Here is a 72,089-nt window from a genome sequence, read left to right as displayed (position 1 = left end):
AAAGACTCCTGTTGAACGAAGAGATGGGGCTCGAAAATTACACCTCTGCTTTAACTGTCTGGGTCGTCATCGTTTCAAGAGTTGGACGACATCATTCTTTGTTACATACAGTAACGGTTGGCAACGATGTGTTTGCTGCTAAAAGTACTGAGGCTGAACCTCAATTAAAGTCTCCTGTTGAGGCAAATGGCATAGCAGTCAACACACACGGCCAACGAGGCAGCTCCAATCCACTCCGTAATTCTCGCTACGGCTCAGGTACTGGTCCTTGACGGGTCCAAGTACGAGCTCGGACGCTGTTAGACAACGGCTCCGAAGTATCCTTCATTACCGAGGCCTTAGCACAGCGTCTTCATTTACCGCGCCAGCGAACGCAGATTCCTCTGCTAGGAATCGGCGAGGCTGAGGCTGGCACTGCACTGAACATCGTTCAACTCTCACTGTATTCCGTTTCTTCGCCATCTTTCTGCCTTGAAATTAAGGCATTAGTACTACCGCGGCTCACAAATCAACTACCTACAAGAGAGATAACTGAGACAGATTTGTCTTTGTTCTCCAATCTGCAGATGGCTGACCCACTATTTTATTAGCCTGAGACCATCGACATCATCCTTGGTGCAGATGTCTACGGACTATTACTACGGCAAGGGCTGCAAAGGTTCTCTCACTGACAGATCATCGCTCAGAACACTGCTCGTGGATGGGTAATCTCGGGACCAACTGTAGGGAGCGAGTCACAGCTGGCGGGATCCACTCCAAGACGGTCTCTCGTCTCATTGCATTGCGCGGCTGTACAGAATCTGCTGGATGATCTTCAGCGATTTTGGGAAGTAGAAGAAGTTCCTCCCTCCACGAGAACTTTGCGCCCCGAGGATGAGCGATGTGAGCAGCACTTCAAGGATACTCACTCTCGTGGGTCGGACGGGAGATATATCGTTCAGCTTCCAATCGTATCAGAGCTTCCTGTAACTGTAGATGAGACTCGTCGAACGGCTCTTAGTTCACTTGCGTGGACTAAGCAACGATTCGTTCGGGAGCCCGAGATAGCCGCTGCCTACCGAGACTTCATGAAGGTTTATGAGGAACTTGGGCACATGGTAAAGGTTCCAACTTCCGATTCTCAGATAAAGCGGGCTTTGTACCTACCTCATCATGCTGTCATTCATAACCCAAATTTGAAGCTTCGAGTTGTGTTTGATGCGTCTCGCCGTACTTCACAGCACTACTGTCTGAACGATTTTCTTCGATCTGGTCCTCCCCTGCAAAGGGACCTCGGGCTGGTGCTTATCAACTGGCGACGTCACCGCTTCGTATTTACCACTGATATTGTAAAGATGTTTCGTCAGATTTGGGTAATTCCTGCTGACTAGGACCTGCAAAGAATTGTCTGGCGACCGCATCCTAACACCCCAGCGGTGGAGTACCAGCTCACCACGGTCACATATAGCACAGCCTGGGCACCATTTTTGGCGAGGCGTTCCCTTCTTCAACTCGCCGAAGATGAGGAGCACCGATTTCCTCTCGGAGCTGCCTGCCTTCGCGGGGATTCATACGTCGATGACATCTTCTCGGGAGCAGATGAATTACTCATGGCTCAAAGGATCGCCACGCAACTAGTGAAACTGCTGGCCTGTGCAGGAATAGAACTCCACAAATGGACTGTCAACCATCCAGCTCCTTTGCAACGACGTGCCTCACAGCCTCGTGAATGTGAACAGGAAAAATCTATTGACTCAAAGGAGCCTATAAAAACTCTTGGCCTTATATGGGAGCCAACAGCTGACCTGTTTGGATTTAATCTGCGAGTAACAGAAATCCATGTTGGAGATATAGTAACAGCTGATGTTTGTAAACAGTTTGTTGTCACCATTGTTGTTCTAGTTTACGTGCCTTTCTAAAGTAAAGAAAAATAAAAAGCTGAGCTACCGAAAAGAATAAGCTGCATTCTTTCTGCGCAAAATCCAACTGGTTATGGACCCAGAGGTTACGCAAGGATAAGAAGAACGCAGAAATAGAAAGCAAAATCGTGAAAGAAGAAAAAGAAACAGAATCCGGACAACTTAATTTTTCACGATGTCATCGGATGCTCATAGCGAAAAAATAACCGTCCAGAAGCTAAATGATAATAATTATCAAGCATGGAAATTCAAGATGAGAATGGTGCTAATAAGAGAAGGTACTTGGAAAGTAGTTGATGGAGATAAACCAGAAAAATCCGAGGCGGGATTGAAAGGAAAGGACAAGAAAGCACAAAGTACCATATCCCTTGGTGTCGAGGATGGTCAGATAATACACATTTGCAAGTGTAAAAGTGCCAGAGAAATGTGGTTAGAATTGCAAAAAGTGCATGAAAGGGCCAATTTGATCAATAAATTGTAACTACTTCGAAAACTTTATCAATCAAAACTTAAAAAAGGTCAATCAATGCAAGAATATATAAAGTCAACATTACAACTAATCGAACGTTTGCGGAGCATCGGAGAAGAAATTAAAGATTTTAATATAGCTGCTCTCTTGCTTAGTGGTTTGACAGATGAATATAGCACCCTTGTAACAGCCCTTGATACGCGTCCAGATGACGAATTACATTAGAATACGTAAAAGGAAAACTGATTGATGAATTCACACGTAAGAATGAGTCCATAATATGCGATGAATCACGCAACCTGGAATCGGAGTCAGCTTTGAAAACACGAAAACCACATGAATCCAGATCGGAAAGAAGTAATTATAAAGAGACTCGCGAGTGTTTCGTTTGCAAGAAACGGGGACATTTAAAGAAGGATTGCAGAATATGTAAAGCAAAAATGAAAGAGTTCAAAAAGGAAAAAGACAGTCACGAGGCGCGAGGTGCTACAGATGCCAGCCTGAACGCATCGTTTGCTACTGCGTTTTGTTCATGGTACGTAGATTCGGGCGCTACGAGCCACATGACAAATGATATTGACTTCTTTACAAGAATTCGTCGAAATAAAGAAGGAAAGGTAATCGTTGCCAATGGGGAATTCATTGCTATTCAAGGGACAGGTGGAGGATACCTCAATTGCAAGATATCTCCGACAGAAATAAACAGGATACTATTGAAGGATGTTCTGTATGTACCTGATTTGCGAGGCAGCCTACTCTCGGTAAAGAAATTAGCTAAAGAAGGTAATGTGGTGACTTTCAAGGAGAATGACTGCTTAATTGATAAGAAAGGTACAATGCAAGCTGTGGGAAAGATTGATGGTGATCTTTATAAATTATCATGTCAAGAAATGGCTAATTCTGCGAAGTTTGGGAATCACCGGAATTGTATTCATCTATGGCATAGGCGGCTTGGACATAGAGACCCAGTTGCAGTGAAAAGATAAATAGATGATAAGCTTGCTATAGGAATAGAAATTGATAACTGCAATAAATTCTTGAGGTGTTGGGACTGTGTAAAAGGAAAATTATCGAAGAAATCATTTCCCAAAACAAGCAGTTATGAAGCTCAAAGACCCCTAGAACTCATTCACTCAGATATTTGTGGTCCAATGAGTACAGAAACTCCAGGGAAGATACGTTATTTTCTCACATTTATTGATGATTACTCTCGTTACACAACTGTATATCTGCTACGCTCAAAGGAAGAAGTGTCAATCAAAGTGGAAGAATATGTTGCAGCAGTTTCTACTAAATTCGGAAGAAAACCGAAAATTCTGCGAACGGACAATGGCGGTGAATATATAGGAAAGAAAACTCAGGATATTTTAAAGAAAGAAGGAATTGAGTTTCAGACCACAGTGCCATACAGCCCTGAGCAGAATGGAATAGCAGAAAGAAAGAATCGTTCTCTAGTTGAATCAGCTCGATGCATGCTGCTAGATGCGAATTTGCCAAAACAGTATTGGGGAGAAGCTATCATGACTGCATGCTATTTGCAAAATCGCTTGCCCAGTAAAGCCATTGATAAAACCCCATATGAGCTGTGGACTGCTGAAAAACCTGATCTTCAGCATATACGAGTATTTGGAAGCAAAGGTTATGCTTATCTTCCCAAAGAAAAACGGAGCAAGTGGGATTCACGTGCTCAAAAAGGAATTATGGTAGGATATAATGAAACGTCCAAAGGTTACAGGATCCTACAACCCAGTACGAATAGATTTATCATACGCAGAACTGTAGTATTGGATGAAAATGTTACAGATAAAGAGGAATTAATCAAGGATATCGACCTAGAATCATCTGAGCGTTATACATACCACGATGATATGTTGATGAGAGAAAGAGAAATACCAATCACCAAGATAGATGATAGCACCAAACTGGAAATGGACAGAACAGATCAGCCAGTTCGAAAATCATCAAGAGAATGCAAGGGGGTGCCACCAAAATGGTTATCATACACTGTTAAAATTAACCCAAAGCCCGATCCAGAGTCTTTAGAAGAGGTAATGGAATTGCCTGCAAATGAAAGAGAGCAGTGGATGAAAGCCGCTGATGAAGAAATAAAATCTCTCGAAGAAAATAAAACATGGATTTTAACTAAATTGCCAGAAGGAAAACATGCCATTGGATGCAAATGGGTGTTCAAAACAAAATATGATTCAAATGGAGATATTTGTCGACGAAAAGGAAGACTTGCTGCAAAAGGTTACTCTCAAAAATATGGAGAAGACTACGATTCAACCTTTGCACCAGTTGTAAGACAAAGCACCTTTAGAGTCCTTATGAGCATAGCAGCAGTACGAAGGATGTTTGTCCGACATTTTGACGTGAAAACAGCATTTCTTAATGGCGACATCGAAGAAGAATTATACATGAAACAACCACCGGGCTACACAAAAACCACTGAAGATAAGCTAGTTTGTAAGTTTCAAAAATCAATATATGGACTGAAGCAGTCAGCAAGAGCTGGGAATGTCAAAATAAATGATTTTTTGCTTGAAAAAGGATTTCAGCGCAGCCTAGCAGATCCATGTCTTTATACGAAGAATGAAAATGAGAAAAGGATGTATATTCTGATTTATGTGGATGACCTGATCATAATTCATGATAATGAAGATAAAATTAAGGAACTAAGACAAATGTTGAATCATCACTTTGAAGTAAAAGATTTGGGAGATGCAACTAACTGTTTAGGAATACAAATCAAGAGAAAAGAGGTTGGAAGTTTTCAGTTAAATCAGAAATCCAAAATAGATGGAATATTGAAAAAGTTCGGGATGGAAGATGCTAAAGGTGTATCTATGCCAATGGATCCTGAATACCCTAAATTGAAAGGAGAGAATGATGCCTTGCCAAATAATGGCAAATATAGGGAAGCAGTGGGGGCACTTCTGTATATTTCAACAACTACTAGACCAGATATTTCTGGATCAATGAGTATTCTCTGCAGACGGGTTAGTAATCCCAGACAGCGAGATTGGGACGCTTTAAAGAAACTAATGCGTTATCTCAAGCAAACCAGTAATATGGCATTGAATATTTATGCCTGTGGAGATCTTAAATTGACTGGATATGTAGATGCCGACTGGGGTGGAGATATACAAGATAGGAAATCTACAAGTGCATATACTTTTAAGTTGGGAAACAGTGCAATTTCCTAGTCCAGCAGGAAGCAGTCTTCTGTCGCTCTGTCTACAACAGAGGCTGAGTATGTTTCTGCAGCATCTGCCAGTCAGGAAGGTGTTTGGCTACGACAATTACTGCATGATCTGGGGGAGGTGCAGAATGAACCAATAATAATCTATGAAGACAACCAGGGATGCATAAAAATAGCTTCAAATGAAAAATTTAGTGCCAGAACGAAGCACATCGACGTCCGGCATCATTTTATAAGAGATTTAATGAAAAATAATGTTATTCAGCTCGTTTATTGCAGGAGTGAGGACATGATTGCTGATGCACTGACGAAGCCACTTCCAAAAATAAAATTTGAAGATTTAAGGAATGGAATGGGCCTGACAACATAAGCTGTTAAGTGGGGGTGTTGGAGATATAGTAACAGCTGATGTTTGTAAACAGTTTGTTGTCACCATTGTTGTTCTAGTTTACGTGCCTTTCTAAAGTAAAGAAAAATAAAAAGGTGAGCTACCGAAAAGAATAAGCTGCATTCTTTCTGCGCAAAATCCAACTATCCACACTATGGCTCTCACTAAAAGGACGGTGCTCTTTGACCCACTAGGCTGGGTTGCTCCAGTCACTGTCGTCGCAAAAATACTCATGCAAGATATGTGGATTTTAAAGATAGGTTGGGATACACCATTACTTACGGATATTAAGGTTCGATGGACTAACTATTTCAGTGTAATTCCTAGACTTTCGAGGCTGCTAATTGATCGTTGGCTGCAAACGACGCCGACCTCAAGATGCGAGTTTCACGGCTTTGCAGACTCATCGGAGAGAGCATACGCTGCAGAAATTTATCTACGTGTACTTGACGACGCAAATCAATGTCGAGTATTTCTTCTCGCCGCACAATCCAAGGTTACCCCAGTTAAAAATATAATAATACCAAAGTTGGAGCTTTGCGAAGCCACACTCCTTGTTCGTTTGGTCAATCATTTGCAGAATATAAAAGCATTCTCGTCGCTATCAGTCTTCGCGTGGTCGGACAGCCAGGTAACTCTCGCCTGGCTGCGAAAGCATCCTAGTTATTGGAAAACCTTCATTGCAAATAGGGTGTCATTTATACAAACTGAGCTGCCTTCTGCTGTGTAGCAATACGTATCTTCAGAGCAGAATCCAGCTGACCTACCAAGTCGAGGCTTGGACCCTGATGCTCTTATAAATTCATCTATAAGGGGGCGAGGACCAGAATGGCTGCTATCTACCCTGGAAAATTGGCCAAGGCAACCTGAACCTGTTGTTGTTCCTCAACTATTCCTCGTTTAAGCTGCAGAAGAGAATGCGATTTTGAAACGGTTCTCTTCGATTACCAGGCTGATTAGATTAATGGCCTACCGCCTAAGATTCATTGCGCGCTGTCAACGATCACAAATTCCTAATACCAACTTTCTGTCAACTAGAGAGCTTGCTGCCGCTCGTTGCAAGGTGCTCCAGGCCAAATGGCGTGATCCAAAGGAAAACTTCACTGTAGGGCAGCTCGTGATCGTCCGAGACGACCGCTACCCACCTTCCAAGTGGCCATTAGGCCACATAACCGAGGTTCATCCTGGACCGGATGGATTAGTTCACGTGGTAACAGTGAAAATGGCCAATACCATGCTGCTACGTCCGTTCGTGAGACTCAGTCCGCTGCCAATGCCAGCGGGACAGTAGCCGTGATACCGGCCGATCATGGCGGGCGGACTGCTCCTTGTGCATTGCAGACAGTTCTGTCGTCCTTTTCTTATTATATTTGTATTCTATTAATAATCACTTATTAAAATGGCCTATGGTTGGAAAGATTCCTTCGTTTGATAAGGCGTTGATAATCCGTATTTAGCCAAACGTATTCGCTAGCAGCCTGCATCGCAGCGGTGTACATTTTCTCGCTCCACGGTCACCTTAAATGGCGGTAGCAAGATCCAGAATGGCGACATACGGGCTTTTCCCAGCATTCATAGTTCGCCGTCACGTTTTCACGCGCTTGAAAATTTTTACTTTTCATTTAATCGCGAAAAATAGATATCGTTATTTAAAAATGTAAAGGCGTGAGAGTCAATGGCAACACTGTACAAATGAGAAAATGAACCCTTCAACTGTGGAAGTTCATGATTTTAGCTACCAGCCTCTGCGGAAGAGAAGCAAGAAATATTCTTCCCTCTAGCCTGATGTCTCCAAATCCAGAGCCGAGTGTCTCGCTAGGAATGGACTCATATAATCCGGGAGAACCCTTTTTCCTTTCTCATTAACTGATGGGCCTACATATGCGCAAATTTCATAGGCACATAAACAGCGCGGAGCGGCAAGGAAACAGTACGAAATGGACAGTAGGTTTGGAAATGCAAAGTGGAAAATAACGCCATAAATGACGAAGCCATAGAATGTCACTTTTTGAACAAAAGGAGGGAGCAGTTACTTAACAAGGGAAAGTATATTGGGATAGGACTATCTATCGGGGAAAAATGTCATTAGTTTCACATTCTTTAACACGTAAATATTATGTAATTTTAGTGTTGCATTACCTAAATTAAGATTGTTTCATGTTTTTTATCCACTGTCATGGAAAATAACCGAAACACTTTCATTTTCGGACTTGCTGCAGGCATATTAACGTCGTGGAGCAAGGGAGAAACAATACGAAATGGGCAGTGCGATAGGATACACCGTGAAGCATCCAGTGCAGTGAGGGATGGCCGGAGGGGCTTAAGACGCACTAGCGATCACTACAGTGACGAAAAGTACACTTAGGCTCTACCCGGGAGGTAATAAAAACTATGGGAAGCTGACGTATATAGTCCAGCAATGGTCAAAATTCTAAAATCTGTTTTCCCGCTGTCCGAGGATTAAGCGTTGCGACAATATTCTCATGATTCTTTGCCGATTTTTGAGAGTGGTGATTCAATAACTCTTTGTCGTATCTCGTCTCGTTCACCGTATACATCGGTGTGAATGAGGTCGTCAGCCAGTGAAACCTCGGAAGTCCGTCTTAAGGTGTACTGACTTTGAGACAAGGATTCTTTTCCAGGTGAACTCACTTTTTGTTGCATGTTCTTCTAACTACTCGATGCTCGCGTGAGCTTTGGAGACTATAAACTCATGCCAACTCGTTTCTTTCATTCTATGCCATTAAGAGAAACTACCTACTTTTCTTATCACTAGAGGAAAATTGTTAAACTGGCTTTAGCTACATACTTTTAATTATCAATTGAGCACCACCAAGGTAAAAGTACCTGAAATAAAATCCGTTTACAACACAGATTTTATTGACACTTTATCATTTTAAAGTTCACTATTGGCGGAACAATTACTGTTTCCTTGACGATTTTTCATTTTCTGATCAGAAAGGGAATCCAAGTGCAAATTTTATTTCTACGCTGGTGCATCGAATTCACCGCGCAAATAGAGTTGAGGAGTGTCTGATAGAATTTAGTAAAACCATCCGCATACGACCAAGAGGAAAATGAAAAATGCATTTGATGAAGCTTTAGGTCTTAGCAATATTTGATGGAAGGCTAACTCAGTTGTCACTGTAGACAAAAGATACAACTCTTGCTCTTCCATATGGCGCAAGGAAACGTTTAAGTAAAAAACTTAAATGCTTTCCACAGCCTCAAGTTATTGTGGAGTATAGTAAATACTGCATACCTTGGAGGTGTGGACCTACACGAAATGCTAACTCTAATTGCCGCACAAGAAATCACGGGAAAAAAATATCCTAGTGAATCGCCTAACTGGACTGCGTTTGCACTAACGGCTGAAAATAGTACATGTTATGCAACGGATGTAAATGTCACTGTTAGACTTCAAGTCGTATATAATAGGGACACATCTAAAAAGTGAAGTGAAGGAGTCAGTAGATGACGTTCCCCAATGCAATTCACGTCCACAAACAGAAAAATATAGGCCATGTAATTTTTCGCGGATTCGTGAAGTAATAAAAGGACGAATTATGCCATAGAACTAATCTGCATTGGCTTAATCTGAAATGATTAGGTTAATTTAAATTGAAAAATTTGAAATATATGGTCTTCTGTCAACATATATATCCTTTGACTCATTTCTTTCCAACCGTAAAGCATGCCAATTTTATAGATTTAGGTTATATATCAATTATCTCATTGCAAACACGATATATAATAATATTAGTTTTTAAGTATGACGTCATAAGCCATATACGTGGCATAAAACAGCGTGTGATTATATGCGACAGTAAAAACGGCATGTTTCTACGAGAGATCATTGTATGGTAATGCGGGTTGCCCAGCTGCCTATAGATACCAATTCCGCCAAAGTTGCGAAAACTCAACATTTCTTTTTTTGCCATAAGAAAATTTTTTGAAAGCCCACCCATATTTTCATGCGCAGCAAGGTGTTCGGGTTGACCTCCGCGTCGATTCATCTTCATAACGACAGTTTCGCCGGCATTGCAGCTAGCATGTTCAGGTACGAAGTACTTGATCTGCCAATTTTTATACGGTGTGTTTGCACATTTTTGCACAATATTATGGTACAAATTCTTTGTTCCAGAATTTATTATAAGAAAACTCAATTATTTACAATGTTAGCTGGTTTTGGGCCTACTTTTAGTAAAATGTGTCGTTACAGTTTTGAGCTCCTCCGTGCCCTTCGAAGATTCCTATGCAGAATCCTTGGGAAAAGTATACACAACAAGACGGAGAAAAAAATCTTGTCTATACTTGCCTATCCGACATCTAGAGGGTTTTTTAAGCCCTAACCATGGCTAGCAACGTATTATTGTCATTTGAACAAATAATTAAACGGTGATTGTGGTACAGGCATTCAAACTACAACCCAATACCGATGTAATCATTGAAAGGCATGTGGGTACACCAACAATTAAAACATACCAGTCATTCAGTTCAGCACTCTCTTCATCAATCGTATATTATTATTAACTTGATATTCGCGAATAAATAACATAGAAGCACTACATCAATTAATATAGATCATACGATTAAATATTTATTAATCACACGATTAACATTACATTGAAAATTATTTTTGAGCCGAAGTGCATCAAGTTTTTATCGGAAGTGTTAATATGCATGGCTTACATTTAAATGTAAATATTTTTCTAATAGTAAAAAATACCCATTAAATATACAGGAATAATTTATTTAGTCCTTGAAAATAAAGCATAGTAAATTTACTTGAACAACTATAAAATTAGGTCACATAACTGACTAAATATTATTATATCTTTTTCAACAATAAGGGACATTTATTTCATTTCATACAAGCAGTACTCATAATATTAATAATTGTTTACCTTAATTGCTAATGAATAATTAAAAAACCGGGGCTTTTCACTCCCTGTGATAAAAAATGTATATTGACCACATATTTTACAAGAAACATTTTGTCCATGATAAAATCATCTCAATTCATATACCTCGACAAGCAAATACGACCAAATACCTCAACTTATACACAGCAGGGAAGTTATTTGTTTCATGCCTATCTACGGGACACAGTTACCTGGAATTTAATGGACATTTACTTGAGAAAGGAATTCCTTGATTGTTCAATTAAGCCTTAAACTTGACTATCAGTGTTTTCAAGAGGAAATATTATTTCATTTGAACGAAAAATTGCTTGGTTATTATGGTGCAGCCATTTTAACAACAACCCAATATTGATGAAATCATTTAAAGGCATGTGGGTACATCAACAATTGCAACAGACCAGTCCCTCAGTTCAGCACTCTCTTCATCAATCGTATACAATTATTATTATCTAAAATATTGCATATTAAACACAGAAGTACTGAATCAACTAACATCGATCAGATTATTAAACATTGATTAATCACACCATTAACATTGACATAAAATTGAAACATTTTTTGAGACAAAGTCCTAAAGATTTTATCGAAAGTGTTGATTTACATGGCTTACATTTAAATGTAAATAATTTTACACCAATTAAAAATTAGCAGTTAAACATACAGGAATAAATTATTTAGTCCTTGAAAATACAACAGAGAAAATTTACTTAAACATTAATGAAATTAAGTCGCAGAGCTAATTAAGTATTATTTTATTATTTTAACCCTCCGACTCCACCTGGGGTCTTTTTTGACCCCAAGGTTGATAAAATGCCTGCAATTTTTGACTCAATTCAGATTATCTTGCCATGTTACAGATATGCCTTCCCGCATGTTTTGTCTTTAAATTCATGTCATTTTTTAATTAAAATTTTGAGTTATTCACGGATGGGATTATTTTTCCTGAGTGGGGTCAAATTGGACCCCAGGTGGAGACTGTGTAGGTATTAAATTTTGAAACGTATATCTGTGGAAACATAATTGATAAAACGTGTTGAAAGGTAGGTAATCCTTATGTAGGTTTTCATGGTGGGATAAAGATTCAGATGCAAAGTTTCCGGGTTATACACCGCGTGTGTCTTTCTTCATATACCACAGTTTCACCGGCATTGCTGCTAGCATCTTTAGGTCACTGGAGTGCAGAGTGGAGGTAGAGATCGTCTTTTATATCATTCATTCAAGGCTGGGCTCATCTCATTAGTCAATCCGTCTTCGTGTTTTCCTTTTTTTCCCTATAAAACTTTTTCCGGATTTTGCTGGAGCACTCTGTTCAACATCTAAATCTACATGATAAACTCCTGGAGACCTCTTATAGGGTTTTGGGCAGAGGGTGAGTATTTTTTACTCAACATACACTCTTTTCCATGGGTTGGGTAGCTGGATCCCGTCTTTCCTGCTGAATATGTTTGTAGAATCCAATATCTTTTCCTCCGTTTAGAGCTATATTTTGAATATAATGTATCACAGATATTGTAATTGTGGGCCCAGTGAAGATTGAGTGAAAATAGCCACCACCTGCCTGAGTTCTCTCGGAGGGTATCATGTTGATGTATTATCCTCATATTATTTCATGCCAAAAACTTAGCATTTTCACTCATGAAATAATAACAGCATGGAACGCCTATGTCGAAGGCACTATCTGGCCTCTTAGACCATCGTAACCCTATGTCATCAGCAGGTGCATTGAGAGAAGGAAAAGAAAATACTACAGGGGAAAATTTGCCTCAACTGTGATTATGATTCATCACTTTTACTTTGTCGCAGGATTTCCCCTTCCTCCTAATTTCCGAACTAGCGACCGCTGTCTATGCGCAACTCTCATGTCAAGGAGGTCAGGCCTTATTTTCGTTTTAGCTCTGCAGGTGCATAGTCCACATCGAAAGCGATTTTGTGGGACCAGTAAAAAATTGTACCTTCAAAACGTTGCAGTAAACATGGAGTTTCATCGGCTGAGCTGAGGATATAGTGCAGATCAGGTACTAAATGAGATTTTTGAGAGCTATGACGAAGACATACAAATGGACAGTTTTGAATTGAGCAGTGATGAAGAGGAACGAATTGAAATAGAATAGGATGTCACAGACGTGATAGTGGAAGAAGAAAATTCGTCAGAAAGTTTGAGGACAGTGAAGATGAGGGACATTGCACCACCACTCCACTTCAAATCGTGTAGAAATTCCGAGGGTGATGTTACCCGCCAAGCAACGAGAGGAGCATTCAAGTATTTTTTCTTATGCAAACAATACGCTAATGGTTTTCTATGTCCCAAAGCCAAGAAAGGCAGTTTATTCTAGTTACAACTCAACACCGGTCATTTGATGTTAGTCGTGGTGAACATAAAAAAAGTAATTTTATTTTATTGTCATACAAAATCCGGCGTCGATACTGTAGATCTAATGGCAAGACATTACTCAGTAAAGCGTAGGACAAGAAGATGACCTCTTGTTCTATTTTTATATTATTGATATTGCAGTATTTATTGCTTTTGTTTTAAATTCAAAGAGGTTCAACGGGGAAACAGAAAAGGGAGCAAGGAGAATTTTTTTATTGATTTGGCAATGGAGTTAGTAGAACCAAAGATAAGAAGGCAATTGAAAAATCCTCAGACAAGAATGCAAGTAATAAGGGAAGCCGTTAACTCTGCAGGATTTGAGCATTTATTCCACTGCAGCGTAGAAGGGATTTGCCGCTACGTAGAAATAAACGTAGGTGCTGTTCATTTTGTCCGAGAGAATCCGGTAGGTAATGAATCGGAGGTGTGAAAAATATGGAGTCTTTGTTTATAACGATCATTCAAATATCATTATATCCTAGAGAAACTGTGAAGGATTGTAAGATAGATAATTTGTTATTTCAATACTTAATTTTATAAAAGTAATTGTTTTTTTTGTCTTGGACTGAAACGGAAAAATTATAAGAGAGATTTTCTAGATGAACAATAATTCGTTGAGTTTTCTAGGATAAATGTAATTGTATTTCAAAATGTTAATATTACTTGATAAAACAATAAGAGTGCTTATTTATGTCTTTATTATCATTTAAAACGGTTTAATTCAAAATCTCCTGAAAAATTACTGTTTGTTTATAAATTTACGGCTTGGGGTCAAAAAAGACCCCAGGTGGAGTTCACGTAAGTATTGAGCAGGTGGAGGCCGAGGGTTAAACATTATGGGACATTTCCTCATTAACTACAAGCAGTACTAGTAATATAAAAAATAATAACCTTGATTGCTAATGAATACCAATCAATTAGACAACTAAGACCTATCCTTTGGTTTTTGCAAATGAAAGAAATGTTAGATCTATCAGGAGAAAGTCTTTTTACATTCATTGCACGAATAAGGCTTATTTCCGATGCATCCGCATGTGTAATACAAGGCTTTGTTTGGTAACGCAAGACTTTTCACATTCATTGCATGAATATTTTTTCTCCATCATATGAGTCGGAATGTGACGGACAAGGTCACTTTTTTGAGAGAAAGACTTATCACATTTATTGCAAGAATAAGGTTTCTCCTTCGTATGAGTCCGAATGTGACGGACAAGGTTATTCTTACAAGAGAATGACTTATCACATTCACCGCAAGAATAAGGTTTCTCCATCGTATGAGTCCGCATGTGACGCACAATGCTGCTCTTTTGAGAGAAAGACTTATCACATTTATTGCAAGAATAAGGTTTCTCCTTCGTATGAGTCCGAATGTGACGGACAAGGTTATTCTTACGAGAGAATGACTTATCACATTCATTGCAAGAATAAGGTTTCTCCTTTGTATGAGTCCGCATGTGAATGACAAGGGTACCCTTTTGAGAGAAAGAATTATTACATTCATTGCATGAATACGGTTTCTCCTTCGTATGAGTCCGAATGTGACGGACAAGGGTACTCTTACGAGAGAATGACTTGTCACATTCATTGCAAGAATAAGGTTTCTTCTTCGTATGAGTCCGCATGTGACTGACAAGGGTACTTTTATGAGAGAAAGACTTATTACATTCATTGCATGAATATGATTTCTCCTTCGTGTGAGTCCAAATGTGACTGACAAGGGTATTCTTACAAGAGAATGACTTATCACATTCACCGCAGGAATAAGGTTTCTCCTTCGTATGAGTCCGAATGTAACGGACAAGGCTCCTTTTTTCAGAGAAAGACTTTTCACATTCACTGCAGGAATACGACATTTTCGCTACGCGTGGACTGACTGTGCATGAATTGCCATCCAAAATGAAGCTTCTCCTCAATTTTTTATACTCCCTTGTTCCATCGAAGTTATACTTAAGAATACCACATCCTCTTTGTCTCATCCCTTGCATTTTGCACATCGGCTGATTTAAAATTTTGGAGGAGACGGGTAGACAAGAACTATTAGTGTCTCTTTTAGAAACAAAGGTTTTGAGGGACAAATCTTTTCCGATAGACAAATTTGAATCAATATCCAAATTACCAGAACCAAAATGAATCTCGAGATGCTTAATGAGATCATGCTTGGTTTTGAATACATCACCGCAGTTGAAGCAATGATAAGTTTTATTCGTTGAACAAGCACGCTTTCCAGGATTTTTGATCATGCAAGTACTTTTCACTTTGTTTTCCTGTACGGATGTCTCAGGGCTATTCTTCCCATTCTCAGTGCTCGTGAATACCTTTATGCTGCCTGCATTATCACAACTACCTCCCTTTCCAGCAGTAGTCATTGTTGCTCTATCCCCTCTGATTTTAGACACATATCTAGATGTCGAATGTAACCGTGCATCAAAAGGAATGGTGCACGACGTTATTTTATCAAGAAGCGAAGTATCACATTTTTTTATGTCTTTACCCATCACCTTCTTTCCTTTCCTTGCATGTGATGCTCTAATCTTTGGTTCAAAGACTGCAAACAAAGCTGAGGCTCTTTCAGGAGCTGGGGACTCTAGAAAAGATATTCACATTAAAAATAAGTAAAGTCAGCCATGAAATCTATGATTCGTTGAACTAATTTATGACAGCTTTTCGGCAGATATCAAGGTAGCAACTTCAACTGATTCTTCCGTTTAATGCAATACACATAATAAGGTGTCAGTTAATTTTTTACGACGGTATCCACACGTTTCTTCACAGATTGAGTGGCACAGCCTTTCAGAGAAATTGTGCAAAATATTGCATAGTACTTACCTGAAGTATCTACTCTAGAAAACACCCCAATGCACTTTTTCATTCACTGAAGTAATCATGAATTGAATTGACAAATGGCACACATACACGTAATGTTGAATTAAAAAAATTATCATTATTATAAGTAGAGGGGCAAGAAGGTAATTAATGCTCACAAAAAAGTCAATGCCAACTTAATAAATCATAGATAGGAAGATGGAGGGGCAATAACATGGAATATAAAAAGAACTTACTTTCAAGGACAACATGTATTAAAAAAAGAAATACTTGTAAGAAAAACAATAGCATTGAATGAATATCATATTCTCTAAGGGGAACACCTCTCTACTTCTTACAAAACTTTCATAACCAATATGCCTCCCATTATTTATAATTAATTCAAGTATAAAGACATTGGGTATTAACCTTTTCCCTACTAAAGACGTAAATATATGTAGGGACGTATTTGAACCGGGAGACAAAAGCCGTATATTTACGTCTGAGATTTTCCTGACCAAGAGAGTGAAAGCCTTATATATATACGTTTTCTAGCTCTTACCCTTGTATAAGGGTTGCGGGTGCATGACATCTTTGTTTCGGGACCCAAAACTGCGGGATTTAGGCTTTACCCTCGGAATCCGGGTGCAGGTGCCCTGACCCCTCGTCTTTTGTTACCCCTCTTAATGGTGAGGGACTGCGGTCATGCAATTGTTTATCAAATCAGTTTTCAAAATACATATTTGTTTTATTTCACAATAGGTTTAAACTAAGAATTGAATTCTTCGTCTTTTGAGCAGAGCTAACAATATTTAAACGAAATTCTACGATAAGTATTAACTTACGTCTCGAGTTCTGTATTAACATCAACATGAAAATTGTTGCTGCATTAAATGTGTTAATATTGGCCTTAAAATTTCGTTTAAAATTTGACAATGCTCAGAATAAATGAGGAATTTAAAAAACGTCTGCATTTAACTGGCAAGCAACAATTATGCATGTGCTTAATACCTATAAGCAATACATAAGTTGACCGCGAACCAATGTTGCAGGTATAGCCGTAAACCCAGAAAGTAGGGAGCACAACCACTCTCAGAGTCCGAGATAAAGCGGGATGTTCCAGCAGGAAGAAGTAAAAAATGTTCCGAAAGACCCTTCTTCACGAATGTCCTCCAAAAATGCTCCATAACACCATAAAGAAGAGTCTCTTGGGGCTCCGTACAGCAGTCATCAGGTGTCCCAAAAAAACCGAAAGTTTGGAAGTTGAGGGGGCATTTCCATTTTCCTATTCGAATGCATGAAAAAACATCCCATAAAAATTTTCAGCCCAATCGGACAATATTTGACCCTGTCGAAACGCATTCAAAGTTTGAATTTTCGATTTTTCCAAATTTCATGCAATGTTGCCTACCCTGCAGGAGGATCGAGTGTTAAAAAAACAACCAATTTTAAGTTCAAACCATCTCCTCTAGCTCTATAGTCGTTGACTGCAACACTTGAGTCAAAATGAGCTTCATAGCCACAACTCGGTGTGTTTACAAGTCCCGCTCGCCGTTGCGGCCGCCAGGCGCCAGTCGAGTGCATATTGCCCCGCCGTGTCGCGTTGAGATTCGAGTTATGCGCTTTCAAAACATCGCTCTGTTTATGTTAAAAGTATCCCGGCTTAGTCTATCAGTCACTCGTGGAGTTTAGTGTTTTGCACTAACTGATAACGTGAGGTATTGTCGTGTGTTTCGAGGTCGAGGCTGTTTCGGTTGTGGCCAGAATGAGCGTGAAGTCGAAGGGTACGCCGGTTATGCGAAGTGCAACAAGTGTGTGGTTGGTGGGTAATGAGTCCAAACATTTGCCCGGCAATGGTAAACTCCCAACGCTGCGTGAAGTTCTCAAAGTTTTCTTTTACAACCTACACTGCTCTCCAGGATCGATGTCAGCGGCAGATGCAGCAAATATTGCAATCAAAGAGTTACTTGTTGTATGGGGAAAGTCTAATATTCCTACGCAGGAGGTTCGAGCAGCCATTAAGAAGCTCCTGATAGCTTACGAGAACTACCGTGCCCTTGGAAAAGAAAAAAATCAAACTAGTGAGAAGTCAGTGTCCGCAAGAATTCAGCAAAGTTCTCGACCGTCTGTTTGACATCGGCTGCAAAGACGCCCTTTCAAACATTATTGTGGAGGAGGACAAGTTGCTTTACATATCTATGAAAACTGATTGAAAAGGATATATGGCGGGTATTGATATAAAGTGGTGTAAGCGTTTAGAAAACCGTAAGAGACTTCAAGAAGAGGATTTTTTAAGGAAAAAGCGGCACGAGAAAGAAAAGGATATATTGGATGAGAAAGTGGACCTCATTCGACAGATGTCTGCGGAGAGTGCGACAAGCTCGTCGGATTCGGAAGAAAGTAGTTTTTCCGAGTGCGGGAAGGGTGACCAATATGGCGGAAGAAAGGGAGAAATAACATTTTGTTACTTTTACAGAATTTGAAATGCGGACAAGGTCCGGAAAGCGCCGTAGAGTAAGTATAATGTCCGAAAGCCTTGTGACTGCTTCCCTAGATCGGACTCAGACGTCCTCTGCCGCTGGGTCTATGATAGTCCAGGCTGTCGCCAATGCGACAGCATCATCAATGGGTTTTAAAGGGGATAATATCCATTTCGTATCTTCCAAATCTCATCAACATAGAATGAGAGTGAATAAAAGGACCGAGAAAGTAAGGCTTATCAAGCATGACTTTCACCCTCCTTTAGTTAAGTTAAAGTTCCTTTAGCAGTGCACTGGGATGGGAAATTACTTCCAAGCAATGAAGACGACAAGAGGCTGTTTGAAGGATATTTCAAATGTAGATGACATTATCGAATTTTGTATTCTTCAGCTGCAGGTTCGTAAATGGTAAATGACAGGATGTTCAGGATGATTTAAAGTCCATCCTCAGGATTAGTATTTAAAATTATGCCCCATATTATTTTAGAACCACCATCCTCGAGACGACTACAAAGGACTTTTGGAGTTGTGTATAGTGTGGTTGGGTGGTGGGGTTCCCAAGAAACAGAAGTATGTGGTTCGCCCCCCAGGCCCATTGACAAATCGCGGTGGATGAATATGAGCTCTACTTTTAAAACGTGGATTTTTGGCAAGCAATTGCGTTTTTCGACACACGACAGTGACAATTTATTCAAATTGTGTTGCTTCATTGCAATTGCATTTATTAAACATTGGTACACCTGTCCCGTGGCTGTGAGCGCTCCGAGAATGGATCTTGAGCTACTGAAAGTCCTTCGTCGGAAGGAAGACCCTCACTATATAGCAGCTTTGGCCAAGTTATGTAACCATGTATGGTTAAAACTTTCGAGAACTTGAATTGTATGACCCTCTTCTTAACTTGAATTGTATGAAATGGTTTCTGACGACGAGAAAAGAGACATTGCGGAAGCAATAAGAGACAACGAGGGGTCTGATGATGACGCACCTCGAGCTACTCTTCCGCCTAATCGACCTGTTGGTGAGCTGACTCTCGCTGACTTCGCTTCGAAAAATTCTGTGAAGTTTTTCAAAATTATTGGTATTTCGCCGACATTTTTTTGCGAGATCCGTGCACATGGAAAAGTCACGAAGACTATCAGAAGGGCCTATCTATAGTCCAACACCTTAAGGTTGTTAATGATACCGCAGAGAGAGGAGTTCAATTAATAAAATATTTTCTAGTCACGAAAAAATTGACAAATGATGAGGCTCAGAGGCAACATCTGTTACTAGTTGCTAAGCGGCATAGGAAAATGTATGAAAAAAGTGGCAAAATACTCTAGTTTTTCATATTGCTTGTTGTTCACAGTGAATTTGTATCCGCATTGTGACAGTATAATAATAAGAGCATTTTCTTTCAGAGGTTTTTAATTTTAAATCCCCCAAGACCCTTAGAGCTAGGTACCTTTGCATGAAATTTGGAAAAGACAAAAATTAAAACTTTGAATGCGTTTCGGCAGGGTCAAATATTGTCCGATTGAGTTGAAAATTTTTATGGGATGTTTTTCATGCATTCGCATAGGAAAATGGAAATGCCCCCTCAACTTTCAAACTTTCGGTTTTTTTTTGGGACACCCTAAGCAGTCATGCTAAGACGAAACTCCGCCGTCTCAAAAGGGTTTATGATATCATACCTAGATTAACATTAGGGATTGCCAGATGGGATGCCCCATACCCAAATATCCGCGGTTATTGCCCTTCATCGGATACATCGGATCCAAAGTTGCAGAAGGCATCGGATCTGGATCCAAAATTTTATATTATGGCTTCAGTGAATGTACACCCCAAATCAGAAGACTGGAAAGGGTTCTAACTATCTCTTTGAATGTGACCTCACATTGCCGCTAATATGACTTTCTGCCAGTCATAGTTTGAGTGCCTGGATATATCAGGACGAGTCGGCATCAAAAACCATCAGAACACATCAGATATGCAGAATGTTAAAATGACAAAAAGCTTCTCGAGTTTGCACAATTCATCTAACATTTTGATGAAAGGCTTTGCATGCACATTTTGTAACATATCAGTAGCCTTCCCCCATACTACTTCCTGACTCCGTCTTAGGGCAATCTACAATCGTCTGGTTTCACTAGCTGACACTGTATTCACGGTTGAATTCACCACGGATAAAGTCTAGCAAGCAATCACCATGAAGCCTAATTCCTGTGCAAGTCTGTTTGAATATCTATTTCGTTTCCTCACTTTGTCGCTTCATAGACTTCACATGAAAAAGCTGAAAATTGGCAAAGATACCTGATTTCCAGGTTTTCAACATCTATCCCTTTCCATAATCCCTAACTTTTTCCTTTAATTTATCTATTTTCAGAAGCAATCATTACAATAATGTTTTGATTTTGAATACATCCACAGTAAACTTTAATAAAACTTGACGTACTTAAAATGTGAAGCAATGTACAAAATACCACTAGAATATCCTAATAAAAAATAAACTTATTGTTAGCAGTTTTTAAGTTTAATTAAGATCCAATTAATTCAAACTTCCCATTTCCACGCTCAAAGATGTTGATGCCTTGTACTTTGCAGTACCATCTTTAACAATTTGGATGAAGCTATAGCCTAGAAATCTTAGCTAACGAGAATAAGTAAGCATGGCCTGGTCACCCACCCTCATTACTCTGCAAAACTACAACTTCTGCACGCGTGATATTGAAATTGAGTTTAGCCTATTTTTAGCCAAATTATTTTTTTCTTTATCTCACTTTTTCCATAAAAAACTGTTAGGTCTATAAAAGCACAGTAGCTAAGAGCACTAAACAGTGAAAAGGTTAGGGTGTCTATCAAATAAAAATTTTTCCCTCAATTCAAAACTGAAAAAAACCACTTGAGCTCATTTCAACAAGTTCCATGTTCATTTTGTCTATGGACGCCACAATTGACATGGTACATAACTTGAATCTTATGCTTAGTATTCTCCACAAGTGATTCATTGGGAATGTTTTTCTATTATCCAGGCTAATAGACAACATTGTAAGGTAAACTACACTGGAATTCCCATATGAATGCACATGACTACATATATTGGTTAATATCACTGAAGCATGATTAAAATTTTAATAGAAATTTCCCCACCTGATTATATTCTCAAGTAGCACTATAAATAATTAACTAAAGAATGTATAGATGGATGACAGATACATATGCTGCATCCTTCATAAGGGCAGTGTCCAAAAACCGGGTCTCAGAATTCAATCAAATTCTCTTGCGCTGTACATAGTCCATTGGGAGCTGTCTTTAAAGCAGCCCCTACATGGGGTTGTATAACCAAACAGTTTACACTGAAATGCAGTTAATCATTTACAGGTCAAATATATTCATGTATAAGAGACACTCTGCACAGGTTGAGTATTAGTCCAGTGGTTTAAGTGCCCAGTTGTTGAGCCAAGGATTTGGGGCCGAGGCCAACATTAAAAATTATCTATGAAATAAATGGATACTGATGAATTCATCTGTAAAATAGGCAATAAAACAATATATAAGAAATTTCATGAGAGGTTTGCAAAATTTGATTGAGTTCTGAGATCCGGTTCTTGAATATTCCCGTCAGAATTACTTTCAAATATTTTCTTTTGAAGTGTCATTTTCAAGCACTTTAGAGCACTCACCAACTGCCTCCATCATGGACTCTATGGCCATTGGGAAATTCTGAATCTGCTCTCCATAATCCGTAACAGTAGGCTGAAAGTAAGCAGATTTCAGATTTACCAAAAACAAATGGAGTAGGTTTACTCGATAATTATGTTGCATGTTATCGTATCCAGATTGAGGGCAAAAAAACCTATTCTGAAAAGGGGTTGATAGTGCAGCAGTGAATCCAATCCATTGTGATTTTATGCCAAAGTCATGGACAAAGGAATTCCTTTGTTAGTATTTCGGGCCGAGAACGTAAAATTTTACTGAGGTAAGAACTCGTTTCCAATACAATTGCTGATGACATTTGGAATAAAAATCGGAGCCCAATGGCAGGACACCTTAGGAAAAATGACATACCCCAGCATGCTCGTCAAGGGAGAATAGAGCATTTCATCCTCAGGCATACTTATAATTCTGGGCAAAGATGTCGAGTGTGCAAATCAAATATAAGTTATTGTGTGAAAAGAGCTATGTTTAATTTCAGGCAGAATACTATTGAACATTACATAAGAAAATACGATGAAAAATAAAATATGCACCCTAAGTTTTGAAAAGTTTTCTTTTGTTTTTATTTTCTGATGTTTTCCAAGCATTGCTTAAACCCATCATGATGCAAATCATATATTATGATGAATTACAATCTTTTTTTCTGAAAATTAATCTTAATTAGGTCAAAACAAGCCGTAAACTTTGGTATTTTACAGCTTATTAGCCCTTTCTAGGTATTTCACTGCTTATTAGCTTATTATAGGCCCCACATGCAGTCTGGGGAATAATGGGTTAGTTGAATGTGAATTTCATGCATACCTCAGTGGCATCAGTCTCCTTGGGAGATAGTTCTTTCTTGGCCAAAACCAGCACAGAGTCAACGTCTATCACAATGGCTCCTGGTTCTTTAGCATCCACCTCTTCACCTTGGGTAGATGTTGAGGCCTGTGCCTGCATATGAGTCCAAAATCAGCATCGTTAAAGACAGAGATACAGAAATATAGAAAAAGCTTCGTGAGTTCACAAAAAATAATGATTCCTATTAATAGCATTGATTTATATGCTCACACCACCCGAAAACATTCATTTGTGTAATACTCACATGTACATCTTGTTTGTCACATTTATATGCGATAAATTGGACCATAATTTTTATGTATCACAGTGCTCAAAAAAGGAAATAACACATCTTATGAAGGAAATGCAGGATCAGTATCAAGCAAAAAAACTCTACTGATGCGTGAATAACTATTTTTCTAATACTTAAATGTGTGACTGAGACTTGGGTTCAATTTGAATTCCTTCAAAATATTGTTGCCCTCAATATTCTTCACTTTGAATTATATTCCACATATGCAAAACGTGTTTTATTCCGTGAATTTTATCTGCTAGAAGTTTTATATCATGATCAAAAGTTCCTATTAGTCTGAAAATATAGATATAAGATTATATTTTGGGCAAATCACTCACAAGAGTACAGAAAAATACAAAGCTTGCTGTGATGTGAAATGAATGAGATGTTTTTACTCACTTTACAAGAGTGCATAATATCGTTAGCTCATCCAACTGAAATGCCTGCACTTATTACCAACCTTGAATACCCATGGTAGCCTTCTCAAAATCTTCTGCGTTTTGCAGGTGATAATCATGGTCCCTGATTTTTTTAAAATATTACCCTACCATTCTTTCATCTGCCAAGGTTAATATGATGATCCGAGGAGTTGTAATTCCATATGTTGGTATAGCAGAGTTTGTTATTCTGTAGTGACCCAGGCAATAAATAGCTAAAGAGTGTAAAGGAGCAAAATATTGCTTGAAAACAACAATGGCAAGTTTTACTCATCCCACTGCCAATCTTACCTTAAGTACAGCGGGTATTTCAACTTCCTCTTTACATACAAGAACTAAGCCTAAAACGACCATAAACATGCTATTATCATAACAGTTTGATACTTGGTGCTTTTTTAAGGGTGCTTCACGGGTAGTAACTGTATTACTTTGAGCACACGAATATATCTTTTAAAGGTATTATCTGAATATTTAATTTAAGAAATTTTAAGGTTAACTAATCAGCAGTGTGACTTAACAGTGTATGCAACCAGCTCCACACTAACTGATCCCTGTAAAAATTACGCACATCCCGCAAAATCTCAGCTCTTCTTATCTGGGTGAAAAACTTGATACTGAAGTCTCCTTGGAGGAACATATTCTGCAGAAAAATGTCGTCTAATTGTTTTATATTCTATCACATAAATTGTAGTTACTGATGTATTATTGTCAATTTATTATAGTGAATTCTACCTGAATGTGATGTTTAGTATCCTCATCAGGGGCCCTAGACCCAATTATAAAATAATCTTCAAAATTCAAAAGAGGATACTGCAGCTAATAAGTAAAATGTCTCCTTCCACAGCATATCACCCTCTACTTCAAAAGTTATTTACATTACATCGCTCCTCAGTGTTCATGTATGCTGCAACCGTTTGAGCAAAAAAACTTTATTAACAATAATGACGAATTTCTTATAATGAAAGTTTTTTCTATCTTCAAAATTACTGTTTTGGTATCTTACATACTCCTTGAAATGCCTTATGTTTGTCCAAACAAATCACTGAAAAAATTTAAATATTATTATTATTATTATTATTACCTGATCAGACGCTTGGAGCACGAGGTCATTTGAGGCCCCATTATCGCTATCATAGTGTGCATATCCTCCTCCACCATCAATGAACTGATCTGCTTCTACAGAATGGGACTCAGATGTTCCCATGCCACTCTGAGAAAAAAAGAGAATTAACACTTCATTGACACGGGTATTCACCAATTGGTACCAGAAGCAAAAATATCACAACCAAAACGTCAAATATAGGGTGCATGCACAACTGAAAAATTCCCTGAATTGCTATTCTGACCTCAAAGAGGAGGGCGGGATAAATTTATTGACTTACAAAATATGGTCCATTAAGTTACTCTTCCTTTTCAATTAGCCAAAGGAAAACCTTCCCAAAAAGGAACAACAAATTTAACCGCCACAATTTGAGACATGACGGTCTCGTGACATCATTCATCGGCAAAAAGAATTTTTGTCTACATGTGCAGATGGAGTACAAAAATGTTGATTTCATCCATTAAAGGTAGTCATTACATTTTATTTCAATCAAAATTGAATACATATCAAGCTACATTAAAATCAGCTCACGGATATAAATTGATGCCTCTCAACAACCACTCAGGTTTGCTAACATCTAATTCCCTTTGCAAAGAAGGTGAAGGACAAATCTTGAGTCCCCATTATAATTTACTCCATACAGTTCTCACCACATCCATAGGGGGCGAAGGATAAGTGATCCTAGGGCAGGCTAGCGGGCCTTTGGACTTGCTGCCTGCCAAGACCGTCATGCGTGGTGTAGAGCCACATCCTCCACGAGGTGCCCCTGGTTTTCGCAGAACATGACGGATCTAGACCTGGCTGGTCGATAAACTGCTCCCTTCACTACGGTGGGCCCCTGCGCCAAGGTGACCACGTGAGGTGGGGCGGAGGGTGAGAAGTCTCTAGCAGGGGCGACTCCGGAAACCAGGCGACCTCCGGTTTTATTTAGCCTTACTCATACATGCGGGGCTCTGTATGGGCAGGACCTTTATTTCCCTAGCTACTCGTGGGATTTTCATGGATATCAAACAAAAATCTAAAACCTCATCGGAGGCTGCCGCAAGGCGGTCTCTGTCTCTATCTGGGCAGGAGGAGGAGGCCCTGTTGATGAGCCCCTGTGGGGATCGAGACGGGAGCAACTCAACCGCCCTGACAAAAGGGGGCCCTTCGGGGATCCCCACCAAAGTTGGCCCTACTTCCAACCCCTCGGGGGAGGAGGAGGGCTTATTATCAGACTCCTCGGAGTCAACACTGAAAGAGATGCCTCATACTCCCATGACAGTGGAGTCCGACTCCGGTGCTTCCACCTTAGGGAGTGTGGCCTCTGACATGAGAAGGCTCTTCACAGAGAGCAAGATTTCCGCCAAGAGGAATAAGAGGTTGCGGAAGAGGGAGAGGCAAAGGGCTGCTAAGGCTGCCGGAGGATCTGCGCCCCCCCCTGCGAAAGGGTGTACTGCTGGGGACAATGTACCCAGCAGGGGCCCCGAGCGGGGTGTGGTTGGTGCGGAGACCCCGAAGGCCGCGGCAAAACGGAGCCGAACCCCTGCCGACACTCCTTCCGGCGAGGCGAGAGACAATAAGAGGGTTAAACCCTCATATGCTGAGGTTACCAAGGACCTCAAGAGGATGGCCATCGTTCCTCATAACTACCCGACAGGGGTGGTGACGGAGGAATGGATTGCGGAGATCGAGGGGCGACTGGAAAAACTCTGGGACGCTGTCCCAGAGGGCCAGGAGCTCCCGATTTTTATGGGCACCAGGCTCATCAATGGTGCCATGGAGGTTGCCTGCTGCAACGATGTATCAGCGTCGTGGCTGGTGACCGCCACGGAACAGATGGTACCTGTAGAAGGGATCGTCTGTAAATGTGTTGAGGCGGACACCCTCATAAAGAGGAGGAGACTGATGGTCTGGGTCCCAGGACACAGCAGGCCAGAGGTCAAGCCTCTTCAAGAGCGACTTAAACGCGTCAATCCTGGGCTTAACATCAGCCTTTGGAGGACGTATGTCAGGCAGGTGCTTGCAAAGGGCACCCGTTTCATTTTGGGTGTCGATGAGCCATCTGCCGACATCATATCGGGCCCCAACTTTCAAAGGCATATCGGCCTTAGCAAAGTTGAGGTTGCTTTCCTGGGGACTGCAGGGGGGACGGATAAACCGAAACCCCCTGATGAAGAAGCTGCCTCAACCAGCAAGGAGGGAGTGGAGAAATAGTCATGGCAGGCATCACTATGCTCCAGGCCAATCTCCAACACTCCAAGGCCGCCTCAGGGGTCCTGCAAAGGATCCTTTATTAAGGTAAGGTCAATGTTGCTCTGATCCAAGAACCATGGGCTTTCCAAGGTAGGGTCAGAGGCTTGAGTACAACATCTGGTAAAATGTTTCATTGTACCAATGCTGATAGACCAAGGACATGTGTCTTTGTTAATGGGTTGAGAGCCATGCTCTTACCACAATTTACCTCCAGGGACCAGACGGCAGTCCTGCTGACTCTGGGGACTGGTGCCAACATGAGGAGGATTGTTACCTGTTCCTCCTACCTACCATATGACTCTCCGGAGCTGCCGCCGACTGCGGAGTTGGAGAGGTTGGTAAGTTATTGCAGATCTAATGGTCTAGAATTACTAGTGGGGTGTGATGCTAACTCACATCATTTTGTGTGGGGGAGCAGTGACTCCAACGATAGAGGCAGAGCCCTAGTGGAATACCTCATGACAACTAACCTCCAGGTGCTCAACAGGGGCCCCTTACCCACATTCTCAAACAGTTTGAGGGAGGAGGTGCTAGACATTACTTTTTGCACCAATACACTGGTAAGCTCAGTGGGTGAATGGAGAGTATCCAACGAGGTCTCACTGTCAGACCACAGGCATATTCTCTTCACACTTATGCTCGCCGCTGAAAAGCGAACCACATACCGGAATCCTAGGAGCACGAACTGGGTAATGTACCGAGACTATTTAAGGGATAGCCTGTCACAGACTATTCCTAACAAATTCAACAAAGTGGAGGAGATTGATGCTGCTGCGGAACATCTGCAGAAGTGCATCATCACCTCTTACGAGGTCAGCTGCCCGTTAAGAACCAGGAAAGAGAGTGGTAATCCACCCTGGTGGGGAGCAGAGTTAGAAAGTCTCCGAAAGGAGACAAGAAAACTCTTTAATAAAGCAAAGAGAACCAGGTTGCCGCAAGATTGGGAAACCTTTAAGGACACCCAACGTAGGTACAAATCAGCGATCAAAAGCTCAAAAAAGAAGTCTTGGAGGCGCTTTTGCGAGAATGTGGAGTCAGTTCCACAACTCTCAAGATTTCATAAAATCATTGCAAAAGACCCGGAAGCCGGAGTAGGGTCTCTTTTGCTTCCCTCGGGAGAATATACGTCTTCTGACAAGGAAGCATTAAAACTTCTGTTGGAGACTCACTTTCCAGGCTCCAAAGAGTCGGAGGAGATGCAACAATGGAAGCCTCCCACCCGTCCGGCTGTGACGGACTGGAGACTGGCCTCCAGCATCGTTAAATATGAAGTAACTAGATGGGCTATAATGAGTTTTAGCCCTTACAAATCGGCCGGCGAAGATGGAATTTTCCCGGCACTTTTACAAGAGGGACAGGAGCTGGTATTACTCCCCATGGTAAGGATATTCCGCTCCTGTCTTGCATATGGGTATATCCCAAAGAAGTGGAGAGCTACCAAAGTTGTCTTTATCCCAAAACCAGGGAAGACGGACTACACTTTGGCCAGCTCATTTAGGGGCATTAGCCTAATGTCTTTCCTGCTGAAAACGCTGGAGAAGATAGTTGACAGATATATCAGAGATGGTCCCCTTAGGGACCATCCTCTGCATCCGCATCAGCACGCCTACCAGAAGGGCAGGTCTGTGGAAACTGCACTCCACAACCTAGTCTGTAGGATAGAGAACGTACTGGAACATGGTTTGTATGGGTTTGGAGCGTTTCTAGATATAGAAGGAGCCTTCAACAATACATCCTTTGAACAAATCTGCCTGGCAGCGGACAGGCATGGAATCCATACACACATTGTGAGATGGATCAGATACATGCTTGAGCAAAGAACTGTTACCGCCCGTCTTGGAGGGAGCTCGCTGACGGTGACTGTGACAAGAGGGTGTCCACAGGGTGGGGTGTTGTCCCCATTACTATGGAATATGGTAGTCGACAGTCTGCTGTCAAACCTCCACAATACCGGTGTATTCACACAAGGATACGCTGATGATATCGTGATCTTGGTTTCAGGCAGATTCCTAGACACAGTATGTGAGCTTTTGCAGAAAGCCCTGGACAAAACAGCCCAGTGGTGTTCCGAAACAGGACTCTCTGTTAATCCAGAGAAGACCAATCTTGTTCTCTTCACTAAGAAAAGGAAGAGAGAGGGATTCACTTCCCCCTACCTCTTGGGAAAGAGACTAACACCGTCCTCATCGGTCAAATATCTTGGAGTCACTCTAGATTCCAAGCTCAACTGGAGAGAGCACATGGATAGCAAACTCAAAAAAGCATGTGCCTCATTATGGACATGTAGAAGAGCCCTTGGTAAATCATGGGGCCTTCAACCCAGAGCCATTAGCTGGCTATACAATGTAGTGGTGAAACCTAGTTTCCTCCACTGCTCAATTGTATGGTGGAAAAAGACCAAACAAATTATTGTTTGGAACAAGCTTAACCACCTACAAAGAATGGCCTGTATGGGCATTACAGGAGCAATGAGGACGACTCCAACCTTGGCGATGGAAACTCTGCTGAACCTTCCCCCACTTTATGTGGAAGTAGAGGTTCATGCAAGAGCCACGTTATACAGATTGAGAAATCTAGGTATGTGGTACGACAGAGGAAATTTCTCTGGACACAGACAACTGTGGACGGGACTGAGGGAGTCTAGCACCATTTTTGAGATGGGGTCGGATTCCATGATGGCGACGTTCAATTCTTCACCGCCTCTTTTTAAAACCCATTTCCCAAACAGGGAATGCTGGGCAAAAGAAGAGGGGAAAGCCCTTCATAATGGAGCCCAAGTGTGGTTCACCGATGGCTCCATGAAAGAAGGGAAAGCAGGGGCAGGCGTTTTCAGCCAGTCCCCCCCTAGGAGCATACATGTTCCCCTAGGAAGATATGCCACAGTGTTTCAGGCAGAAATTTTTGCTATCCTAACCTGTGTGCACGCTATTGAGGAGACAGGTCTCTACAAGAGACCAATCCATATATGCACTGACAGTCAGGCTGCTCTAAAAGCCCTGAACTCACCTTGGTGCAGATCTAAACTATTGGCTGAATGCTACAAGGCTCTCAATATTCTGGGCAGCCGCTGCAAAATAGAACTTTTCTGGGTACCTGGACATTCAGGTATCACCGGAAACGAGAAGGCAGATGAACTGGCAAATGCCGGCGCTGAACAGAATCCAATTGGCCCAGAACCAATTGTGCCAGTTGCCCCATCAATTGGGATGGCTGCAATTAAAGTGTGGGGAGCAACCCAACACCTAAAGATCCGGCGGGAAACACCGGGTTTACGTCAGGCAAAAACCCTTATAGGAGAGATCTCTCCTAGACTCGAGAGAAGACTTCTTCTTATGAACAGAAGTCAAGTGCGGACGGTAGTAGGCCTGATTACGGGTCACTATCACGTAATGAGACATATGCACCTGCTGGGGATAACAGACTCAGATAGGTGTAGATGGTGTAAGATGGAAGAAGAAACAACTACTCATCTAATATGCGAGTGTCCCGCAATCATGAGGACTCGATATAGACACCTGGGCTCACCTTTTATAGAGCCCAAGGAAGTAAGAGATCTTCCCATTGGGGACCTTTTGTCCTTCGTTAAGGACATTGGCCTCTATGGATGATCCATTATCGGTGGTTAGCACAATGGACCTATAGGTCTAAGTGCCCTGGGAGCTGATCCCCCACCGCATAAACTAATCTAATCTAATCTAATCACCACATCCATTACAAATAGAATATGCCTTATTGAAATTCTTTTTTGGGAGCAAGTCATGTGTGGTAGATTTGGCTAGAAACTACATCACCTGATTATGCGGCAATACAGCCAAACAGAATCAACTAGGAAACGTTGGGGCCACCCAAAAATTTTCAAGGCAACATAGCCCAGAAGCTTTTCTTCAACTAGCATGACTAAGTGTGTAAGTTCTAATGAAGACTTATGACACAACTCAAGTTTACTCATTCACAATTGACAAAGTTAGGGTAAAGGTTTTGCTTTTCTGACAACTGATAAAGGACTATTCAATGGAGGAAATATTCCTGTAATCATATTCCTATTCCATATTTGATAAAGAAAGGCAAAAGGTATTGCTATAATTGTAAATGATATTGGAATATAACATGAAGGACTGAATTCGTGAAGTAGAAAACTGTGCTTAGCAAAGCAAACGTGAGCTTACCAAGTCATCAGTTGCCAATGGGTCTAAAGCATTACTTGAAATTCCATCTGGATCCGGTGGGTACATCACAGGATAATTACCTTCACTGAGAGGGTCTTTGTTCTCCCCTTTCACAGTTACCTAAAAGATAATGCTGGGTGCCAATCAATGGGGCAAAATAAAAATGTAAATAATTATAAATAATAACAATAAAACTTTCTCTTTCACCTGACACCACTCAAGCTGGCTGAAATGATTTTTGCACAAGATTTCAAATGGCTGACATGACCAGTTTACCCTGCACAACTTGGTGTGGAATGCTTCTCAACGTGCTAGCCATAGTAGAAGTGGGTGAATTCTTCACCTTTCTACTCAGAGGTTACGGGTTCGAATCCTAAATGGGTGGCCTTCAAGCATCCAGGCCTTGGAATATTTGCGTGTCCTCAACTCGATTGTAGGAGAGGACTTCCAAGTCCTGAATTCATTCAATCAATAAAGATGAAGCTATTCTCATTATTTGTTCATATTTATTTAGAAAAAGGGCCATTTGTTTCATCGACATTGCAGGGCCACCTCACCCTTGGAACATCATCAGCCCCAGCATAAACTGATATTGCCCTACATTTGCATAATCAAGCATACGTACGGCTTTTTTTCCAACTGGACAGCTCCTAAAGCTTGCATGCCATACACCTTGAAGAACACTGCTGCGAATTGTCTACTACTTATCATTTCAATTAAAGAATCTACGTTATACTGCATATAAAGGGAGAAAAGCTCAGATAAATAATTTAAAGGTGTACAGCAGCACAGCAAAATCTTCTTCTTCTTCTTATGTATATAACCGCATGTGTAACCACTCACTCACTCATGTATACTAATTCCCGACCACTTTCAGAAGAGCTGGGGAGCTGAAATTTGATACACAGGTGGGGAACCGCAAATGATCCAGAGAAAAATTCCAAAACCTCGGAAAAGTCGATTAGTTTTCGAGATATATCAACTTTAATCAACATGGGAGCCTTATGGGACTAAGACTTTTTTTCCTTTTAATGCGTATTTACGAATGTCTGAGGAAAATGAAATTTCTCTGACGAAAACTAGATTTTTTTGCTGATTTTTTGATGTGGCTGTCATTGCGATATTTTAATAAAAAGTATTTTTTATGATTTTTTTTTTAATTTCCTATGCTTTTCTTTCGGGCCTATCTTTGGATTTTTTTACCAAATTGCAATAATAGTAGGCCAAATTCCTTGAATCGCAAGATACTAGATTTTTTGCTTGATTTTTTTGGCTATCTTGGAATATTCATAAGTCGAAAGAATTCCGAGGAATAAACGATTTCGATTATCCATTGTTGAGATGACAAATTTTCAAACTTGGATTTCGGATTTGAGACATGTGCCATATGAAAATTTGGAATCTTCTGAAAAAACCGTTGAGGGAACTTTCTCTCGATTATTCTTATTCTCACGATTTACCCTGATTTTCCCGTAAACCTCTTGGTACCCATACAAAAAAATCTGTGTTGTGGCTGTACTAAAGCTGCACTGTGACTGTGCTAAAAGGGCTGTGACTCTACTAGGACTGCACATGAATTGAAACATCACAGTACAGTTATAGCACGGTCTGAGTGGAGTTGCCATAGCACAGTCACAGTGGAGTTGTCATAGCACAGTCGAGTTGTCATAGCACAGTCACACTGGAGTTGTCATAGCACAGTCACAGTACAATTGCATTAGCACAATCATAGTGCAGTTGCCATAGCACAGCCACAGTGCAGCTGCCGTAGCACAGTTTTTACTGTAATACTCTTTCCATGAATCAATAATTGACAGTCTTGATGTGGCTATTGCATTCCCTGTATATCTTATTGAAAACAAGAAGCAGAATTAAATCAAGATAGGCCAATTAGCAGAGACATATAGTTCCCTTTTTAGGTGTTTGAAGATTGGTTTCCTGATCCAATCAGAAAACCGCAAAGAGATAACAGTGGCCAAAACGACTACACTCATTCGAATGTTGACTAGTCTAAGGAAAGACAAACCATATTCCTAACAGACACTCATTGAATTTGTTACGTTCCATTTCCTTAATATGAACAAAGTTTATGGTACTAAAAATATTGCTATCGAAGCACTTAGGTTCTATGAGAAAAATTGACAAATCCTATTCTACACATGAACGGGCACTCAACATAAAAACCACCCAAATTTACTTCAGTGCTATTTGTCTAGTTGCCACGATTATGCCCACCTCGATAGTTTTTGTTGATGAAGTTTCAGTACTAACGCCGTGGAGCACAATAAATGACAATAAGATATGAAAATAAAAGACATTTATTAAATACAAATATACTCATGATTATAAACATAAAAATGAAAGTCTTGTTAAGGCATGGCCGCTCAATTCATTTGCCTCTTTGGCTTCCTTCCTGAAATTAATAGGAAAACACATTACATACTGATATCTAATAAAAATGTACGCCAAAATTTGACTGTTTAAGTTTGTCTGAATTTAATTTAAGAGAAGTTGAGTACTTACCCTCAGCAGCAGAGTATAAATAAAGATATGTCTTTTTTCAACTCTCTCGTGCATCGCAAGGAGTAGATTGCGATTCGTCGGAATAAATCGTGGAAAGTTGATTCATCGCGAACCACACGGCTTTCAGCAAAATCGACGATATCACTTCACCCGCAAGAAAAATTCCCGGATAGGTAGCTAATTTTGATGTAATTGAAGTAACGTTCACTTCTTCACGTTCTTAGCGTCGATCTTACATCGACGCATCCATCGTACCGCGTAGAATTCAGAGGATGAGAGCACGTACACAAGTAATGTTACAACCGGTTTCAACACCAATGCTGCCTAACAAAGATGGCTGAGTATCGGCGGAAGTTGTTCGTTTGACCATACTTTACCAAAATAATAAGCAAGCTGGAGCTATGCATTGCCGCGGTAATGTCAAAATAATTTTTTTAATATAATTTACGCATTCATTATCTCATGGAAATGATAGTTGATCGTAATATGAAATAATATAGGAAATACTTTCTCCCGTCAATGACTAGTTTAAGTCCAGCCCTGTCAGAGTGCAGTTTGAGCCATAGTACACTTCCAGTAATGTTTTCTAGCCCTGTCACAGTCCAGTTTGAGCTATAGTACAGTTCCAGTCCAGCTACCCAGCCCAGTCACAGTCCAGTTTGAGCCATAGTACAGCTCCAGTCATGTTACCCAGCCCAGTCACAGTGCAGTCTGAGCTCTAGCACAGTCCAAGCACAGTGATCCAGCACTGTTACAGTACAGTTCTTCTCAAATTCTAGCTGCCATAGTACAGTCTATTACAGAAAAGTGTACTGTGACTGAGCTAAACACAGAGTTTAGTCCAGTTACAGTGCAGATTTAGTGCAGTCACAGCACAGATTTTTTGTATTGGTAAATTTATGATAAAATTCCGAAAAATATCCTGCACATGAAAAATCATTGTCGCCATTATTTTGTGAAGCACACGATCTTGAATAACTTGGCAACCGTTCAAGCTAGACGAATGAAATTTTCAGGGTGAAACTGTTATGAAAAAAATCAACTTTTCCAATGCTGGCCATTCCATCTGATCGATTCATGTGAGAGTTATATCGATACAAATCTCGTTGGATACGCTTTATTCGTTAATAACTTTATCGATATTCAAATTAAGAATACGAAATTCAAATATAGTATTACTGCTAACGTGTTTAATCATACAAAAGTAAAATCCAGCGGATCGAATGATTAGAGTGGAAGGTATTATCGATCCAAGTGTGCATTCGACAGATGCCTTTTTCAGACTTATTCCCATAGTTACGGAGATAAAAGTTGTGACATATTAATAAAAATATAAAGACAAAATCTTTGCCATATAGGTCACATTTAGAAATGATGCACATTCTGCTTGACACATTTTCCTGAAAAAAATTGAATCGAAAATGCTGGAATTCCATTTTTCCCTTATATTTTTTTTATTTAATTAGGTGAGGGACTGAAACTCTTACTCCAAGATAAAAATAAGTTACAAAACAAAATATAAGTTAAAGAAAACTAATGCAGTTGTTACAGTTGAAATTATGATCCATAAAATTGTGCATTTTATAGATATCTTTTGCAGACCTGTTACTGTAGTTGCTGGGATAGGTCTTTTAACAGTAAGCTAGAAGGCAGCGTACTATTCATACATATAAAGTATTTTGCAAAACTGCATCCCCCTATCAAGATAATTCGATATGAACTTAAATCTTTATGTGCCATTTTCTCCTCCAATATTATGGCTGACATGACAAGTTTGTTCTGCATACATTGGTGTTGACTGCTTCTCCATTTACCTGTCACAAAATAAGCGGGTTAAGTCTTCACGTTCCAACCCAGAGGTTGCAGGTTTGCATCCCAACTGGGTGGCTTTCCCCATCCAGGTCTTTAATAAGGCATCAGATATATGCCACTCCTTCAACTTGATCGTAGGAGAGGACTTAAATGTGCTGAATTTTATCAATCAATAAAGATGAAACTATTATCACCATTTGTTTAAGTTTATCTTAGAATAAGGGCCATATGCTCAGTCAACACTATAGGACTAACCGAGCCTTGATACGCCATCAGCCTCAACATAAATCGATCTCGCCCAAAATGTGCCATAACAAGCCCTAAATATGGTCAAATTTTAACTAAATGGTTACAACATGATCTAGGGCACCTAAACAAGCCCTACATCCTATGAAACTTGGCGGGCAAATTTTGTCTGCAGATCAATAACGATAAATCAAGATTATAATGCATATTTAGGGAGACAAGCTCACATGAACCATTTTAAAATGTATTGAGACACAGAAGAAAGGTAATAGGTATTACTACGACATCATACCATCAAATGGAAAAAATGATAAAATTTCTGAGGTACAATAAGTACAATGGCAGAAAGTATTAAGACGCAGCTCATTGGTGTCTGAAAGCGGTAAATTCAGCAACTACATGTCTTCCTAAATTTTGCCCAAATAATACTCTCAAGCAACTGGAAATTTTAAAAGCTATATGCCCCTTAAACCTGGGAAATAATCACATTAATAGCATTACGAGGATGTGCAGAAGATTCAGCTATGCATTCTCAGAAGTGTGCTTCTTCCACGACTCATCTTGGATGGAGTTCATTCTAGTCAGGAAATCTGCAAGCACAGCCAACATAATGGGCATTCAGACCGCCTTAACATACGATCACCTCAGTGGCATAGTGGGTAAAGTATCAAGCAACGAATCAGAGGTTCCACGGATCAAGGTTCACACGAATATTCCCATGAAATGAGGGAGGAAGAGTACCCTGTGAGATATTGCACCTGCAGATAATGTTAGGAGCCTTGAAACGAGGGTATATAAACTAAAGCACTTTATGATCAGAAAATATTCCCACAGTATGCTTGTGTAATTCTAACTTCTTCAGGAATCTGCCACCAATATTTCTTACACATATTCCACACGATAGGTTTGAGGTTATCATAAGGCCAGATACTTCCCTTTATCTGCCACTTTTATATTGAAACTATCCACTGCCCATGCATGAGGAAGTGAACAACCTCAGCATGCAATGTTGTGCCACAGGTCAATTATCTATATAATGAACAAATTTTGTCTAGTTATTCCATAAAAAATAAAAAGGGCCTTTTAGGTAGGTAGCACAATTGCCCATGTTTCTCCTCCTAACAGTTGTTCTACCAGTGAATTTTTTTAGAATGAAATTTCAGTTTTTACAGAATATAGTAGTTAATTAGTTGGTGAGGAATTTCTTAGAGTATCTCCATGGAACGTCAATGTTTATATTTCCAGCTTTAGCTACAAATTCCGTGTACAATTAATTAAGCACCTTGACAAGTTAAATGCAGTGGCATTCATCAAATAAATTAATGTTCCTTTTTGGTTTTACAAATGGTTCTACTCCAATTTTTAAGGTTTCAAAAATTACTGTCATCACTTAAACCATCAATGTAATTATTTGTTTTATCAACCTATGATGGCCTACTGCTTAAAGGTATAATGTTGTACTTCCTCTCATAGACATGTCAATGACTTGTGTAAGTGAATGAATTTCTTGCTTGTTAAGTAGAATTGCACTAATTTCCCTTTTCTATTAATTCCAATTGCAGTGCATGAATCCCAATTTAGAGTTGGGAGATTACAATTTTCCTTAATCATTAATACATCTTTGTTGTCTCTTAAAGTCAAGGCAGATATTATATTTTATTATTGATAAATAATCAACTACGGAGTTTGGAGGTCTATAAAAAGAGCAAACAGGTTGCAAAAATTTTTCCGTGATCACTTAAACCTTCAATAATATTGATTTGCTTCACCTATTTAAGATGGCTTACTGCTAAAAGGCCTAATGTTTTATTTCCTTTCTTAGAACTGTCAACTACTTAATTATCAAAACATTATTTGAGAACTGATTCGGTATTGGAATAGACTGTTTCCCTTCTGTTTTGTTGTTTGATTGTACATCACACTCTCTCTAATTATTTAATTGCTGGTTATTTCATGGGTGGCATTGAGAAAAAGTGATTACACTGTTATAATAACTCTGCCACCAGTCCTATTGCATCCTAAAGTTTTATGTCCAGGAGAAAAAGCTTAATTGTTGCTCATATATCCTCTATTACCCAACTCCCTGTTCCTATTACCACGTCTGGATCCTGAAATTCATGCTCAATTTTTGCGCTCTTGTTTTTAATGCTACGGCAATTAGCTACGGCAAAGTTGATGTCATATTTTGTAGACTGACTTTTGGATAAGTCTTTTCTATGCTTGTGCACTAGGTGTACGAATTACACTGGAACTGCTCACATCATTGATTTAATTGCTTTCCCTAGAGAACAGGTTTTGGATTTTTTATTTATTTTCTGCATTACACTCCTAAGCTAGTAGATCTTTAAACTTTCATAATGCAGATTACCTCAGAGGCTACTTTTAGTTAACCCTTCAGCTGCGGGTTCTTGAATTTCGCTACCAGCCTGAGCAAGAGGGAACCAAGAGATATTCATCCCTCTAGCATGACCCAGCATCTAGCAAGGAGTGAACCCTTAAAATCTGAGGCAGCACTTCTTTCTTTCTTACCAAAGGATGGGCCAACATTTGGCCACTTGTGTGGGGCATATTAACAGGGTAGAGTGGGAAGGAAACAATATGATGTGGACAGTAGGATAGCGAATTCTGGGAGGCACACCCTGCGGTGAAGGATGGTTTCGGAAAGTTGAGCCCCCTTAGATTATGTTGATGCTCAGTTTGCCTCTTTAAAAAATAAAAGAAGTTCAATAGTTTTCAATTCCAAACCCCATAGAACTCTATTGCAACTACCGCGCACAATATAGACCAACTTGGCCATGGGACCACTAACGGTAGGTGTAAAATAGCCAGTCCAAATATGAATCTAAAAATGGGAAAACCAACACCACAGAGCTGGAAAGAACACACCTTGAGTGTGGCATGATGTGATATCACGTCATGGTGCTCTATCCCCTGGTGCTGATTAGGTGATACCATATCATGTGTACCCTGAGGGTTCCGGCTCTCTATAATAGCTCGGTTTAGTTCTACTATGACCTTTTACACCCTTAAGTTGTTCAGCAGGGATCTAGCAGTCCAATTGTGAAAACTGTTTCAAGCAACTTCTCCTTTGAGGATCGGGAGAATTTTTTTTGTATCTTAAGACAAGCAAATTTCCATTCATTTTCCCCTATATTGTATGCTATTATTTTTATCTCTTTGAATTAATTCTTGAGTACGACTATTTTTATTTGAGTCCTATTTTACGAATCATAAGTATTTGCTATGTATAAATTACTTAAGTTTTGTTTATTAATTTTACATTCCGTTTTTATAATGTTTAGCGAGTATATAAATATTTTTTCAATCCTACCTTATTTTTCTTAAATGCAAGGCTGGTATTTTTCAAACCTTTATTGTCTGATGCTTATTAGTTTTATTCAATTAATACATAAAGTGCTGTGATTACTTAAAATTTAATGTAAATTTCAAACTGCCATTACATTTACTTATGCAACGTAACATATCTCTAACTTTCGCACCCTTCCTTTGTTTGTCAGTGCAACTCCTAAGCAGTGAGGGGATCTACAAGAGGCAATATTACGAGATTAAAGAAAGTTATTTACGGAAAAAGTGTAAGTTATTTATAAGAGTTATTGCTGATTTATGCATGTTATGCACCCATAAACATTCTAAATATAATTGCAAATAACAGTTTGCAAATTATCCCACGGCTTGGCGAAGAAGTGATTTAAGGAGTTGCTTTAAAAAACTGCTTTCATGCTCTCGATAGCTGCGAAATCAATGGTTTATGGGTGCTATCAATTCTTAGCCTCTCCATTGTATATATTTAGGTCCTATAAATAGGTTTACGTCAGTAAAGCTGCCTTTAAATTTTAGCTTTGGACTATTTCACAGTGTTTATTTTGATCCTGCTATTTATCGGAATTTTTACAAAAATATAAAATATATTTATTGCAGATGGTACGGCAGCGAGGAGTAAAACGGAAAATTTTGCATGCTGGCTGGGAGTCGACGCCACCAGAAAGAGGTGAAATTCCCTATTCATCAGCCTCTGCCAATGATCAGCAGTCTTCCACCTCACTTCAGGACCTGCAGCCATCGACATCAAGGGAGGAAACTTCCGCAAGGACACAAACATTTCCTTCCGAGCTCTCTGCCTTCTCTATGTGAATGTACATGGAGGCGGAAATGCGGGAGCTCCTGGATGAGAGTGGGAATCCGGCATTCTCTGCTCCCAGTTAGTAATGAGCGAAGAGGAGGATGAACCACAGTCAGGTACTCCTTTACCTTCTTCTATGCCCGATTCTTTTATGTCAATCCCTTGCCCATTCTCTTTGTTCTATTCCTTCCCTGAACCCTCCGACTATACCGCCAGTCCTCCTCCATCCGAACGTCTTTCGTGGTGGACGCAAAGTTCAGTGACCCCTCAAAATCTTACTTTCATAGAAAACCCAGCTCTCACTGCTACACCCCCTTCCAACGACAAACTTTATTATTATCTTCGAAAGGAAAGGTTAGGAATTGAAAACAATTGATGTATGAAGAGTTTTTTTACCTTAAAAAGCATTTTATTTCACAAGGGAAGTATTCCTTTAAACAATATGTCCGACTAATGGAGCATTGATATCTTGTTTGACCTGCCTTTCTTTCAGAAGTACATAATGCGTGATTGATTCTGTAGCATTCTTCAAGCCCTCATTTTTCACCGAGTACTTCCTCGAAAAAATCCATCCCTTTTAGGTTCATTTTACTTCCCCATTTATTCCTAGTAATTCCTTCCCGAAAGCTATGCACGCTTTTTCATTTATCGTGAACCCAGTGAAAAGATTTCCCTTCATAAATTCCGTCTTCCTGTTATTAGATCCTTTACCCTTGCATCCTACATTCGTTATTCCAAACCGCTTTTACTATCAATATCTCAATCTCACTTCCCTGAACTCATCCAAGAGGAAGGTGGCAGAAAGAAGTATCGACGGTGCAAGTATTGCACTATTGCGGTGCAAGCACTCTTGGACGTAGGAAAAAGACAGCAGACATCTACACTGGCTGTTAGGATTCTCCTCCACTCTGTCCCAAGTGCTTTTCTCCCTTTCATAATAAGGCATAAATGGTATCGTATATTTTAGTATCGTGTGTTGTAAATAGTATTAGAATTTAAATATGTTGTAATAAAATTTTTGAGTGAGGTACTTCCTGAATTGGTAAAACATACATGACTGTATGTAATGGTATATAATATATATGTAACTTGAAAATAGGATCTGTGTCACAGAGTCAGACACAGTCATCCTATCGATTGTACTGAATTTTTTGGGTAAATATTATACTTTTTCATGATATATGATTCCTTTTTTCAATAGACTAGAGCTTGTAACGTTATGTTTAATTTCTTTTGTCTAACTTAACAAATAATTTAATTACACTTTATATACAACTTTTATAATTTAAAACTCGGGAGCAAAAAATACACATCCACCTGCCATGACTATTATAATCCCTTTTGTACTATCACTCTCTGAGCCACTGCCATGAACTGCACCAGTGGGGATCTTGAGTTCTGCCGTATCTCTTCCTCCAGTCTCTCAATTCAACATTATGCTTGCTTTTCTCCCAATCCTTTTATAACACGTCTATCTCTTCCTCCTCTCCATACACGATTCCCTTATTTTTCTTTCTGTGTCCCTCACTACCATTGTTAATTTTAATTTATTCATTTAAACAACAACACGGCCGATTGTTTACCGGGTAAACATTTTTACGGTAATTAATGTGCAATGCGGAAATGCTAAATGAGGATAATTTGTACATTGTTCTCTAATGGAATGAACAAAGACCACAGAAAATAAGTATTAAATGAAGAAAAACATTAAATGCGAAGATGTTAAATCAAAATCCGACTCAGTAGTATTAATTTTATAACTGATATCTTCACACTTTATGTCTGGAACTCACCAAAGCAACAGCAACCGCACTGCCATCTGCAGGAGCTGCTCTCACATCCATTACTTCCTCTAGTTGCCCCTCCTCAGCAGAGTCCTCTTCCATCATTTCCTCATAACCCCCTTTGCAGTGCACATCATAGGACTCTTCCTTACCCTCCGTCCCTTCAAACGGCCCCTCCTCTCCACCCAATTCCTCCGCATACTCTTCCTTCAATGGGGTATAAAGAAGTAAGCGATTATATTATGTTCCAAACATGCTAGGTAAACAATGTATAGTATTGAGTGAAAATTATCATTGAAGGCCTTGTGGAAGGGAATAATGGCATATGTGGGCCTCATATGAGATACATACAAGGACTGTCCAGATAGTAATAGAAGTTTTGAAATCAAAAATAACATAAAAAATAGGAATTTTTATAAAATATGAGGGATATCCTGTACATAAATTGTTTTGGTGCGCAGATCGCTAGGGGTGCTTTTTGACAAAAGGGTGGTTTTCTATTTTTTAAATTGCCTAAATCAAAAGATTATTTACTCCTGGAGTATGTATCACACTCTTTTAGATTTTTTAATGACGATATTTAATTTTCGCGACTGCATGAAAAGTAAAAATTTTCAAGCACCCGAAATCGCGAAGGCTAAGTATGAATGCTGAGAAAAGCCTGTGCGACGTCATTCTGGTCTCAGCTGTGTGAGGCCACCTTGGTGCAAGACTATGAATACTTCTAAAATGCAGGATGCTAGCAAGTAGCAGAGTACCCTGCCTGCTGGTAGCACTTGGGTTAAATAAATTTTTATTAACCCTTTTCTTCCCAATGTTGCGTGAATGCAATGCAGATTTAGCGATTTTTTTTCTCCATATTTGTCGTTGATTAGTAGTTATCATTTTTAACATAGGTATCTTCAATGCTTCCTAAAATGTTATAAATTTTTCTACGGAAGAAAGTTTATAACTTTTGTTTTTACATTGACCTTTTCATTTATATGTAAGTCATTATTTTACAATATCTTCTAAGTTAACATATTATGTAAATTCTGATGCTCTTGATGATTTTATCTTTCTGCAAATATAATGATGAATTTGTACTCAAGGCCATTACAACAAATTGGGTGAATTTGACTAACAAGGAGACTTTGCCTAACTGGTGTCAAGAAATAAGATGAAACCTTTTTTATTGGAAAGTAGACACTCAGATAGGAATACTGTTGAAGGGTTTTGTCCAAATACGCCCTGGTTTGAGAGAAAAAAGCATTTAAAAATATGGTTACCTAGAATATAATATTAAATTTTTCGCCACTTGCTCAAGGTCTATTTGGCCGAGTGGTAGAGAGTCGAGTTTCTGTTATGAAAAGCCAGGGTTCGAGACTCAGAGCGAGTGAACTTTTTCCACACTGCCACCTCCTACATTTTTTGTGATCTATTCCATCATCTTCAGATATGTTCATTTCAAAAGTTTTACATTTTTTTACTTCACTTATTTTTGAGAATACGCCCAAAACTGACATTTATGTCGCAAGCTAATCCTTGCTTCAAATTATTCTTTCCGTTGCCAAAGTTCATCCAAGCAGGAATCATAAAGCTGGTGCTGGCACCGAAGTGCAGGGAACTCATTTCCAAAGCAAAATATTTTAAACATACTGTCTTCGGAGAGTTTCCCAGGCTCCATACGGGAGAAAAATAAAAATCAGGGGGAACAAAACTCGACAAACTTGAAATGATCAACAGATGGGTATATGATCACTTTGTGGAAGACAGGAACAGGAATGAGCCGGTGATGACCCGGACGTTTCAAGAATATGCTATTTCAGCGTGATTACCGCATATATATCCAGGATTTGAATTTTCTACCAGTACTTCATGGGTTGCATCTTTCAAGAAGAGACACCTAAGAAGATCGCGGGATCTAAAGTAACAAAATATATGTCAACGAGCGAGCTGGCGTGTGCTGAAGTATTGCAATCAGCAATGACGTATCAGAAGCAAACATAAGGCTCAATCTCCAAATATAATAGATATTGTTATTAATACAGATCATACCGGGTGTCCGTAGAGGTGGATATAAAGAGAACGCTCCCCAAGAAAGAAGAGAATATTGTTCAGGTGGCTCTTGGGAATGTGGTCGAAGTATCACACTCATATACAGCGCAGTATGATACTACCGCCTTAGGAGAGCTGCTTCCTAAAGTTTTTATTGTGCATGTCAAAACCTGGAGGTGATTTTGCTCCGCGAGTGTTAGAAGAAACAGGAGAGTGAATTTTTAAATGTTTCTGTTGTGTATTCTAAATCTGGAAAACTTACGATTGGGTTGTATTTCAAGTTCAAAAAATGTTCTGAAGACTTGAAGAAACGCAAGTGCGAATGCTCAGGTAACAGTTTTATAGAATGAGCATGGTGATTCTCAATTGTGAGATTTACTTGTTTTTATGATAATTACCATGCAAATTCCTTTAAATTGGCGAAATAATAATTAATAAATAATGGAAAATTGGAGAAGGCAGTGCCAATTTCAGTATCATTCAACTCTATATTTTTGTGCCTTAAATAATGGACGTATTTCCTCCAATTCATGGTTCTTCATGCGACAGCAATTTCTCGCGGGCATAAGGTCTAATGAAAGCAAAAGAAAACTGAACATAATCGTGCCGCGGGAAAAAGCAAAAGAAGCCAATTTTGAGTAGGCCGAGTAGTATATTCCAGGTAATTAAAAATTCACATGTATCGACAATTTTACAAGCACCACAGTTTTATGATTCCTGCTTGGATGAACCTTGGCAACGGAAAGACTAATTTGAGGCAAGGATTAGCTTGCGACATAAATGTCAGTTTAGGGTGTATTCTTAAAAAGAAGTGAAGTAAAAAAATGTAAAACGTTTGAAATGAACAAATCTGAAGATGATGGAACAGATTACAAAAAATGTAGGAGGTGACGGTGTGGAAAAAATTCTCTCACTCCGAGTCTCGAACCCTGGCATTTTATAACAGAAACTCGACTCTCTACCACTCAGCCAAATAGACCTTGAACAATTGGCGAAAAATTTAATATTAAATTCTAGGTAACCATATTTTTTAATGCTTTTTACTCTCAAACCCGGGCGTATTTGGACAAAACCCTTCAACAGTACTCCTATCTAAGTGTCTACTTTCAAATAAAAAAGGTTTCATCTTCTTCCTTGACATCAGTTAGGCAAAGTCTCCTTGTAAGTGGTTTTCAAATTATTAAAGAATAAAGGAAGTTTTGCCTTCACGCAACATTGGGAGGACCTCAGTAATCCAGGGAAATGGTGTGCCATGGCAGGTGTATTTTAGAGTTTTGCTTTTTGGACTGAAAAAATGAAAAAGTTATCAAGAAAATGTTACATTTTTATGGTGACACTTTAGTTTCAGGCAATTGTACAGTATTTTAGTCCTAAATATACATCTACATAAGTGTTGAAGGGTATTTAATAGGATGTTTGGCAGGTGGTGGGTTTACACAAATTTGTGACTGTTTGATATTTTTAACTTCAAGTATCGAGCAAGATTAAATCAGCGTTTACTTATGCTATAGTGGGATTTTACTGTGACCTTAACATAAAAGAAGCATAAAAACGTTGCTATAGAGTTACCCAGAAAATATAATGATTTCTGTAAGTGTCTGCAATTCCAAGATATGCTGGCATCCTAAGGTAAGAACGATCTTTTTATCACAGTTGACAGGTATGCTAAGAGCAAGTGAGTATGTGAGGGTTAGTAAATAGATTCTAAAGTCGTATATTACGTGGTGTTGTTGATAAGGATATAAAAAGAAGGCAGTGGGAGGGAAAAAAAGCATAGCTAGGCTGGGCGGAGATATCCCGGCACCAGTGAGTCTCCGTGCACAGCAGGGGTTGGCGAGTGAGCAAAGAGAACGCAGAGTCAGGAGGGATCACATCATCGCAGTATTTTCTGAGAAATTCATGCCCACTGGCCACTGACAATAATGAGCTGGTAAGGCTCCAAATGGCAGTCTTTTGTGTCTCAAATGGGATTTTTCACAATTATGACTTGTAATGCGAGGGAAAACAGTCATAAGGTGCCCTCTCCGCACTCAAAAGGAACTGTCCAAGTGAAAGTAAGGATCTTTTGATTATATGATCGGTAAACGAATGCATTATTCTTTGAGTTGGCATGATATGTTACCTAATGTATTACCACATTTTCGTACATAAGATACATTTGTAAATTTGAAGTTGTGATTGGATTAACCATCAGTTACACATATTTTTGTTAAGAAATAGTGTTATGTTACCCCAAGAAAAAAGAAAATGAGCAATTACACTTTATCAATAGCAGACACTTAGTTACTTCCGCGAAGTAAAAATTTATATTAAATCATCGGTTGCTTTATATTTTCTGTACTTTATAATGGCGTAATAGCCGAAACTGGTCAAATAGTTTAACTTTTACAAATACTTAGTGGAAGCCACAAAGAGTCTCTAACTGATAACATGGAGACTTCCACCACCTACAAGCTTCAAGTTTCGATTTGTACAACTACCCTCATAGTCACTAAAATTGCCATAATATAGGACATAATAGGTTAAATAATTTGCGAAATGCAGTAAGGAAAGACTTATTGATCGCGACGAAAAAATTAACGACGAAGATGCCGAGTTCCTAGCAGCCAGAAGATAAGGGCCCCCGTGCACTGGCAACTTTTACAAAGCAACTATTTAGTTGCTTTGACGAAGTCCGTATTGAACACACGGCAGTTGCGGCAACTAAAAAGTTGCCCGTGCGCAAGGCCACAGTCAATTTTGTGAGTTTCATTAGAAAATCCACAGAGCAACTAAATAGTTGCTTTGTAAAAGTTGCCAGTGCGCGGGGGCCCTAAGTGATTACCAAAAGTGCAATGTTCATCAACATACTGATTGCTCTTCTTAATTTCAAGAACAATACAAAATTTAAGAAATATATTAGATTAATTATATATTTTGGTTATAATAAAAAAGAATTATTTGCAAAAATAACAGAGTTCTGAAAAAAGTGTAACACATATCATTTGACACGGGAAATCCCAATGTTGCATATGCGCAACATTTCACTAATGGCAAACTAAAAACAATAAAAATATATTAATGGATAATTTGCCTTATTTGAGTCTGTTTTATTGCTTATTCATCAAAATATTTGGAATTTTTAAGTTGTTAACATGCTTGGGATTTAATGAGTTAATACCCTATCAAAGGAGGATACTTTCTGACGATAGGCAATTTTATTAGGTGATTATTAAGAGATGTTTCCCTGAGCTCTGTGCCTCATGCATGCATTGCTAATCTCAGACGATGTAAAACTTCTGACACTCGCATAGCATCTAGGTCCCTGTGACGTTACGTGGAGTGGCATTGCATGGGTGCCAATCTGGCCTTTTTCATATGAGGTTAAAATTGATCATTAACATTGATCTAAGCTGGGATTTCTAAAATCAAACAATTTGTACACTATGAATGCACTAACGGTGGGTAAAAAATCGCAACCAATGCCTGCTGCTTTCTTTGATAAAGGAATTCACCGTTTTGGTTAGTGATTTTTGCTGACAAAAACCTTTTCACAACTCTCAATTCACAACTGACTGGATACCACGGCTGGTCGCATATGGAGTGTAGGAGCACTTGTATGCAAAGAAAGTGGCACTAGGCCCACCAACTGATGTGCTATGTCTAAACATGTTATTTTCTGGAAAGCCATAGTACAGAAAGGTGTGGAAGGACGTAAAGTAGAAGAATTATGTTAGTGTTTAAAGGCTTGGTGATACAAGAACAACTAATAGCAGAGCTTCGTCAAACCAATCTTAGAATTATGTGGCACTATGTGGTGGAATAAGATTTGCATCAGGCATGTTTTAAGAGGGATGGGTATTTTAAATACAGCAGTTAGGTAAGAGTGATGGGGGAAAAGAGAAGTGGAAGAATAGGACCTAAGATGATGGACAAGGTGAGATTAGGATGAAGCGAAAGGGGAACCAAAACGGATGGAATGAGGAGGAGACCTCTTTGGTGTTTGGGATACCTGCCAATGAAAGACAGAAAACCAGCTGATGATGATGTGGTGGAAGTTATTAATTAGAGATAGGTCAGTTCTGGTACCTGGTTCTCGCCCTGTGGAACTGATATCGAGAACCAATCACACAGTGTCGGTACTTTGGAATCAGCTCAGAACGGTCACGAGTATTTGAATTTGGTGCTTAGAGTGGAAAAAAATTTAGATGCATGTATTACTTTTTGACTGCATGGAGATCATATTCTTTTCTTTTGAGAGCTGCTCGAGGGAGTATCTGGCATATGATTTCAGTACCCATGCATTAAAACATATTTACAGAAAACAAATATATTCAATATCAGAGAATTTAGTTAGACTTTTAGTGCATTTTGGCTTATACTTCATTTTATTGCCATCAACTTTGGCAAATAAAAATAATACTCATTTTCATCAATCTAAGTCGTTATTTCACAATGGCCATTTAGTAAAATTATAAAAATGGCCTATTTTTTGATCCCAGGGAAAACTGTCAGTTTTCACTTGTTTATAATTTTTGCAATAGTTACACTATCATGTTGGAAGAATCTTGTAAGAGATCAATTTGTTGTTACTTTCAGGAAATATTATTAAAGAAGTTGAAACTTCAATTGGTTGGGAAATATATATGCTCCAATTGTTTGAAAACCAGAAAAATGTGCCAACTTCAACATTTTTTAAAGCAATAAAATACTTTTTACTGTTCAGGGTAATGAGTTTCATCAACATTCATGGTAGGTGGGGTAGGTGTGACAAATTCAGCCTTAACTTTATGGAACCAGAATATTGGAAAAATCTCATTTTAAAGATATTCGACCATAATCATTAATATTCAGTGATAATTATTGCCTAAATTTGCAATCAAAACCATCTCTTTATATGTTAAGCTCCCCTCATTTATCCTACATTTTGACTTTGCTCTTGACCCGTCTGAAAATAAATTCTTGCAGTGAAACTGCGTGCAAAAACTGCGTGTTGCTCCGCAGCACTTCTGTCCAAATTATCTTGGAGTGAATGTGGCATTCATTGGATCGCGCCAGCAATGAGCAAAGTTGAGTGGCAGTACACACCTATTCTTTTCATTACGATGCACAGTTTGTTTTGAAGGATGCAGTCACAAATGATACCTCTGTACTCTATGATTCAACTGTCATCAACTTAGGGAAAATGTTGTTTTCCTGCTGAGTGGCATTGGGAATATTCAACCATGGAATGAATTTATATGATAGCACAACTGCACTGAACCATGCAAGAGTTCACTCACCAATTTATCAGTTGCCAATGGATCTGTTACATCTCTTGAAATTTCCAGGGTATTTGGAGTGTACATCACAGGATAATTCCCTTCACTGAGAGGGTCCTCGTTCTCCTTTTTCACGTGAAACTAGAACAGAATGCTAGGTGTTACTAAATAAAGGCAAAATAATAGTACTAAGACCCTCTTTAACACATTCAATGTAGGCCTCCAGGGAGAGGATAGAGATGGATGGGACGGGATATGAAAACAACCGTGTCCTTAGGGCAATGAGGGCCACTACTAGCAAAACCATAATTAGCTGTTTTTACAGGAAGGAAATATTTTCCAATGAGGAAGAGAAAACCTAAAATTTTCTGTAGATAGTCAATGGGACAGCAAAAAAGAAAGGCCCCATTCCATCCTGTAAAACCTTGATTTATGTTATCATTATGGTGGCATTATAAAGGGTTTTCAACATGTGTGCAGCATGGCAATAAGTGAATAAGATCGATACATTCTAATTATTTGCTAAGGACAGGAAACCATGAATTATCCGTGCACATTTTTGAAGCTGCTGATGGATGGAATTTCAAACAATCTACCAAGAAACTATCATCTACACTGATGGTAAATGAAAAATTTACACACATGTACTCATATGTTATTTTTTTCATTTTTGAGCAAATGAGGAGATACCCATGAAAAAAATACCTTCAAATTATATTGTGTACCAAATACAGGCACCCCACACATAAAAAAGGTCTTGTTCAAGCAGTATGATTAAAATTTTTTGTGCCATTGGCTAGCTTTTCTGGGGGCTATTTCACATCCATAGCCATCAATACAGTTGTTACAGAAAAGTTATTCAAAATCCAAGTGATCATAACATGTTTAGCACACATCACTTCATAAATATAATAAATTGAGTTCTTCTTATCTTTTTCCTGCTTTAAAAGAAGTTCCATGACAGTTTTTGCCAATAGTTGAGGAAAAGCAGGAAGATGACCAACTACAGATCAATCTTGAGAGAGTCGTGTTATTGGGAAGAATATTTATTGGCTGGAAAGTGGACTGGAGACAGTTTAAAATAGACCTTCTCCAGAGAATTCATGATATTTCAGTTTGAAGATAAGCTAAATTAAAGTCATGATCGAAATTTTCAGAAGTAATTACTTCATAGCTACAGGTATAGATAGAACTGTGTTCTACTTTGCTTTTCCAAAGCCTATACAGAGGTCACATGAGAGTTTAGGCAAGATTCTTAATCAAGGTGAAGCAGGAAGATTGAACTAACAGGGAACAGCCTTAAGACCGTTCAGTGCTATACATAAGAATATTTATTAGCTTGCAAGCAGAATTGAGCCACCTCACTTCAGGCCTACTACATGGGATAAGCAAAATCTCTGCCATTAGATTAATACTGTTCTACAACAAAAACCCTGCATGTGTAAATAGATAATCGTGATTTGGCTATTTGAGTGACATTGACGTGTTGCATCGCACAACTGAAAGTAATAGAATTGAGAGTTGTACCTATTCACGCCACGCACACCCATTTTCATACTACATATGAGAAATTTACCCAACTCAAGGCCGTCGAACTCAAGTGTTACAGTAGATGAGAATAAAACTTACCAAAGCATCTGGTCTCGTTTCTTGGCAGTCTGACACAGGAATGTATACATCAGTAGTTTGGACTGCACATGGGAGCTGTGACGTGCCTTCATTGACAAATTGCAAGCAGTTGTATCTCTCAGCAGAAGACCCTAAATTGTCGTCGGCTGCCTCTTCTTCTTTGATACCCTGCAGTGAAAGTAACAATGAGATGAACAACTCACCTCCTTCAAAGCCAACAAATTAGGGGAACACCTAGTTGTAATGAAACAGGATTATTGAAATTTTACCTCTAATACTAGAAAAGATTCAGTGAGATTGAAGGGCCAAGCATGCATTGCTTAGCCACTCCAATTGATCTAAATTTAAGAAGAAAAGACCTGGAAAACATTGTCATGAGAAAGTGGTGAGGATATTTCAGGATGACAATAGTACGCATAGAGAGGTATGGTTATTAAGGTGTATTCTTCAGCTAACATTTTATTATTTGGTTTATTTAAGAATTCTCCCCAAATAACTGCTGGAAAAGAGAGAAATGAAGCAGAGGAGAATTATTTGGGCTGAATACCTGAGCTTCTTCAATAAATTAGCAAGCAGCGAAGGAAATTTCAACATTGGGAAAAAATATTGAACATCATTTATGCGAACCAGCTCTTCCCACTGACTAGGTAACTTATTGTATATTGGAGGACAACACACTTTCCCCAAACACTTAATAGGTTAGCTTAAAAGAATCTTAATATTTCCCCAACACTATGCACTATTGACTGCCATTAAAATGATCCCTTCTCCCTCAGATGACCTCTCAGCACTAAAATGAATCAACAAAATGAGGTCTCTTAAGGTAAAATTAGAACATGTTAAAGAAGGCTTTGAAAACATGCAATCAGCATGGCTACAATGCACACACTTCCTCTTAGCTATCTATCTGCAAACCATGCATCCCAGACCACAAAAGTCTTCACCAAATTCTGCTTTCCTACTACTCATTGGACCATTACCAGAACAAAATTACGTCTCCTCACTCTTTAATAACTTGACCACATGTATTCCACTTAACTTCACTCCCACCTTTTCCCTGGTGCTCTCAACAACTTACCAGGCTGCCTCCAGAATTCGATGCTGCTAGCCACGGTGCATCCAATGGTAATGAACATTCTTTGCACTCTACATCAGAACACTGAGCTTCAGTGATAGCCATACTAAGCACAAAATCCATGTTCTCCTGTACTTTTGTAAGACACTGGAAGGCCTCATTTTTCAGTAAATAGATTGCATGATGACACAAATCGAATCCAAGGAAAGGGTTAATGCAAGCCCCTATTATTTTACAACAATAATTTATGTCATCAGGTAACTTGCCCATGAAATTCACTGTCACGTTCCCACCAGTAGAGTGAGTTAACCTCTGACCATTCACCAAATCTTGGTTTTGTGATGGCAACAAGTTTTTCCCACAAAAGCTGTTCATAATTCGATACTCCTTCCATGGTAGAGAAGATTGTAGAGAGGTAATTACATATTCCTGAGATTTTATCAACACTTTCACTGTTTTTTGTTCACTGATCCATTCAGGAAGTCTTCCCAGACGCACCACCACATTAACAGTTTTGGTGTGTAATGATGATTTACATTTATATCTCATGATATCCTAATACAATTTATAAAGTCACTACAGATGAATCCAACAGAACTCTCTTCTTTTTAGTCAACAAATAATCTGCATGAAATATGAGATGATGTTCGAGATTAATTTTCCACTATTTGCGATGTAAAATATGAACATCTACAGCTGTACATCATTTCCCAGGAAGGGTATCATTAAATGTCCATGGCTGATGTTTTAATATCAGTAGGCGAACAAACCCTGAAAAAATAAACATTATTATATATGTTAAGATCAAAGAAATTCACAACAGAAAAAAACATGGCCTCAATGTTGTAATTGAAACCCATGGAGACATTATTATCTTGTTAAGAGATATTAAAGAGATTATAAATGTTCCCCAAGTTTGAGTGCCTTTTGATCCCTTATTTTTCATTTTAATGACTCACAGTTTGGATGCAAGGAAACTAAAAGTATTCCCAACTGTTTGAGAGTGACAAATTTTAAAAACCATGAAAGTTGAAGGTGTTTAAACGATGCAAATATCTGCTAATTTTAAAACCAATGGCTCAATTGAATACCTACTGGTACTGTTATGCAATGCATAATGTCTTCAATGCAGCTGGTAAGAGTTTATAAAAGAGAGAATCAATCAACCGTAACCCTCAATTATTTTAGGTAAAAAAACTAGTGCTGTTGCTGATCACGCCATCTCCCATGGAATCTCGTTTAACATCAGTCATGCAATTACGCAATAAATTTCAAGCAATTACTACCCAAAATGTTATTAAAAAAGGTTTTAAGAAAATAGACCTAATAATAGCTTTTAGGAATTTAAATACTCTGAACAAGCATTATTACACCTAATTTGAGAAGGTAGCCCCAAAAAAATTAAGAATGCAATAACCTTGCCAGGCATGCATATAATATTAAGAATTATCACAGGTTAGCCAGGCATACATAATTGTGGAAGATCAATCAAGAATTCCACTGGGTCAGGTCCTCCAACTCCATCTCGCAATCAGCCGAAGTTTCGATGTTCAAGTTGCCCATCGTCATCAGGGCATCTGGTACATAGAAACGTCAGCCAAGATGGAGTTGAAGAATCTGACCCCGAGTAATTCTTGGGTAACCTTCAGCATAATATATCCTTAGCCAAGATTTTGAAGGATGTTATGTAGGATACGCACTCAGTACTTAAAAAATGTATTCCTCAAGAATGGTAACAATAAAGGTACAGGTAACTTATTTGTAATAAGGTCATGTTTAAACTTAAACCACAATATATTTCAATATAATTAATAATTTTAACTTGTTAATCACAATATTCATAGAAAATTGTATAATGCATTTTTTTAAACAAAAGAGTGTTTATCTATAAGATTATTTAAAGAAACAGTTTTACAAACACAAACAATTTCAAAAAAGGCACTATCAGGAATGATTTTAGCCATGTATTTTGTGATCTAACTAAGCAAAATTGATGCTAATATTAAAATTATATTTAAATATTGAAAAAAGTATATACAAATAAACTGAAAAGCTACAGAAAGGATATATCACATCCAAATTCCTAATTTTTTCTTATTTTACATTTTTCATGAAGATGTTTTCTAGGGTAATTTTTGCGCACTAAAATTAATTTCTAATACATTTCCAATCTTGCCATTGTGGCACAATATCCGCCACAAAACGCAGAACAGAAAATCGGGAACGTTCCAGGAACTTCCAGCGCGGCGTTCGCCGTTACTGTATAAACAAGTGATCTCGGCCAACAATGATTCAGTCAGTTGAATCTGTACTTCGATGTAAGAACATTCACTTCATAACAGAAACGACACAAGTGTGTTATTTAGCGTACAAAGGTATTATTCAGCGTAGTAAATCGCTACACCTTCATTGTACTCACCATCTATTCATCGAAGATGCCTTGAAAATAAAAAATCAATTTCCGAAATGTCGCTTCGATGTTTTTAGTTACACATAATCTTAGCCTGATGAGGTCATAGTTAAAGCTAAAGGAGAGGTCACAGAAAAAGAATTTTTTTAAAGTTGATAAATGGTGAATTTGAATCCCATACTTTCCTGAATATCATTGACTAGTAAACACTAAGTTTTACCAGAAGACTAAATGTCTTCAGCCTTTGCCGCTGAAAAACCCACTGCAACATAGCTAGCTTCTTGCCAAGGGCTCACCGATTCGGAAAAACCGTTTATGGGATGTTGGACTTATTGCACTTTTCCGTGTACCATGGACGAGGGCCTTTCATGTACCCTTTTATTGTAGATTAACAAAATGTATGCTAAATTATCTTTTGACCGTTAATCGAAGTGCTTTTTTAGTTAGTATTCGCATTAATGGCCACCGGTAGTTCTACAACATTATATTTCTCCAATTGTGTCACCAAGAGATTAATCGATTACAACAGTGTTAATCCTCACAACTTTATACCATAACTATTTCCGTCCGCAAAATTTATACTTCAGATTCCTACTATTGTCGACAAAAACCGAAGAGTGTCACCTTTAACTCGGCCATACCTATACTACGCCAGTCATCAAATAAGAAAAAAGGAAAAGTACTCACCCTGCAACAATTACTCTGCAAACTTTTTCTAAGAACTGCGTCTGATTCTTAACAAATCTTTTTGAAGACATTGAATTCCGTAAGTTTCTTCAAACACATTGGGCACATGGTAGTGGGCAGGCCATCTCCCACAGCAATCTGAGATATTAATAAACAAATTACACGTCAACAGAAGTCGTAATTATATTGGAAAAAAACAAAACGAAGTAAGCACCAATGTAAAGAAAATTGATAGCATTTAATGCGCCACTCGCATGCAAGCCGACTAAATCACGTATGGCATCCTTCACAGTTATATTGCATGCTACATTCGAAGTGAATATGTTGTATTAATAATCATAATTCTTCCTGCAAAGTCTGCAATTAATTCCTGAAGATTCCGTGAATATCTGGAATATCTAGTCGCTGGTGCGACACATGTTTTCACTTCAATATCTCATTCACTATTTAAATCAGGTCTATCGTCGAAGACATTATCTCCTCAGTGACAAAGATCACAAAATCTCACAAGGGAACTACACGCACATTAACTAAGTTGATGTTTGAAAATTAAAGTACTTAATAATACCCAACGAAAGGACCAACAACGCCAACAACAAACAGCAATCGCCTGAGAGACATATCGCGACTCAATAGCATGGACTGAGAATGTTTTCAACAATTTATAACACAATCGTAAATCCCACGAAGAAAACATGCACAATGACGACGATTGCTAATCCCAGGAACACAACACTGATCCGCCACGCTTATTTGTTGATGCAAGACCATGCAATCAAGCATCAACATAGAATCGATGATATCTAGTTGTCATTTTATCCGCAAACAGCACACCTATAGAACAGGGCAAACATCCGCGTTCGATGATTATTTTCTTTCCATTTGACAAAATAAAGGGACATTTATTTTGATTCGTCAATCTTCTTTAAATTTATGGTAGTATAATAATTTATGGTTGAATATTATTCAATACTTAGGCCAGAAACGGAATTTAAGCCCGCCTTCATCTTCCTCACGGTTACAGTTCATTTACGGTCCTGAAAAACGTTACCAAAATATCTTGAAAGTTGAATTAAAATTTTTTTACAATATTTATGTTTAAAATAATACAATATCACTCATCGTTGGAAATACCTTATTTATCTATTGTAGGCCTACTACGCGACATTATGCTAAATTAAAAGCAAACAGTTAGTACTTCTGCCGGTAAATTTCGGAACGCGCGTTGATTAAAGGCCTGCTATGTAGTTGAGCCTCTAGCGGTAGAAAAGAAAACTAACACTCAGCGACAGCAAACCAATCTTTCTTGCTTGATCTTACATTAACATTGGCTACTGTGAACTGCAAGGTCAACCGTAATATTTTGCTGTGGTGTATTTTTTTGGTTGAGGTGATTATAAGTTATTTAATATAAAAATTTAAACTTGTCTTTCACCGTGTGCATTCTAAATAATTGTTGTATCATCGAAATGTATGTAATTTCAGTGACGAATCTGGAGATCTGAAGTCTGTTATGTGTTGATGATTTCATCGACGATTTAACATATTTAAAGATTGAATGAGTGATAGAAATTAAAACATGAATAGTACCGCCGGGATTTTCACTGCTTCATCAGAAAGGAAATCTGAGAAAACCTTGTGCAGACTATGCATGAAGGATGATGATTATTATTACAACATATTCACTTCCAACGTAGCTCGCAGAATAACTGTGAAGGATGCCCTAAATGGTTTACTCGGTTTAGTAGTAAGTGGCACGTTGCCTACATTTTTTTTGGTTCATCCTTTTGATATTGCTTTCATTATTCCGTGTTATGAGCATCATTTCGCACTTCTCCAATGTATAGCGTGTTGATTGCTATCTTAGGTTGCTGTGGGTGATGGCCTGCCCACCACCCTGTGTCCACGATGTTTGAAAAAGCTCACGGAATTAAGTGCTTTCAAAAGCACTTGTTTAGAATCGGACGTACAGCTGAGAAAATTTTCTGGGATTAGTTGCTTTAGGGTGAGTACTTTCGTTTATTATCTTTTAAAGACATGGTATGTTTCGGAAAATGTTAAGTGAGAATCTTTGGTTTGTGTCGACAGCAATGAGAAATCCAGGTAGAGTATTATGTGTGGATTGAACAAGTTATAGCAGTTATTTGATTGGATTAACTCAAAAGTTAGATTGATTATTCACTTCACGCCACAACTTAAGTATAATAGGCTGTTGTATGACTTTTTGAAGGTGGTAAATCCAACTCTATTTCAAAAAGTACTTGGGTGAGAGATTAAAAATAAAAAGAGCATTATTTTTGTTAATTGATAATGTTGGAGAACTTTAAAGGCCGTCGTACATGGTTTAAGGATTAGTGAAACTCGCCCAGTTTCTCCGCAAGCTATTTCTCTCAATCTCCATGAAAAGTGCTTGTTACCTTGCAGTTCATGTTTCAGTGGTGGTAAGTAAAGACGTTTTGTTGTTTTATTTAATTATGTGTTTGTAAAACAATCATAGCTAACATAGTGGAGCAACTCGTTATAGGCGATGCACCCATTACGCTATGAAACAATCCCTTTTAATATATTTACTCACTTGGTTCACCGAAGCATGTAAAAATGAACAAAAAATCTCCTGCCGTTTCCTGGTAATTGTCAGTTTGAACTGAAATTGAGCTGTTATTAAGTGTCCAATCATAGGCTCAACTGCACACACACAAAATGTGGATTCTTGGGGGTTTCATGCATAAAAGGCCCAGTATTTAAAATTACGTTTAAGCTTTGAAGATGATAGCTGCAAAAAATGTCATTTCTAACGTTTTAAGCTATATACATAAAATTAAACACTATGAGAAAATGGTTGTGATGTATCTCTTAAGTATCAATATGTTTAGTATGCATGTTAGTTACATTGTTACAAGATTATATTTACATTTTCATTTTTGCATGAATTTTTATTAATATGAGTATGTTATATTTGCTAGAAGAATGTATGTCACTTCCTTTTTCTGGATATAGACAGTTACTTATACCACTTATTTTATAAGAGCGTGACCCGGGTTTCAATGAGTAATCATCATTATTAGGCGCTAATTATAATTTAATAATTATAATTAGCGCCTGATGATGATGATTACTCATTGAAACCCGGGTCGTGCTCTTATAAAATAAGTGGTATAAGTAACTGTTTATATCCAGGAAATAATGGAATACCACAAAGTTAACCAAGAATTAGTGAATTTTATGTCACTTCCGTTTTTACAACTTATGTTTTTCAGTAAAAGTAATGTTTCTTTGTATAATCTGTTAGTTAAAATTTGCAATCTGTGTTTCAAATTTCGGTGTTATGAAATTGCTAGGTTCTTTTTAATGGTTACCGGCTAAGATATGCACTGAATGTGATGTTCCCTGTTTATTTGATTTTAAAGATGGCTTAGGTGGTGAAATACCATATTTTATTAATTGAGATGATTAATTTATGTTACAGTCTTCGCAATCATGGCGTGCCATATCATATCTTGCATTTTTAGGGGTTGTTCAGGGAAGTTTTTTTGTGTAAAAGTGATACTGGGTATTTTGATAATTATGATACATTTTGAGGTCTGTTTTTTTTAACCTATATATTTTTTTAGATAAGTAATTTTGTTGGGTGTTTACCTTTGCAGGAAAGGTTTTTTGAAGTGTTTCTTTGTACAGAGAATGGATTGGTATTCCACTTTCTAAGTAAATTTTTTAAAATGGATTTTTAATATTTAGTCAGAAATTATCTTTTGAGCATTGAATGGAATGAATTTGATGTTTTATAATTTTTAGTTTTACTTTCAAATAAATGAAGAATTCCTAGGCAAAGAACTTTTTTACATAAATCTAGAGCTCAAATAGTATGCCAACTTATTTACTTTTCTGAGTTATGTGATTTGAAAATTTGAAGAAATGTTCTAAATTATTAACATTTCATCCACCAGACTATTGATGAGGAGCTGTCAGAATTTCTTAGATTCGTGTGTATCATATTTGTTAAGCCGTTCACTATTTCGTGCACAGACTGTTCAGGCATAGCTCTCTTACCCGTTAAAATTGGTCCAAAATATCTCTTACTTCCTTCTCTTCTATGATGTTTTTTGACTTCGAATATTTTTTCCTTCTCTTTAACGCTTTTCTAAAACTCTCCCATCCAGGATCAGGCTGCTAATTTCATACTTTTCCTCCTCAGAAAGTGGCCAACGTATGAGATATACCTATTCTATCCCAGAGTTCATATTTGAGTAGGTACATATAAACAAGATGTCAATTAGAATAAAATTGAATCAAAAATATATACTTCATGAAAGGTTCACATTTGAGGACAACATCGTTGAAAACATTTATGTTCTGCTTCTGTTGCCCCAATGATGCTGTAATACGGCCACTATGTGAACTCAATACCAAGTATCTTCCTGCGTAATTTGGTTTCAGCAGCTATTTAGCTTTTGAGTTATTGATTAAGAGACACATGTCAATCTTTATATAAATGCTTGGATATCACATTAAAAATCCTATTTTATCGATATAAGGAGTATGCTTCATTTGTTGTCATTGTAGGAGGTGAGTTTATCACTGTTATTTTCTCCATAGAGTATCCAAGGAGATCAGGTAGCTGATGATGAGTGGGGGTCTTCTGCTGACACAAAAGACTGTATTCAAGATGAGATAGAAAGCACCTCACATCTCACTTGCTCAGTCCAAAGGACTGAAATATACATTCCTGTGCCAGACCCCCATCAATCCAGAGCTAATATGTTGGTAAGTTTTATCCTCATCCAAAGTGAAACCCTGGTTATATGATCTTAATTTGTAGGTATTTACTAGGTTGCATGACGAAATTGCTTTTGCCCTGTGTAACTGAATGAATTTGTACGGGCAGTCACCCTTGCTTGTGTGACTAGGGAGACCAGATGCCATGAGGTGAAAAAACAGGACAGCACCCTATTAAAAAAGATATAAGAGGAAAAGTAGGCTGCTTGGAAAATAACATCAATTTTATAATTTGGATCAATAAATTTATTTGGTTAATGAATTTACCGATATATTTTTCTGTGGATCTAATTTTCTAAATCAATTTATGTATTTGTATCAGCTAGTAAGCTATTAAGGAGACAATGTGATTATATACTTCTTGAAATTCGGTTTCGAAATGGATTCACTGATAATGAGGGTTTTACTTCACTGCTTTGCAAATAATGAGAAAACACTAATCCCTCTGTCCCTATTGTTATGCTGTGGACATTTTAATTATAACATATAATTAATTATAAATGGCAATATAAATGAAGGTTCTATAGGATGGCAAAATGCCTGAGTTGGAAGGTAAAGAATTTACCCTCTTTTACTGTGGGTAGCACATTGAGATGCATTCTACACCAAGGTGTGCCGAGTGAACTGGTCATGTCTGCCATTTCGTTTTTGGTTGCCACTAAAGTCTTGTGCAAACTGATTTCAACCAGCTTGAGTGGTCTCAGGTGAAAGAGGAGGTTTTATTGTTATTATTTATAATTATTCACATTTTTATTTTGCCCCCATTGATTGGCACCCAGCATTATCTTCTAGGTAACTGTGAAAGACGAGAACAAAGACCCTCTCAGTGAAGGTAATTATCCTGAGATGAACACACCAGATCCAGCTGGAATTCCAAGTAATGCTTTAGACCCATTGGAAACTGACGACTTGGTAAGTTCACGTTTGCTTTTTTAGCACATTTTTGCTACTTCACAAATTCAGTCCTCCATGTATTATTCCAATATCATTTACCATAATAACAATACCTTTTTCCTTCCTTTATCAAATATGGAATAGGAATATGCTCACAGGAATATTTCCTCCGTGTAATATTCCTGTATCAATTGCTGGAAAAGCATCACCTTTCCCTAACTTCGTCAAATGTGAATAAGTAAACTTGAGATGTGCCTTCATTAGAACTTTCACAGTTAGCCATGTTAGTTAAAGAAAAGCTTCTGCGCTATGTTGCCTTTGTAAATTTTTGGGTGGCCTTAATGGTTCCCGACCGATTCTGGTTTCTTTTTCAAGGGAGATTAAGGGAATCAAAGTCCCAAAAATTTAGGCCCATGGGCCCAAAAGGTTTCTTTTAACTAATGTAGAGATGCATAGCTCTAATTCAAAATGAATGTTTCATTGTTCTCAACAGAATGAGGGCTGGAGCTACTCTGATCACTCACCTTTGATCACTGAGCAATTGAGGACTGTCGTCATGGAATTTCCCATTTTTGTCGGCATAGAAACACCATGCTCTCTTCCAATCACCACAGAATAGAAGGACGGATCATCTTCATAAGTCCTAAGATATCTTAGAGGCAACTCTCCTGTCTGCTAATCTTTTCATTATGACGTATTTCTTCTCTTTTACATATTTTGTAACCTTTACTATTCTTCCACCGGTCCTTCAACGACTGTTTTTATCAGGCCATCATGTCTCATTGTGTGGTCAACTAAGTAGTTCTGCCTTCTGCTAAGGGTTTTCAGAAGAATTCTCTTTTCTGCCTCTCTTCTGAGCATGTCCTTGTTACTTACATGGTCGATGCATTTTATCTTCATCATTCTTCGGCTGCACCATGTTTCAAATGCTTCTAGTCTACAGTTCTCTGCTGCTGTCAACATCCAAGCCTTGCATTCATGAAGAGACAAGTTGAAATTCTCCTCCTTCGATATTGTTCAAACAATATGGAAGGAAAACAGGTGATATTCATGCTACCTGTTGTAGCACTGTGTACTCTCACCCTGAGTTATTGTGATATCATGATCAACAGATCACTGATCATAGTGTGGCTGGCTACCCCTAATGATTTGATACATGATTCCCTGGTGAAATCCTTCCAAATGAGAAACACCTTTCATGGTGAATGATAAATCCTTTTGTGTTGGTTCTGGCTGGCTGTATTGCCATGTAATTAGGTGATGCAGTTTCTAGTCAAATCTACCAAACATGAATTGTTCCCAAAAAAAGAGGGCATATTCTAACTGTAGCAGATGTGGATGTGGTGAGAACTGTATGGAGTAAATTATGTGGCGGACTCAGGATTTGTTTTTCACCATATTTTGAAAGGGTATTAGATGTTGGCAAACCAGGGTGATTGTTGAGAGGCATCAATTTCTTTCTGTGAGCTGATTTTAATGGCACCTGTCATATATTCAACTTTGATTGAAATAAAATATAATGATTACCTATTATGGATTAAATCAACTTTTTTGTACTACATCTGCACATGTAGATAATGATTCTTGGTTGTCAATAATGATGTCATGAGACCATGATGTCTCAAATTATTGCTGATAAATTTGTTGTTCCTTTTTAGGAAGGTTTTCCTATGGCTAATTGAAAAGGCAGATTAACTTAATGGACCATATTTTGTTAGTCAATAAATTTATCCTGCCTTCCTCTCTTAGGTCAGAATAGCTAATCAGGGAATTTTCCAGTAATGCATATGCCATACATTTAATGTATAGGTTGTGATCTTTTTGTTTCTAATAGCAATCGGTGAAAACCTTTATGAAGTGTTAAATCCCTTTTTCCTCAGAGTGGCATGGGAACATGTGGGTCTCCTTCTGTAAAAGCAGATCAGTTCAGTGATGATGTAGGAAGATGTGCACTCAATGCAAGCACTAATGGGGCCACAAATGACCTCATGTTCCAAGCCTCTGATCAGGTAATAATAATAATAATAATAATATTTTAATTGGTCCAGTGATTTCTTTGGACAAACATAAGACATGTTAAAGAGTATATAAGTTGCAAAAACAGTACTAATGAAGAAATGAATGAATTTTTTATGAAGAAATTTGTCATAATTATGTACATATATAGTTTTTTGCACAAACAATTGCAGTATACATGAACACAGAGGGTTGATATAATATAGTTAACTTTTAAAGTAGAGGGTGACTGGCTGTGGATGGAGAGAGAGTACGTAAGAGCTGCAGGAGAAATTTTACCTGAGAGTTGCAGTAGCCTCTTTTGAATTTTGCAGATTATTTTATTATTGGGTCTACGGCCCCAGATGAGGATACTAAACATCATATTCAGGTAGAATTCACCATAATAAAATGGCATTAATGCATCAGTAACTAAAATTTATCTGAGAGAATAAAAAAACAAGTAGATGTCATTTTTCTGCGGATCTTCTGAATATGTTCCTCCAAGGAGACTGCATTATCAAGTTTTACACCCAAATAAGGAGAACTGAAATTTTGTGGAATGTGCATAAATTTTTACAGAGATCAGTTAGTGTGGAGCTGGTTGAATAAACTGTAGAGTCACATGCATTGGTAAACCTTAAAATTTTTATACATGTTCAGATTTTTACCTTAAATGTTAAATTCGTTTGCTTAAAGTAATACACATTGAATACAGTTTCTACCTATGAAGCACCCTTAAAAAAATGTTGTGATAATAGCATGCCAACGATCGTTTTGGGCTTACTTCTTGTATGTAAAGAGGGAGGTAACTTACCCTCTGGACTTAAGGTTAGATAGACAGTGGAATGAGTAAAACTCTGCATTATTATTTGCAAGCTATGAGTTGCTCCTTTATACTCCTTAGCTATTTATTGCCTGGCTCACTACAGAATAAAAAACTGTGCTATACCGACGCATGGAATTACAACCCCTCGGATCATCGTAGTAATCTTGGTAGAGGAAAGAATGGTAGGGTAATGCTTAAAAAAAGCAGGGACTATGATTATCACTTTCAAAACTCAGAAGAATTTGTAAAGGCTACCATGGGATTTAAAGGTTGGTAATAGGTCCAGGCATTGCAGTAGGATGAGCTAACAATATGATGCACTCTTGGCAAGTGAGTAAACACATCTCATGTATCTCTCAACACAGCATGCTTTGTATATTTTCCGTGCTCTTGTAAGTGATTTGCCCAGAATTGAATTTTATATCTATATTTTGAAAGATTAATAAGAATTTTTATCATGATATAAAGCATCTAGCAGATAGAATCCACAGAATAGAAACGCTTTTAGCATGTGTGGAAGATAGGTCAAAGTAAAGAATTATTAGGGCAACAATATTTCAAGAAATTTAAATAATTAAACTCAAATCTCAGTCACTCATTCAAGCATTAGACAAATAATCATTCGCACATTATGTAGTAGTTTTTTTCTTACTTGATACTAATCCTGCATTTTCTTGATAGCAGGAGTTATTTCCCTTTTTGAGCACTGTGATACATTATAGTTATTGTGCAATTTAGTGCATATAAATGTGACACACAAGCTGTAACTGTGAATATAAACAAGTGAATGTTTTGGGGTGGTGTATAGATTTTTATCAATTGTGTATATGAGAATCATTATTTTTTGGCAAACTCACCAAGCTCATTCTATGTTTCCATCTCCCTGTTTTTAATGATGCTGATTGTGAACTCATGTGCAGGCAGAGGCGTCAACATCATCCCAAAGTGAAGAGGTGGATGCTAAAGGTACTGGAGCCATGGAGATAGACCTTGACTCTATGCAGGTTTTAGCCAAGAAAGAACTATCTCCCAAGGAGACTGATGCCACTGAGGTATGCATGAAATCCACATTCAATTAACCCATTATTCCCCAAATTGCATGTATGGCTTTTACCTTTGGTTACTTTGTATTATACGGTTTCTTTTGACCTAATTAATCCCCATTGTGGTTCCAAAGTTTAGAAAATATCATACATCGCCTATCCTGTTAATTTATATTCTTCACTTACCTCCTTGATGCTTCTTCTAAAGTATACGAGACGTAGAAATAACAGGTAAAATTTTCTTCTTCTTATTTTAATTTGAATGAAACACCTGGATGAATTGTTTTGCTAAAGGCTGAGCATAAACTACTGCAGTATTATTGATATAACTACCGGATGAGAGTTACAGATGCATTTCAGAGGAATATTTAACTGATATGGACCCTACTGAAGCTAGATCTAGCTAAAATTGAAGCTATTAGCCTTACAACAACTAAGCGATAGAAAAAGAGAGGTAACTCAGGATTGCACGGAGAAAATTCCAGAGAGCGACTAGAGGAACACTCCACCTTCCATCACAATCCTGCTTCAACTAATACGTTTCTCACCCTCTCATTCTACCGTCTCTGAAACAGAATGCATCTTAAGCTGAATTCAATGTCCACAAAGAAATACTTCCACTCAATGACATGGGAATGACATTGCCCTGTATCGGTTCCATGTGTGCTTGTAACAGTTAGACTCTAAGAAGTACCAGAGTGTTTGATGTGAAATTCATACAGATGGCCAACTTGGAATTCAAAATGCTATTCACGCTTTACTTCTTAAACTCACAACCTGTGTGTGCCAAAAAATGCAGCTGACCTGCCTCCGAAAGACTACATTGTTGATAAAAAGCCATACTGACAAGTTTTGTTATGCTTTTAGAAAAGCCCCCTGCTCTACCAGAGAATTCTCATTGTTGTGTGAACGCAACACTATTTGGAACAACCATATTTCTACCAGGAATGGGAAAAGTTCGTGACAAAAATAAACATGATCAATAAAGAAACTTAGAACGTAGAGGAAAAATTACTTTTAGTGGCATTACTCTGTAAATATTTGTAAAATATCATTTACAATTTGTGGTATTTCAATGCTTCGAAATGGACAAATTCTGAAGATTAAAATTATTATTTTAGTTTAAATTTTTACAAAAGTAACTGAATAAAAAAGAAAGACATTTCAGAAATTCAGAAAACCTGAGAAAAAATTATCCTGCGGAAAGTTTTTTTCCAATAATTACGATTCAATAAAATTGCGTTTATGCAATGCTGGGGATTAAGGGGTTAAATTAATGGATGAAAGTGATGTTTGTGGGAAATTTTGAATTTTAAGTACTACAAACATGGGCACTTGAGCCCAAATTGTGAGATCTTTATCAATATTTTCAAAAATGGGCACAACTTATTGCAACCATAGCCGCTTAAAATTTTTCTTTGGTAACTTTAAATCACCATTCACAAGGTAATGAGAACTGCTTCTATATCGTGTGTAAAGATGTGTGAGGGTGTAGAGTGATGATTGAATGGAGTGTTGAGTGTTTCCCCCTCCCCCCATGATTCCCTGCTTTCCCAATTTTGTGCTTTTTCTGTGATGGGTACGCGATCGGTTGAAGGTCCACATTTTTCCCAATGCCCTCCCTCCAAACAATACCTGTGAGCATCGAATGTAGGGTGACAGAATCTGTACCCCTTTTCTCTACAAAAGGAGAACATGTTTAGGCAATCTCCCCTCACCGTGGTAAGGATTCTATGAAAACCGGCTTCCTAAGTTTCCCCCAGCTGCCCCAACCTCAGAAAATAACGCGCTCTTGTTAATAAAATATGGGCAAATTTCAGCTTGGGGAGACATATCCACCATGGCTTCATGTTGCAGCCAAAGGTTATGCCCGACAACTGATAGTGTCTTGCATGTCAGGTGGAGAAGAGGTAGAAAGAGAAGAGAATCATGGAGGTTAGACTGTGAGGTGAAGAGTGGCGAAGATGAGGAACCAGGAGAATACAATGGTAGATTTCCCGTGCCAAGAGGAATAAGGTCAACCCACGACGCCTTGAATTAAATATTCTCTCAGCCCATGGTGAATGAAGACGCTGCAGGAGCCAGCCAAGGAGGTCATCCCCATCCATGACGAAGAGCCAATAAGTAAAACTGTTCCCACATGAATTCCCCGATTTATGAAGATTCACGAATAAAACCACTATATAAGCAAGAATAGAAGAACTAACTCTGAAGAAGACCGGTTGCCCCACAATATTTGTACCTTGCCTTTTGTTTATTCTCCTGGCCCACACTTTTTCCCCAGAAAGGAGTGTATATTTTAGTATTTAGGACAGTGTATTATTGGAGAGTGTATAGGATAAGTGTTGGTGTTGTCACTTCATTTTTTTTGTATTTAGCAGGAGATTTTACAAGAAAGGAAAATTTTTGTTTCATTTTTTTAAAGATGTCATTTGTAAATCTGAAATCTGGTTGCTTTCAGCCTACTATTATGGAGAATGGAGGGGTGATTCATAATCGAACAATGGCCATGGAGTCTATCATGGAGGCTATGGGTGAGTGTTGGCGTTGTCACTTCATTTGTTTTTGTATATAGCTGGAGATTTTACAAGAAAGTGCTTTACAAGAATACTTAGAGCTTTAAAGTGCTTTTACAAGAAATTTACTCTTCAGTGCTTTGAAAATGACTCTTCAGAGAAAAGATTTTAACTAATTCCTACCAGATGGTGTCCAAAAAGTGGATCTCATATTCAATGTAATATTGAATTAGGTTTCTTTCATACTTTCTTTCTACACTCTTATTTTACAAAAGCTTGTTTTTTGTCAATATTTCCATTACGTCTAATGAAAATTTTATTTTTAAATGTGGCTCAACCCAGAGTCCTCGGCATGACAACTGGGCGCTTTAACCACTGGACTGATGCTCACCCTTTGCAGAGTGGCTCTTGTACATGAATATATTTGACCTGTAAATGTTTAAATGCATTTCAGTTTAAACTACTATGTTATATAACCCCATATGGGGTCTGATTCAAGGACAGCTCCCAATGGACTATGTATAACACAAGAAAATTTGATTGAATTGTGAGACCCGGTTTTTGGACAGCCCCCTTGTGAAGGATGTAGCACTTATATTCGTCATCCATCTATACATCTTAAGTTTATGATTTATAGTTCTGCTTGAGAATGTAATGAGGTCGGCAAATGTCTAGTAAAATTTTCAACATGCTTCACATTCAGCAATATATGCAGTCTTGTTCTGCCAGTTTCAGACTATCGTCCCATGATGCTTAAGCAATTCTCAATTCCATTATTTCTTGTAGTGGATCTTTGAAAATGTGTTTCTGAAAAATATCCTTAGTTACGGTTTGCTTGTGGGTGTAATGATGATTTATTTCATTGTATTCATATGGGAATTCCAGTGTACTTTGGGTAACAATTTTGTCTTTACTACTGGATCATAGTAAAAAAACTAATTAAATAACTTGTTAAGAATAATAAGCATGAGATTCCAGTTATGTACCATGTCAGTTGTGGCATCATAAGAAAAAATGAACATGGAACTTGTTGATTTGAGATCGAGTGTTTTTTTTCAGTTTTGAAATGATGGTAAAATTTTGCTTTGATAGACACCCCAATCAATTCACTGTTTTGTGCTCTTGGCTACTGTGCTTAAATAGGCATAACAGATATGGATAAAGTGTGATTAGAAAAAAAATCTTTTTGGCTGAAAATAGGCTTAACTCGATTTAAATACCTTGTGTGCAGTAGTTGTAGTTCTGCAGAGTAATGACAGCGGGTGACCAGTAGAGTGGTGCGAAAAAACTCAAGTTACAAATTTCGTGCCGCTATAGCGCGGAAAAATTGCAATACGTTTGCACAAGAAAACAAAATGAATTATTAAAATCAGACGCCATCTTCGGATCCTGCAAAGCACCTAAAAAAATGACTAAAATGAAAAAAAAAATTTTTTTCATTGTAAAAAAAATAAAATAAATATCTTTTAACGTTATAGCAAAAAAGTTTACAAATAGCATAGGTTTTTATTTATATATGCATATTTATGGTTTTTAACTGTTATTACTGATTGCACAAGATCATTAAAAATGTATAAATTTGCAATTTAGCCCATTTTTTAGTTTTGTAATAATTACTTGAGGATAATTTTTGTGAAGTTTTAATTAGCCCTATAAATCAAAAATGACAATAAAACTGATCAATAGGATTGAAAAGCAAAATTGCACTTAAACCCTTTCGAGATGGTGGAGTTTTCGTCTTAGCATGACTGCTGTACTGAGCCCCAAGAGAGACTTCCCTCTCGTGGTACAGAGCATTTTTGGAAGACATTCATTAAGAAGGGTCTTGCTGAACCTTTTTCGACCCCTTTACGCTGGGACTCACAAGGAGACTTTGTCTAACTGATGTCAAGAAAGAAGATGAGACCCTTTTTATTTGAAAGTAGACACTTAGGTAGGAATATTGCTGAAGGGTTTTGTCCAAATACGCCCGGCTTTGAGAGAAAAAAGCATTTAAAAATTCAAAAATACGGTCACGTTCAATTTAATTTAAAAATTTCGCCCATTGTTTAAAGGTTGATTTGGCCCAGTGGTACCGTATCGCGCTTTCGTTTTGAAAGGCCAGGGTTCGATGCTCGGAATGAGAAATTTTTTTCCAGTCTGCCACTTTCTCCATTTTTTGTACTTTGTTCCATCTTCTTCAGATTTGTTGATTTCAGACGTTACACGTTTTTTTTTACTAGACTGCTTTTTTAGAATAAGCCTTAAATTGACATTCATGTCGCTAGCTTACCTTGCTTCGGATTATTCTTTCCGTTGCCGAGATTCATCCAAATAGGAGTGATATAACTCTGATGCTGGCGTCGTAGTAAAGGGAACTCGTTTCCGAAGCAAAAGATTTTAAACATACCGACTTCGAAGAGTTTCCCAGGTTACTACTTCGAGTAGAGTTTTACCTGTCTACCTCTATGATCAATTTTGAGTACATATGCTAAATTTTCAGGATGAAGTGAGAATCGTTACTCATTATAGCTATCGCCGTCGAATGGACCCCGACTATTGTTTGGCGGGCAGCAGGTACGCGGCCTTTGTTGGGCTAATGAGCGGTGCCTTAATCTCTTACCCGCCGTCTCTGTTTGGACAAACTATAGGACGAATTTTATTTTAACACGTGCTAATCCAAACTGGCGGTCGAAGTTCCGCCTTAATTTTTTGATTGAATAATTCAATTTACGTATCCTTTTTTGAAAGGATATTGTTCGCATTTTCCTATCTTTGGCATTAGTTTGAGCCTAAACCTTCATCAGTTGACATCTGAAGGGCAGAAGTTTGGAATAAGGGCTTCATAATTGAGTATACCGTGCGAAATAAGTATTTTACCTGTGTTTACAATGGAACCAGATCCAATCCCTGGGCCCTCTAGTGGCAGTGCCGTAGACGATTGTTATTCAACGTTAAAACATGCTTTTAGCAAAGATGATTTAACGGGAGCTGTTCGTCATTTTGAAGGTAGGCATCTTTTAATGATGTAAATAATGCTTTTTGTAGCAAACCCTATTCGTGGTCCATTATTTTTAATAGTATTTATTATTGAATGCAAATATTTTATCATATTACAGACACTTTGCGTGGGATGCAGGCTATTAACGACCCAAAAAACGCTTCTGTCACGCGATGCTCCAAACTAATCGGAGATGAAGTTGTTGGGAGTTTTTTTGATATTTTGAATGAGTTCAAGTTTGAAGAAGTAGAGGAACTGTTTAGTGCCGGTGAATCTGACAATCTCCTAGTGCCGGATGATGTAACAGGAATTTTAGGCGAAGAAAGGTCCAGTGATGACTCATCGCCGACGGACCACAGCGAGTATGAACCCAGCCCCAAAAGGTCGACTCACCAGCACATCCCATTAGATGTTAAAGTGAAAGTTGTGAATATGGCTAAGGAACATCCTAAATGGAGCCTTGCCACCCTTCAAACCCTAGGTTCGGTGCATTTAAAACATAAGGGAATGTTAGCCATATGTGAGAAAGACATAAAATCAGGGGGAACGAAACGCGATAAGCTGGAAATGATCGACAGATGGGTATACGATCGCTTTGTGGAAGCTAGAAACATGAATGAGCCGGTGATGACCAGGACTTTACAGGAATGGGCCATTTCCTTGTCGTTTCAGCATATATCGCAAGAGTTTGAATTCTTTGCGAGTGCTTCATGGGTGGCATCGGGGTCCATTCGACGGCGATAGCTATAATGAGTAACGATTCTCACTTCATCCTGAAAATTTAGCATATAAAACATTTCTAACAATTACCAAGTTAAAAATAGACTAATTGACAGCAATAAATGTAAGAAGAACTACGTTTAGCACTTGGAGTACTCAAAATTGATCATAGAGGTAGACAGGTAAAACTCTACTCGAAGTAGGAACCTGGGAAACTCTTCGAAGTCGGTATGTTTAAAATCTTTTGCTTCGGAAACGAGTTCCCTTTACTACGACGCCAGCATCAGAGTTATATCACTCCTATTTGGATGAATCTCAGCAACGGAAAGAATAATCCGAAGCAAGGTAAGCTAGCGACATGAATGTCAATTTAAGGCTTATTCTAAAAAAGCAGTCTAGTAAAAAAAAACGTGTAACGTCTGAAATCAACAAATCTGAAGAAGATGGAACAAAGTACAAAAAATGGAGAAAGTGGCAGACTGGAAAAAAATTTCTCATTCCGAGCATCGAACCCTGGCCTTTCAAAACGAAAGCGCGATACGGTACCACTGGGCCAAATCGACCTTTAAACAATGGGCGAAATTTTTAAATTAAATTGAACGTGACCGTATTTTTGAATTTTTAAATGCTTTTTTCTCTCAAAGCCGGGCGTATTTGGACAAAACCCTTCAGCAATATTCCTACCTAAGTGTCTACTTTCAAATAAAAAGGGTCTCATCTTCTTTCTTGACATCAGTTAGACAAAGTCTCCTTGTCAGCATTTTCTCGGACTCCGAGAGTAGTTGTGCTCCCTCCTTTCTGAGTTTACGACCAGACCTGCAGCATCGGTTTGCGGTCAGCTTATGGATGGCTTATATGTATTTAGCAAATGGATAATTGTTGCTTGTACTTAAATTGCAGACTTAGAATTGAGTTTCACATTTTTTTCAGAGCATTGTCAAATTTAAAACGAAGTTCAAAGGTCATTATAAATGCATTTAATGCAGCAGCAATTTCCATGTTGATGTCTATACATAACTCGAGATACAAGTTAATATTTATCGTAGAAATTCGTTTAAAAATTGTAAAAGCTGCTCAAAAGACAAATAATTCAGTTCTTGATTTATTTTTATGAAAAATGAACAAATATTTATTTCAAAAACTGACTGGATAAACAATTGTATGACTGCTGTCCCTTACCGCTAAGTGTGGTTATACCTGCTCCCGGATTCGGAGGGTAAATCCTAAACCCGGCAGGGTTGGATCCTGAGACAAAGACAACGTAAACCCCCGACTATCCTAAAAGGGGGGAGCTAGGAAACGTATACATACGGCTTTCATTATCCTGGCCAGGAAAATCACATGTAAATATACGGCCGTCGTCTCCCGGGTCAGGAAATGTCCATATGTATGTATATATATATATATATATGTGTGTACAGTAGGGAAAAGGTTAAAAAGGCAGCATGTTAACCCTGTTGAAACTGAAAG

The 72,089-nt window shown here is 38.3% G+C and overlaps 2 protein-coding genes across 2 annotated transcripts; one reads left to right on the top strand and one right to left on the bottom strand.

The window, feature by feature from the left end:
- Nucleotides 1-31,673: 31,673 nt before the first annotated feature.
- Nucleotides 31,674-52,389, bottom strand: LOC124172042. The gene is made up of 5 exons (XM_046551448.1): nt 51,776-52,389; nt 50,698-50,865; nt 49,090-49,209; nt 41,801-41,998; nt 31,674-31,739 (listed from the first exon to the last, which is right to left on the bottom strand). Exons 1-5 carry the CDS (start codon nt 52,319-52,321, stop codon nt 31,674-31,676), a joined length of 1,098 nt encoding a protein of 365 aa, XP_046407404.1. The 5' UTR covers nt 52,322-52,389.
- Nucleotides 52,390-56,203: 3,814 nt separating this feature from the next.
- On the top strand, nt 56,204-70,643 carry LOC124172041. Its single transcript, XM_046551446.1, has 9 exons — nt 56,204-56,259; nt 56,355-56,616; nt 56,737-56,874; nt 59,463-59,630; nt 60,435-60,554; nt 62,417-62,545; nt 64,281-64,412; nt 66,865-66,937; nt 70,018-70,643. Exons 2-9 carry the CDS (start codon nt 56,449-56,451, stop codon nt 70,641-70,643), a joined length of 1,554 nt encoding a protein of 517 aa, XP_046407402.1. The 5' UTR covers nt 56,204-56,259; nt 56,355-56,448.
- Nucleotides 70,644-72,089: the final 1,446 nt, after the last annotated feature.

This window comes from Ischnura elegans, assembly GCF_921293095.1.
Source record: "Ischnura elegans chromosome 13 unlocalized genomic scaffold, ioIscEleg1.1 SUPER_13_unloc_1, whole genome shotgun sequence".
Classification (NCBI taxonomy): Eukaryota; Metazoa; Arthropoda; class Insecta; order Odonata; family Coenagrionidae; genus Ischnura; species Ischnura elegans.
This window is presented reverse-complemented; position numbering and strand designations above follow the sequence as displayed.

What these genes read in the sequence shown, in the direction of transcription:
- LOC124172042 (XM_046551448.1), bottom strand. Translation starts at nt 52,321, where the DNA reads ATGAGATATAAATGTAAATCATCATTACACACCAAAACTGTTAATGTG. An exon ending in CGAATTCTGGAGGCAGCCTG is followed by an intron (nt 50,866 to 51,775) that starts GTAAGTTGTTGA and finishes CTTTCACTGCAG; the next exon opens with GGTATCAAAGAAGAAGAGGC. An exon ending in GTGCGGTTGCTGTTGCTTTG is followed by an intron (nt 31,740 to 41,800) that starts GTGAGTTCCAGA and finishes GAATGAATTCAG; the next exon opens with GACTTGGAAGTCCTCTCCTA.
- LOC124172041 (XM_046551446.1), top strand. Translation starts at nt 56,449, where the DNA reads ATGAATAGTACCGCCGGGATTTTCACTGCTTCATCAGAAAGGAAATCT. An exon ending in ATGGTTTACTCGGTTTAGTA is followed by an intron (nt 56,617 to 56,736) that starts GTAAGTGGCACG and finishes TTGCTATCTTAG; the next exon opens with GTTGCTGTGGGTGATGGCCT. An exon ending in AATCCAGAGCTAATATGTTG is followed by an intron (nt 59,631 to 60,434) that starts GTAAGTTTTATC and finishes ATTATCTTCTAG; the next exon opens with GTAACTGTGAAAGACGAGAA.